The 70594-nt window shown below is 48.8% G+C and overlaps 2 protein-coding genes across 4 annotated transcripts; both read left to right on the top strand.

The window, feature by feature from the left end:
* Positions 1 to 19494: 19494 nt before the first annotated feature.
* On the top strand, positions 19495 to 21885 carry LOC127038433 (protein S100-A12-like). Its single transcript, XM_050931042.1, has 3 exons — positions 19495 to 19612; positions 20051 to 20215; positions 21594 to 21885. The coding sequence occupies exons 1-3, from the start codon at positions 19604 to 19606 to the stop codon at positions 21756 to 21758; spliced, it is 339 nt and encodes a 112-aa protein (XP_050786999.1). The 5' UTR covers positions 19495 to 19603; the 3' UTR covers positions 21759 to 21885.
* Positions 21886 to 32523: 10638 nt separating this feature from the next.
* On the top strand, positions 32524 to 46192 carry LOC127038428 (peptidoglycan recognition protein 3-like). Of its 3 annotated transcripts, none has more exons than XM_050931036.1 (6): positions 32524 to 32563; positions 39917 to 39984; positions 42096 to 42192; positions 42782 to 42989; positions 43950 to 44068; positions 44752 to 46192. In XM_050931036.1, the coding sequence occupies exons 3-6, from the start codon at positions 42144 to 42146 to the stop codon at positions 44928 to 44930; spliced, it is 555 nt and encodes a 184-aa protein (XP_050786993.1). In that variant the 5' UTR covers positions 32524 to 32563; positions 39917 to 39984; positions 42096 to 42143; the 3' UTR covers positions 44931 to 46192. The 3 variants fall into 3 exon arrangements, with proteins under 3 accessions (XP_050786993.1, XP_050786992.1, XP_050786991.1); XM_050931035.1 differs by lacking the exon at positions 32524 to 32563 and adding an exon at positions 32574 to 32695; XM_050931034.1 differs by lacking the exon at positions 32524 to 32563 and adding an exon at positions 32574 to 32695 and having other exon boundaries at positions 39727 to 39984.
* The last annotated feature ends 24402 nt before the right edge of the window (positions 46193 to 70594 follow it).

The following is a 70594-nucleotide window of genomic DNA, read 5'->3' as shown; positions in this document are numbered from 1 at the left end:
TTGTATGTTGCTGCATGTATTGATCTCACGCACAGTGTCTGTAGCCCTTGTTTAAAGGTAACGTTTCAGGGTTTCAGGGCTCTGAACCTGTGGACGCCTGCAGGCGGGAGAGAAGCATTACCCGGTGTGGGATACGGGGTTTGCCACGGGAGGTATCATCTCCTGTCCACAAAGCCAGGTCCATAGACACCCAACAAACCATTGGGGAACCCCATGAGGACAAAAGCCATTGTTGATTGCCCCGCCCATGAAAAGGAGATGGTCTACTGAACTTGTCCCAGCCTCTTGGGTTCTGGGGGAAGGGAATAAAAATCCACAACAAGAAAAAACTGCATCTTTTGGGCTGTTTGAAGTCGGAGGGGCCAGAGACTCTGATCTGAAGCCAGAAATCCCCACGGGCTGCTTCCAGGGTCTGCCCGGAAAGACACTTTGAGTGGACATATCACGACAACTCTGCCAATCATAGGATTTAGATGGGAACTCACTGGAGTGTCTATGTTCGCTTGCTGTAATGTAAATAACTCTTCTTTCTTCTTCTGGGCTAATAAACCTTTAGCTTATTACAGGCCTGGCTACAGGTATTGTCTGTGGTGTAAGACCTAGGGTACTGAATGATCTGGGGGCCATAAACAGTTCTTCTGTGGCCACCACTCAGCTTAAAACCTGGTCCTGTATATTTGGGGCCAGATCCTCAGCTGTGTAAATGGGCATAACCTCATTGACTTCAAAGGCACCGGCTGGGCGTCTAACCTTGTCATCCTCTGCTTTGAAGAGCTTTTAATTCTTGTGCTAGCTGCATGCCTGCAGGCCTGGTGGTTAGATAAGAACAGCAATAACACTCACAACGAATGTGAAATCCGGAGATAAGATTTAAGCAGCGGTTTCCATTTTCAGGCTTTCACAAAGCTTGTTTCGTTCGGTTCCATCTTGTGCCTGTTCCTGGTCGGGCATTTTGTGCTCAAACAAACCCATGAGCTGAAGGGCAGATCCTGATTTGGTGCGGCTCCGTGTAGCTCCATTGATTTCAGTGGAGAATTACGGTTGGGGACAGTAACAGTTTGAGCTCCATCAAAGTCAATGGAGTGACACTGATTTATGCCAGCTGAGGCTCCGGCCTTTCGTTTTGCTGGGACATCACACGCCCTTTACCTCTCTTACCTCCTTAAATCAAACTTATAATCCAGTCTCATGCTTCAGGGCTTCAGCCAGTGTACCTGTGGGGGTCAGGAAGGAATATTTCCTCCCTGATGCACAAGCGGTTAGATGTATTCTGCCCCCCCCCCCGCAACATTTCTCTGAAGGATCAGACTGGCAGGGACCTTGGGGGTTTTTCACTTTCCTCTGCAGCCTGGGGAGTGGTTCACTACTAGGATCACCTGGGCAGGTCTCATCTCATCAATCAGGGGCCTCTGATATTGGTGGCACCTCGATCTCTCCTGTTCTCTGCCTGTCATCCTACTTTCCTGAGGACTGAAATATTTTAGTCCAACTAAAGTCTTCAGGCTTGATATAGGGTTAGCTGGGCGAAATGGCCTGTGTTCTACAGAAGGTCAGATTTGCTGATCTGATGGTCCCTCCTTACCTAAAACACTCCCTAATCCCCCTCTGCTTTTATATCACCTTCCTCTGCAGCCAGGCCCCTCTATTCCTCTTGCCCTGCCTGACTGCCTCCACTTCCCGCTGTACAGAGACGGCTGCTCATTAAGCAAACAAATCAGAGCTCACCAAAGTGAAAAATAAGATACGTGATCCACCCCAACTGGAACCTGCAGCCCCACCCTGCCCCTTTGCATATTATTATTGCTCATCATCTCCCGTCTAATTACAAGGTTGAGCCCCACTGAACTGAGAACAGGGTTGGTTCATTATGTCGGAAGTTTCTCAGACACTTTAACCAGGCTCTCAGCCCCACCACTGCCGCTCTCTGCACTGCTTAGGGGTGCCAAAGGGATAGCTGGCAAGACTGGACAGCCAGCAGTGGGGTCCTTTGGCTCTCCACACCGCCATGCTGGGTTACCTTAGTGATGGGGTGCCCTGAAGGCTCACTGGGGCAGAGGAGTAAGGCATGAGTGTGTTGCGCTCCAAAAATTCCCTGATGACATAAGAGCTCTTCGGTGGGGCTGTTATCAGCTCATCGAAGTTAGAGCAATCCGGAGGCTGCTCTAACATGTGCTAGGGGCTGAACTAGTCTCTGTGTGTCCTGGAATTAGAAATGTGCAAAGATGGAATCTAGCACCTGTGACGCAGGAGAGAGCAGGGTGGATTGACCTGGGAATGTCATTTAGTTTCACTGGGACTGTCTGCATGGGGGATGGGAGAGCAGGGGATGACTTTAGATGTGAGACGGTACCTGAGTCTGTAACCTGAGCCAGGAAGGGGGGGTGGGGGCGAGTCGACACCTTTGCCCGGGAAACTGGACAAAAGGATTGGGGGAGAGAAGGAGGGAGAGAGAGCCGGATGGAGGGGTTTTTGGTTTCAGTTTTGGGCTGGCTGGGAAGAGACAGGGAACCCCAAGTCTGGGGTCTAAGCTCCTGTCCCCCTGAGGGACCTGGCTGAGGGGTCCTGGTTGCACCTTCAATCCCTGCTTGGGACTGTGTTTTTGTCATTTAACAAACCTTCGGTTTTACTGGCTGGCTGAGAGTCACGGTGAATCGCAAGAAGGGGTGGGGGGTGCAGGGCCCTGACTCCCCCACACTCCGTGGCAGCACCTGATCCCCTGGGTTCTGCGTTGAACAGACCTTGGTTGGAACTGAGGATCAGGGCTGTATCTTTGCCAGGCACGGTGCACACTTAGTACCTATCATAAGGGAAGGAGCACTGAATTCACACAGTGCCCATGCAAAGCTGTGACCCAGAATCCAATGATTCGTGACCCTTTCGGCCACCCTTAGCCTGAGTTTTGTATTTACAATCAAAACTTCCCAACAGGTGATTTTTGTGAGAACTTCAGGTTTTGTTAAAAACAATGCCACGCAATGTAGTGTAGACATTAGCTGCTGTCACAAAAGTTGGCTGGAAAATGGTATTTTCTGTTAATACATTGGCAAGATATTTAAAATAATGGCATTTTTGGAGGTAATGTTCTGTATGTATTTCCTCCCCCATTTTTAAAAAACTCCCACATTTTGGTGTTTGGTTTGTTTTAGCTTTTGAAAGCTGAACATTTTGAGTTTGCAAAGTTTTATTTGAAAAAAAAGAGCATATTTTGAAATCAATTAATATTGGAAGTATCAGGCAAGGTATTTGTCACAGAGAAAGAGGAGGACGGATGCCACAGGACAAGACGTTCATCTGGAATACAGGGCCCATTTCTGGTCACCTCTGTTCAAGAAAGATGATTTCAAACTGGACCAGGTGCAAAGATGGAGCTACTAAGATTGGTGAGCGGTGCCTAAGAGAACGTGGCCTGTTTAGCTTAATGGAAGGAAGGCTGAGGGGGGTTTGGCTGCTCTCTAGAAATACATCAGCCAGGGGAAATGCTTGGGAGCTAAACGACGATGTTGGTACAACAACAAATGGGAATGAATAAATTGAGGCTGGAAATGAGAAGAAGATTCTTAGCCAGCAGAGGAGGGATGGTCTGGAGCAGCCTCCCAGTGGGAGTTGTGGACAGATGGATACAGGGTAACTGGTCTTCCAAGCTAGGTCCTCTGGCTATAGAGGCCAATACCCTGTTATGGGACTTGATGAAGGGGATTACACAATGGTCTTGCCGCTGACACCGGGGGCTGGGTTCAATGACCTGCAAGGTTTCTCCCAAGTCCTGTATTCCTATTTTGGGAGAAATCGTCACTTTTAAAAATGCCATTTTTGGGGGGTTGAAAAATGTTTTTGATGGGAAAATGTTGACTGGTTCCAGTTACCCACATCCCTTCTGGATCTTCCCCACAATGGGGCAAGGATAGTTGTAAGAATATGAAATATACCTGCTTCCAATCCAACTCACCTGGCTGATATTAGCTCTGTTTTAGGTTCATGCTGCCAAGGAGTATGTCACCAGCAGCTTGACATTGATTCCTTTCCTCCCTATTTATGAAAACCTTTTGGAAGTGGAGAAATTGAAACCTGCTTCCTTCCCAAACTAATGGCAGGACCTGATGGCAAGATCAGGTCAGAAGTGTGCAAAACACACCACAAAGAAGGACGACAGCAAAGGCTGGGAAGTGAGGTTGTGCCACACCTACCACGGATATGACTCCAAAACCAGTTATAAACCCCATGCACGGCTGAGCTTGTGGCAGTTTGAATCTCTGACTACCAGAAGCTGGGAAGGGAAGATGGGGGTGGATAATGTTGTGATGCAGTAGGGACTGTCTGTGTGGGGAGTGGGAGAGCAGGGAAGGACTTTAGGGGATGGACGATGCCAGAGCCTGTAACCTGAGCTAGGTAAGGGAGGGGAAAGGTCAACACCTTTGCCCGGGAAGGGGACAAAGGAAGGGAGTGGCAGGAGGGAAGCAGTTTGAGTTTGGGCTTGGGGCTGTGTGGGCAGAATTCAGGGTATCCTAGCTAGGATCCAAGCACCCTGAAAGCCCAGAAGGACTCGGTGGAGGGGTCCTGACTGTGCCTGCAAGCTCTGCTGTAACCGGTGTTCCTGTTGTCCAATAAACCTTCTGTTTTACTGGCTGGCTGAGAGTCACTGTGGGTCCCAGGAAGAGGGGTGCAGGGCCGGACTCCCCCACACTCCGTGACAAACGTCAACTGCCCTGTTCTGTCTACTCCCCCTGAAGCTCTGGTACTGGCCGCGGTCAGAGACAGACTGCTAGGTAGATGGCCCCGGTACGGTCATTCCTATGGTCTTCAAAGTACAGGAGAAAATGGATACTTGTGACTTGGCTTAGCAGAATTTGATTTTTTTTTTTTATAATATCAATTTTTTTTTATCTATTTAAATTTTCACAGTTGTGGGGGTGGGGCAGACAATAATAATGTAATGACAGTAGATGCTGGAATTCAAACAATTAAAACTTTATAACTCTTAAAACAGATTGTTAAGATCACATGTGACAATATACTAAATAAATTTCCTTAGATCAAACTCTATACATTCACGAACAGCATTCCTCTTACTTTGCCAACCAGTACATTTTGATTAATATCTATGGAAATATTTGTTGGTTTGTTTATGTGTGTGTATGTGTGAAATTGATGTTTGCCAACATTGACTGATAAAGATCTGTTCCTTCAAGTCTACTTATAACACTCACACAAAGAATCTGGTTCTCCCATCCTTTCAATTTAATATGTAAATAGCGTGTGGAATTTGCTAAAACAATATAATTAGTTATGATCTAGATTTTATGTTGTTGTGATCATCAAGACTATGTTTCAGTCCCGCCCAGGTTGGCAGCTGAAGACAAGGATCTTCTTTTTAAAGGCCATTAGTGAACATGGCCTCAGCAGCACTCTGAAATGAGCTCCTGTGACGAACTGGGAATGTTCTTAATGTTTGCTCTGAATACTGTGTTGGTGCCTCAGTGTCCCCATGGCAGTTCTTAAGTATCTGGCAGAGCAAAGGGCCAGTGCACCTAAATGCCTGGCACTCTGTCTCCTAGCAACTGATGGCCTGGGGCCCTTCTCTGCAAAGGTGCCAGCTGAAGGTGTTGGAGACAAAGGGATCAGGTGATCTCCTGGCCCGGGAAAGGGGCTGAGCAGAGAGAAGGGGCTGGGAGGGGTTGTTAGTCTGGAGCTGGCTGGGGTCAAGGGTGGAGGGCAGACCTGGGGGTCTGGCTCACTGCCCCCCAGAATGGACCCAGCCGAGGGGTCCGGTTCTCTGTACCTACAAGCTCTGTTTTAGACCCTGTTCCTGTCATCGAATAAACCTCTCTTTTACTGGCTGGCTGAGAGTCACGTCTGACTGCAAAGTGGGGGTGCAGGACCCTGTGGCTTCCCCAGGATCCCGCTGGGGTGGACTCGCTGTGGGAAGCGCACGGAGGGGCAGAGGATGCTGAATGCTCCAAGGAGAGACCCAGGAGGTGAAGACGTGTGAGCTTCTTGCCCTGAACAAGTCTGCTCCAAGGGAGAGGAGGCTCCCCAAAGTCCTGACTGGCTCGGTGGGGAGCAGTTCCAGAGCATCGCCCAGTGACTCCGTGACAGCTCCCCTGGGAGAATGCAGATGGCATAGCCAAGAACAGCGAGTGAGAGCCCTGGGGACCAAGCATTTTCAAATGATGGGATCCAGTGGTGCAGCAAATTTCTGTAAGAGTCCAGAGTCTGCTCACCTTTCGGAAACTGCCTTACTTCATAAACAGTCTTGGCAGAATTCAATTTAAAATTAATAATAATTTTGATGGATAATAATAATGTTTCTTTTAAAGCAATTTTTAAAAGGATTTTTTATCCATTTCAATTTTCTTGGCTGCAGGAAATCATGGGAGGGTGAGACAATAAACAGTGTTTATTGAGATTCAAACAAAGTTTTATACAAATTGTTGACATCCGGAGTCAAAATACACCCAGGAAACATCCTTAAATCAAACTCTAAGAAGTTCTCCAGCAGCGTTTGTCTAACTTTGCCTATCAGTACATTTCGATATTACAGATGGAAATATTTCTTCGCTGTTTGGGTGCGTACAGTCAAATGGATGTTTACCAACATTTTACCAATAAAAAAGTCTAATCCTTCCAAGTCTACTGATAAAACCTTCACCAGGAAATTCTCCATTTCCAAAAGCACCACTAATATCTTACTAGGCATAATACGGTCTCTCAGATTAGCCAAAGATTTCATCTGGGTCCAAGAGATGTTGGCCAAAGATAGTAGGGGGAACCCCAATCCTGACCAAACGAAAAAACAAACCCAACCACCACTGGGATCTTTAATGTCCATTCAGAACAGAGGGAGCCTCCCTATGCAGGGAATATTAATTAATCCTGAGAGGATGAAAGGCTGGGTAATTACTGCTTGAATTTTATTTGCTTCCAAGCATTTTAGGAACTTCATTATAATTAGCTATTCCCTCCAGCTACTTGAGTGGGAGGAAGGGCAAGCAATCCCATACACACACATGGAGCTGGAAAACATCCCAACACTCATTCAACATTGAGAACCAGAAAAACCTTAAGCAATGCCTGGGAATGTATTTTTGACTGACTATCATCACTCAGGCTCCTATGAGGTGTTTGAAGATGAGGGGTGGTAGCTGCCAGTCTGGATAGCATATAAAAGAGACACCAGCCCCAGCTCTCTTCACTCTTGCTTGGGTGCATTTTCAGCCATTCCATTTTCTCGGTGAGCCAGGTAAGTCCAATTTTAAGACATCCTGTCCACTTTAATCTCTTGCCTTCGGGAAGCAATTTTTAAAAGCGTAGTTAAACTCAGAAATATCCATGTTACCTAGAAGAACAGAGAAACCAAGAAGGACCAGGTATCTCTTCCTACCCACATTAACGGCGGGTTAGAATAGAATTAACTAATATTATTACTTATTATTTTAGTGATTAATGGCCCTGACCGAGATCAGGGCCCCATTGCGCGAGGCACCGCACAAATGTGTTCCTGCTCCAAAGAGCGAAGTTAGTGAAAAAATGTAGCAGGTGAATGGACTGAACAGGTGTGGGTGGGAGGAGGCAGGATGGGCTAACCAGAGTACAAACAAGTTGTTGTGCTCTAGGCTGTATCATCTGCACGTAATACAGCTGGCCGCTTCCCTAGTTGCTTTCGCCAAGCAGTGCCATGGAGGTAGCCTGGCACATAGTTAACACTTGCTTTGTCTGGGACGACCTTTCCTAGAATCATAGAAACGCTGAGTTGGAAGGGACTTTTAGAAGTCATGAGGTCCAGCCCCCTGCGCTGAAGCAGGACCAAGGAAGCCTAGACCAGCCCTGACAGGGTTTGGCCAACCTGTTCTTAGAAACCTCCAGTGATGGGGATCCCACAACCTCCCTTGGAAGCTGGTTCCACAACTTTCCCCTCAGAGTTAAGATGTTTTTTCTAATACGTAACCTAAATCTTCCATGCTGCAGAATAAGCCCATTACTTCTTGTCCTACCTTCAGGGGGACACGGAGAACAATCGATCACCATTCTCTTTATAACAGCCCTTCACTTATCTGAAGACTTATCAGGTTTTTTTTCTCAAGACTGAACATGCCCCGTTTTTTTAACCATTCCTCACAAATCAGGTTTTCTGAACCTCTTCTCACTTCTGTTGCTCCCTGCTGGACTCTCTCCAATTTGTCCACATTTTTCCTAAAGCGCAGCACCCAGAACTGGACTCAGGACTCCAGCCGAGGCCTCACCAGTGCTGAGTAGAGTGGGACAATTACCTCCCATGTCTTACATACGACGCTCCTGTTAATCCATTCCAGAACGGTATTAGCCTTTTTCACAGCTGCGTCACACTGCTGACTCATATTCAATTTATGATGCACTAAAACCCCCAGGTCCTTTTCAGCAGTTCTACAGCCTAGCCAGTGGTTCCCCATTTTGTAGTTATTCATTTTGGTTTTTAATTCCTACATGTAGTATTTAGTACTTATCTTTATCTTATATTTATTATCTTGTTGATTCCAGACCAATTCTCGAATTTGTCAGGGTCATTTTGAATTCAAATCCTGTCCTCCAAAGTGCTTGCAACGCCTTCCAGCTGGGTATCATCCACAGATTTGATAAATCTACTCTTCACTCCCTTATCCAAGTCACTGATGAAAACATGGAATAGTCCCTGATCCAGAACTGACCTGTGCAGAACCCCGCTGGATATACTTTGCCAGTTTGCCAGTGACTCACTGATAACTACTCTGGCCTGTCAACCAGTTGTGCACTCACATTATAGTGATTTCATCTAGGCCACATTTCCCTGATTTGCTTATGAGACTGTCATGTGGACTGTGTCAAAAACCTTACTAAAAATCAGGACATATCATGTCTACTGCTTCCTCTCATCCACTAAGCCAGCAACCTGCCCAAAGAAGGAACCTAGGTTAGTTTAGCATATTTGTTCCTGACAAATCCATGATGGCTATTCCTTACCACACTCCATTATCCTCTAGGTGCTCACTAATGGATGGCTTAATCATTCATTCCAGTATCTTTCCAGAGACCAAAGTTGGCCTGACTGGTCTAGAATTCCTTGGGTCCCCTTTTTAAAGACAGGTGCTATACTTGCCCTTCTCCAGCCCTCTGGGATCTCACCTGTCCGCCATGAGTTCTCAAAAATAACTGCTAATGGCTCTGAGGTTGCTTCAGCTAGTTCCTCAAGTACCCTAGGATGAACTTCATCAGGCCCTGCTGGCTTGACTACATCTAACTCATCTAAATATTCTTTACCTGCTTCTTTCCCTGTTTTGGCTGAGATCTTGGATGCATCGTCTGTAAGGAAGGAGGGGAACCTTTTTGGTTGCTCATTCCAATTTTCACGAATGTAGCGTTAAACAACGGCTTTTGTAACACAAATCAGTTTTAGCGGAGCTTGCACGCACAGCAAACCCTGTCAGCATCATGGGCCAGATCCTTAACTGCTGTAAATTAGTGAGGCCCCATTGGTTAAAGAGGCGGCATGATTCATTGGGGTAAGGCACTGGACTGGGACTCAGGACACCCAGGCTCAATGACTCATCTGCTGGCTGACCTTAGACAAGTCACTTTCTAGCTCTCTGCCTTGGTTTGTCTTGTCTATTTCAACTGTAAACTCTTCGGGACAGGGATTGTCTTTTACTATATACAGCGCCTAGCGCAATGGGACCCCTAGGTACTACAGTCCTGCAAATAATAATAATATTGGTCTCAGTGGAACTCTGCCCATTGGCACCAGCTGAGGATCTGGTCCCAGTTGCTTTTTCCTAATAGAGGTTCTTTGCCCATCAAATTATCGCCATGAACGAATGCTGAAAGGAGTGTGGGTGTGTAGGAGGGGGACTTGGGTTTTAGATTCTCCAGTTGCTGCTACAGGTTTCCCGCTCTCCTTTCAGGTTTCTCCAGGAAGATGCTGACCCCGCTGGAAGGTGCTGTTGGCATCATTGTTGAAATCTTCCACAAATATTCGTGCAATGAGCCTCATCATGACAAGCTTTCCAAGGCGGAACTGAAATGCCTGATTCAGAAAGAACTTGGGAACATTCTGCAGGTGAGTCAGCCCAAGATGGGTTAGCTTGTCCTGCCCAGGGAGGAATGGAAGGACATTTCAGTGGGCAGGTACTGGGTCAGTGGGCTGGATTCTGCTCTAATTACACTGGTGTGACCCACCTGAAGGCAATTTCATTCAGCATCCATAGCTTCAACACAGCTAGACACTATTCTCAGACATTCTTAAGTTAAAAGCAGCTCTGTTTTAGTATTTCGCCTCTGTCTGCTGCCTCCCGTCTTTATTCCATTAAAATCCTGACACAGGATGAGGTTCTGAACTCCCTGTGAATCTGAAATAACCCCACCGATGTCAGCAATGCAGCTGAGATCCGAATTTGGTCCCCGGTCACCGGGCAGTCTTGGGGAAAGGGTGCTCCAATAAAAGTTGCTGGGTCCTGTTTCAGTGTTTGCACCTCTTTTAATTTTAGGGTGCTATTGGTCCTGATTCTGCTGTCAGGTACACCAGAGCAAATGAGGAGCAGCTTCAGTAAAATCAATGGAGTTACAAGGGTGTAAGATTGGAACCAGCCATGCAACAGCTGGTCTCTTTGGGACAGTAACAGTCCCATGGCTTTTACTTGTAGACATCAGCATCCGCCCAAGAGGATTTGGGGAAAATCTTCAGGTTTAGGAGCTTGTTGCATAATTTGCATTTCCAGAGCCGGTCAAAATTTTCCAGATGAACCATTTTTTTAAATCAAAAAAGGCCTTTTTTTAAAAAACCCAATTTTTTCTTTTTAAAAATGGTTAATAATGCACAAACTTTATATAGTCTGCAAACAAGAGGTGCCTTTTTAAAAAGTGGAAAACATGATAAAGACGCTCTTGACAATCTTAGTGGATGGCAAAATTAAAGACACAAACATCCAAATGGAAGAGGCGAGTTTTGCATTTTTCAGTGGGCTCTAATCAGCCCTCTTCCTAGAAAGAGTCTGCTGCAAATAACGCCTTGTTTTCCCTTCCCCCACTTTCTCAACAGCATCCAAATGACCCACATCAACTCAAAGCCATATTTGATGACCTGGACGTAAATAAGGATCAGGAGATTAACTTCAAGGAGTATATGATACTGATAACCACATTGCTCCTTTGTGTCCATGACAAATTACACAGCAATTAGAAGCACCATTGCCATCCTCCAGTGTAACAAGGAAAAGATCTTGTAATTTGTAAAAAAAAGATGAATTGACCAGCACAGATTTCTTTCCACTGTGTTACAGTGAGATGTGAACTATCTGCTTGTCTGAGCGATGTAATGCCATAGGATAATTATCATATGAGATAATAAAGCTTCATTAAAGCTCTCCGTTTGTTGTTGTTATTTGTAGTGTAGTAATGCCTAGAGACTCCAGTCAGGATCACGGCCTCAGTGTGTCCCAGTAATTGACGGCCCTTGTTCCTCTGACTCTGCAAGCTGATTTTCATGATTAGACCCTCAACAGCGCGCAGAGTCCTGGGGAAATCAGTGGGGTGCAGGGGCTGTCCGAGCAGATCAGCTTGCAGAGAAGCTGAATATGAGACAAGGAAAACACGGTTTCCTTGCACTGCACTTCATTGATTCGTGGATGTTGAGGCCAGAAGGCACTCAATAAAGGCCAATTATTTTGGTGGCTAAATGGGAATTAAGCTTCTTTGAAAAAAAATCTACCCCACTGTGAACCGGTCCCAATTCACCCAGTTTTCAACAACTCCTGAATCCCAGTCTAGTGTCTTGACTGCAAGACACTCTTTCCTCTTCAATATACAGTGATACACATGGAGAGCGTATTCAGTGCTTGGAGGAAAGACTCTCTTTGAATATATCTTTATGCTGCATGTGGCTGATGGTGTGCAAACATGCCTTGTTAGACGGTTTGCAAACAGAAAGGCAGAAAAATTCCAGCGAGGAGCAGGAGAGAGCAATTGGAATGGTCTTTCAAACTAGAACATGGCCGGGCCCAGTCAGTTGAGTATTGCTAAGAATGCTGCCTCTCCGGTAAATCTGCTGCTTCCCAGCCAGCTGCCTGCATCTCAGAACGCAAAGTGACAAACACAATTTCCTGAGCTCAGCCAGAAATGCTGCAACTGGTAGTTAGCTGACAAACCTGTTGAGAAATGGGCCCCCTGCCAGCAGTTGCAGGCTTCCCATTTGTTTCGGTTGTGAAATTAGCTCGCCTTCTTTGGACTCAGAAGACCATTTTGCACTTCCCCAGAGCTTTGGAGCTCAATGCTCCTTACAAACAGTAATAAATTCAGTCGCCCCTGGATGCAGTGTAGCTGTGTTGGTCCCAGGATATTAGAGAGATGTGGTGGGGAAGGCGATATCTTTTACTGGACCAACTTCCGCTGGGGAGAGAGACCCGCTTTCGAGATACACGGAGCTCTTCTGCAGGCCTGGGGAAGAGCTCTGTGTAAGCTCAAAAGCGTCTCTGTCTAATTGGTCCAGTTCGTCCAGTAAAAGATCTGGCCACCCCGACTAAGTCCGTATAAACTCCCGCTGACATCTACATCTACAATTTTGCAGCGCTGGTTGTTACAGCTGTATTAGTACAGCTGTATAGGGCCAGCGCTGCAGAGTGGCCACACTTACAGCAACCAGCGCTGCAAGTGGTGTTAGATGTGGCCACACTGCAGCGCTGTTGGGCGGCTTCAAGGGGGGTTCGGGGAACGCGAGAGCAAACCGGGGAAGGAGACCAGCTTCGCCGCGGTTTGCTCTGGCGTTCCCCGAACCCCCGAGCAAGCAGGTCTCCTTCCCTGCGGTTTGCAGGGGGGTTCGGGGAACGCCAGTGCAAACCGGGGAAGGAGACCAGCTTCGCCGCGGTTTGCTCTCGCGTTCCCCGAACCACCCTGCAAACCGCAGGGAAGGAGACCTGCTTGCTCGGGGGTTCGGGGAACGCGAGAGCAAACCGGGGAAGGAGACCAGCTTCGCCGCGGTTTGCTCTCGCGTTCCCCGAACCACCCTGCAAACCGCAGGGATGGCGACCTGCTTGCTCGGGGTTCGGGGAACGCGAGAGCAAACCGGGGAAGGAGACCAGCTTCGCCGCGGTTTGCTCTCGCGTTCCCCGAACCACCCTGCAAACCGCAGGGAAGGAGACCTGCTTGCTCGGGGTTCGGGGAACGCGAGAGCAAACCGGGGAAGGAGACCAGCTTCGCCACGGTTTGCTCTCGCGTTCCCCGAACCCCCCCTGCAAACCGCAGGGAAGGAGACCTGCTTGATTACCAGAGGCTTCCTCAGGTATGCTGGGATACCTGCTTATTCCACGGAGGTCAAGAAAAGCGCTGGTAAGTGTCTACACTTGATTACCAGCGCTGGATCACCAGCGCTGGATCCTCTACACCCGAGACAAAACGGGAGTATGGCCAGCGCTGCAAACAGGGAGTTGCAGCGCTGGTGATGCCCTGCAGATGTGTACACCTCCTAAGTTGCAGCGCTGTAACCCCCTCACCAGCGCTGCAACTTTGTGATGTAGACAAGCCCTTAGACAATTGAATTCAAGAAAAAAATCTCCACTTGGGTTGCTCATTCTGTAACCATCTTCTGCAGGGTTCCTAGACCTTCTGCTGCAGCAACTGGTGCTGGCCTCTGTCAGACACAAGCTGCTGGACTGGAACGACCCACTCGGCTGAGCCAGTCTGGCTTTTCCTATGTCCTCCATAAGTCCCTATTTTACCTGTGCAAGGCCCAGAGAGATGCAAAGTGTTGGATACCCCTGAGAGATGCTGATCTCTCTCAGTTCCCACTGCCCCAGTGGCAACTGAGGGTGCTTGGCATCTTTTGCAGGATCATGTCATGAAAAGGTCTGGTTTTCCCAAGGGGTGGGCCCACAGCTGCAGCCTGAACCCTTGGGAGTCAGCCTCTGTCAAGCCAGTGTTTCTAAAAGTGGCTTCTGGTTTTGCATGCCTTGATGTTTGGACACTCCACTTAAGACCCCTTCGGCGCGATCTATGGGAGTGCCAGTTGAAGTTAACAGGAGTTCCAGGTGCTCTGAAAATCAGGCCCTAGGAGCTAGATTTTCAAAAGAGCTTGGAGCTCAGATTAGCTAATGGTCAGCACCCACAATCAGGCCAGCTAGGAGTCCCAGCCACGGATCAGGACTCCATCGCACTAGGAGCTGTACAAACAGAACAAGAGGCCAAAAACGGAAGCACCCTTCATTAGAAGCCTCGTAAATATTTTGGCCTAAGTGACTTGCTTAAGGCAGCAGAGTTAGGACTAGAACCCAAGTCTGCTGACTTCACTACAAGTCAACCCTTCCTCCTCCCTGTGTGTAGCATCTGCTGAAATGGAGAATCAGACTTGGGATCAAGCCCCCTTAATGAGATCTTGTGAAACAAAGAGCACAGAGCTGGGTGCACCGCTGCCCTCCGGATGTGTAGAGGGGCCATTTCCTTTCCGGCACAGAGATCAGAATTAAACCTTGGTAGACAGGATGTGGCAATAAATCAGCACTTTGCCTGGAAAAAGCCAACCCCGTCATTGCAGCAAATGAATGAGAATGCATTAATGTCAAGCCCGAGGATGAACAGAAATAGGCTGGTTATATTGTGTAACGGAGCAAATGCCACCATTTATTGTAATGTCACTTTACTAACCTGGATAATTTACTAGGTCAAACACGCTTTGAAAACAGAATAATTAGACAGTAAACAGCCTTATAGCTACAGAACAGAAATCCAGGGAACAGCAGCGAATGCAAATCATGGCATGGTGATCCTGGACAATGCAGGACCAGATTTGCAGCTGCTACAAGCCAGCATAACTGGCTGGGATGATTTAGTTAGGATTGGTCCTGCTTTGAGCAGGGGGTTGGACTAGATACCTCCTGAGCTCCCTTCCAACCCTGATAGTCTATGATTCTATGATGCTGTGATAACGATCCCTCCAGCTGCTCCCCATCGCAGCCTCTCTTCTTTCTTAGAGCTGCTTCGTGCTACTCCGCCACTGCAGTGTGCCCTTAGAGACCGTCTCCTGGGCCTGGGAGGGTCACCGTAGGGCGACCAGGCAGCAAGTGTGAAAAAGTGGGTCAGGGGGAGGGGAGGTAATAGGAGCCTATAAAAAAAAAAGACCCAGAAATCAGGACTGTCCCTATAACATCCAGACATCTGGTCACCCAAGATCACTGTCCTACAGAGAGATCTCTGATGGTGTCAAACCACCCCAGCAGCTCAGACATCCTCAGGACTGCTCAGGAGTGGCCTGGCTCAGACCCAGCCCAGGAGGCAGGAGAGGGCTTGCCGACATTACTTCGTTTTGCGTGCCATGATTGACAGCAGCCATGATCCTGAAGCTGATTTTACAGAGGTGGAAAAGTAACCTCAATGCTCAGAATAGAGCAACGACCTCTGACTTAGCAGCCCAGCAAAAGATCCCCCGCCAGGAGGTCCGTCACTTACTGTGACGCTGGTGACTTTCCATCACTGCAGACGATGGCTGGGAGTTGGAAAATTGCACTTACAGCAGATATGAATGCAATTGAAGGCACGGCAGTGAAACAAGCCGACGTGCAGCTCTGTTCAGCCCAGCAGACAACAGGCTGCGGAGCTCCATTGAGCAGAGCTCTTGCAATTCTCATTCCAAGGCAGGTGAAAATAAAAACCTTGTGAAAGCCAAGTTAATCCACAGTGGAAGCATTTTGATATAAGGCCACCAGGAAATCTTGCTTCGCGTTTGATCTGAGAGCCCTCCAGGCAAGTGTCAGGGTCTCGTCTCTGCAGACAGTGGAGTGCTGACAGCTTGTAAAATCCCATTTAGCACGGAAACTGCTTTGGAAAGTAAAAGTAAACTTGTCAACTCCTCCTGGCTGCTGAGGCTTGGAAACGCGGGTTGTGTCAGGGAGAAATCGCCGGTAAATCAGCATTATTATCGGCTGCTGTAAATCAGCAACGCTCCATTGAAGTCAATGGGACAAGGCCAATTTGAAAAAGGCCAATAATAATACGGACCAATCACCATCTGGGCATCGGGCCCATGCTAGTATTTATACACAGTAAAAGCTAAAGGCCACAACTGACCCCTGGCGAGGTGCTGTCCATGCACACAAGAGAATCCCTGCCCCAAAGAGTTTATAAACGAAATAGACAAACCCACCCAATTGTGGAAGAAAGGCAGAACGTTGTCCTCATGTCACAGATGGGAAAACTGAGCCATAAAGAGATCAAAGGACTTGTCCAAAGCTGGGACCGGACCCCAGACCCCAGACCTTCTGGCTATTACAACGCCGTCTACCCTGGATGGACAGTGGCCCACACATCACCAAAGCGGGCCAAATCTTGAGGGGATGTATAAGGTGCTGCTGGTTAGATCTCTTGCTCTTAGTTAGCAATGGTACAAAGCCCACTGAAGTGACTGGAAAGTCTATCTGACCATTGGGCTCCTTTGGACTGAATCTCTCAGGTGTAAGGGAGTCACAGTGCCAGGTACCCCCAGAAGAAGATGCAAATTGCTGCAGTTTGAACTTCTTTGTATCAGGGCCCTCTGAACCCCTTAAGCAACAGGAGGGGATATGCGGAGAACTGACCAGAATCAGTGCAGCAGGAAACCTTTCACCATCAGGCAGTGCACAGCACATTCAGAAATTCTCCCAGCCCGAGGGCTCCTGACGCCTCTTGGATTGTTTTAGCTTTGCTGGTTTTTTTGGTGAGTCAGGTAAATCTCATTTTAATATATTTGGTCTCAACTTTTAATCTCTCATGGAAGAAACCTAGAGGCTAAGAAATAAATCGGCTGCCTATCGAAGGTATTTACAGCCCCAGTAACTAGCACATAGGCACTAGATGCCCATTATTCATTTCAAACATGCTCAGCACCCAGCAGCTGTGAATGACTTCCCTGCATGCTGTAGGGTAGACAGCAGTGCAATCCCCACAACTCTTACTGGTAGACAACCACACCTGTGTAAAGGTATGTCTTCAACCCCAGGCTGCCCTTACCTTGAGCTGCTAACCTAAGGTACAAGCAGAGTTGTCGTGTCTTCACTGCCATTTTAACTCAAGTTACGCACACGCTGTGTGTGTGCGTGCAGGGTAGAGGTACCCTAAGATGACTGGGCAAAGGCTCCATCGTGGTTGTGGGATGGAGGAATTTGCTGCATCATGGTCATTTCTTTTCCTAGTCAGAGATTTCTGTTACCTCCTTCCCCAGCAGAAATGAAATGCTGTCTCCAAAGACCGGGACAGCAACCAACCTCTCCGCTCCAGGGAGTTCATAGTCATGATCACTAGCCACGAAGGCATCCTCCAGAAAGAAAACCTCTGAGCCCCTAGAACTCCCCAAAACCCAGCAGCTGTTTCCTTTTGCAGCCTTAGAATGAGAGAACAGTGAGTGAGGAGGGAAGTGGAATGGGATGAGAAAACGTAGCTATGGGTGACGTGAGCTGCGGGTGACATGAGCTGCGGCGCTGAGATAATCAGTTCCTTGTCAATTCTCTAAGCCTCTTCATGGTAATTTCTACTAGGGCAACTCCTTTCACCTTCCAGTTCTTCCACAATTTCTAGATTTTCTCGTGTTATAGCCACAGAATCCGAGACATTTGCCTTTATCCTCCCTGTGAATTCTCTGTTGCTCGGTCTCTGGGGCCAGGGTCAGTATATGAGAGGAGACTAAAGAAGCTTGCTTGCTTAGCCTGGGGACACAAAGTGTGGTGGTGGGGACTGGACTGCTCTCTATAGATACAGAAACGCCAGGGAGGCAGAAGAACTATTTAAGCTTAAGGCAGTTCGGGATAAACTGGCCATGAAAAATGCAGGCTAGCGCATTGTTGTGGCCTACATACCCCGAACCACACTGGGTTATAAACATGTACCAGCCTGATGGCTGAACCCCATGCTCAGGGCAGCGAAGGATGCGGGGGCTCTGAGCCAGCTCTCCACCTCTCAGCTCCTGGGGCCATCGAGGGCGGGAGCAGCTCCTGACGTAACTATAGCCATCCCCTGGGGATGTCTGTGCCCACTAAGGACTGGGCAGAACGCCATGCCCACCTTTGTCCACCTCCGACCTGCCCCTGTATAGCAGAGAGGGCAGGTGATGTACCACCAGCCACGATGGTATTGCACAGCATCCAAAGGTCCCCCAGATCAGAAGATGCCCCTTTAGAGCAGCTTTCTTTCTTCTTTGTTGGATCTTAAGCAGTGTTTCAAGATGACTGGTTCTTCCTTCTCTCTGTTCCTCCCTCCTTCCATCCACCCAGGCACCTCTCCATCTGTCTATTCGGCCGTCGCGGCTTTGACTCGCCCATCACCATTGTATCTAAGCACCATTAAGACACTTTTGAAGCAGGAGGCCTCTCATCCCTGGGCCGTCCACTTTCTATATGGCCATGCTGCTCTGCTTGGCTGGGAGATGATGAAAACTGGCTGCATGGAGGTGCAGGGGGACGCACGGTCTGCTCCAGTAACCGGGGTGGGTCTGGGAAGGAAGCCCAGCAATGAGTGTAGGGAGGCCGAGGGAAGGCTGCAGGACAGTGTGCTTTAATGGAGATAGAAAAGACACTGAAGCCACTTGACAATTCCCCTGCTCGATCACACCATGCCAGGCACCTCCAGCCTGGCTCGTAAAATGCCCCCTGGACATTGGCCTCAGCCCCAGTCAGCGAGGGAGTCCCAGGGAGCTAGCGCTTTCCCAGGGCTGATATCATGGGGTGACGGCTGCCAACCCAGCCGTGTCATTAGCAAGAATAAATGCACATCCAGACCGTCCCACCCTCCTCCAGTCGCTCCAGATACTTTGGGCATCTTTCTCCCCAGCCTAGAGATAGAGACATGATTCCCCAGTAATGGGGGTTAGCCTAGTCCAGTGGGAGGGGCACTGAGTCCTGTTCCAAACTCTGCCAGTGACCTGGCGGGCCACCTTGGGCCGTCACGTCCCCTCTTTGTCTAGCTAGACTGTGAGCTCTTCGGAGGAGGGTCTGTCTCTAGCTGTGTGTCTGTGCAGCGTCTGGCACAATGAGGCCCTGAGCTCTGCTGGGGATCGAAGTGCTACTGAAATCTAAATAATGAACGCTTGCAGGGGACCCAGGCATGCACCTCTCTGCACTCACAACCATTTCCACTAACACCTCATGCTTTTGTGAAAACTGAATAATAGGGTCCCAAGAAATTGCAGGGGATCAAAGTTGACCCATTACTTAGACCTGCTCTCACCATCCAGTGCTCCCCTCCCCTGCTCTTTGATGCCTTCTGAAAGAGAGAGAACACAGGCCGAATCAACTGTTGCAACATTTAGTCACAATCGGGAAGAGGTGGTGGCAGAAGGGGGGGGGGGGTCCACAGCCCTGAGACTCAGCCCTGAGCTCTCTGAAGAAACCACTGACCGGTGTGCCAAGCTCCAAGCATCTGAAGTTGCAGAAAAAGCCACAGGAATTCCATTTAAGGAACTGCATGAAAACCTTAGGCAATGCCTGGGTGCGTAACGGCGCTGTACTGCAATCAAGTGAGACCGAAGCGTTTTGCAAGTGGGGGACGGAGCAGAACGCTGGACAGACTATAAGAGGGGCAACCCTCCTGCCCCTCCTCATTCCACCTTCTTTCTTGCTCTTGGTTCTTTCTCGCTCTTCCCTTGAACAAAATGAGTCAGGTGAGTCCCAGTGTAACAGGTTACCTGAATTTCCCATGTCTCACGCTAATATTCTCTTTTAAAGCGCGTAGCTTAAGGGGAATGGTGAGGACATTTCTGCATATAGGCGGAGTCTGAGCAGCCTATTTCTTCCTGCCTTATCTGTGAGTGTGACTCCTAAATGCAGCGAACCGTTGCAGTATCTGGAAGCACTTTCAGACCCAGCTTGGCTGCTCTGGTTCATTGGTAATGCTGGTTGAGTTTGCATGTGTCTAATTTTGGATGCATCTTGGCAGTCAGCTATTTCGGGAGCCTCAATTTTTGACTGCCCAGCGTAAGGCATTTTAACAGCACCTGATTTTCAGAGGGTGGCTGCTCAACACTGCCTGAAAATCAGGTCCATTAAGGTTTCTTCCAGTTGGGCTCCTCTAAAATTCAGCCCAACCATTTCCCTTTCAGGTTAGCCAGCAAACGATCAAGGGGGATCTTTCTGAGCTGGAAAAAGCCATTGAGACAATCATCAACATTTTCCACCAATATTCGGTACGGGTCGGGCATTTCGACACCCTGACCAAGGGGGAGCTGAAGCAGCTGATTGACAGGAACCTTGTGAACTTTCTGAAGGTGAGTGAAGTCAGAGCAGCTTGACTTGTATTCTGCAGGCACTAGAATAAGGGGCCAGATCTTCCTCTGGAAATAATGGAGCAACATTGACATAGGGTAGCTGAGGGTTTGGCCCATGTTCTGGAAAGCTGAATGTGCCTAGAGACTGAATTTAACTAGAACAGGGTGGGGGCAATTCTCCAGCACTTTTTGGTCTGGAACGGGGGGCTCAGATCCTTTTACCTCCTCTCTCTGTTTGCCCCAGTTCCCAGGTGTTTGACTTTCATTAGCTGACTGCAGTTTTGCAAAGGAATCCGGCGAGATCCGGTACATGTGCCACAGGGTCTAAGGCTGTTGAATTTGGGAACGTAAAAAGCAGAGTGTTTTGCTTTGTAGCTGTCTCACAACAGACAAATAGGTGAAGTTTTTTGCAGAAAGTCTATTTCGGCTTAGAAAGCCCTCCTCACTGTAGTATCTGAACATCTTGAAAGGGCTTCTTGGGAACTATAGGGCACCAGTAAACATTTGATGCCAGCATGGCAGTAGATAACCACTCTTGTGCTCCGTACTGTATTTACTTCTGCTGTCTATGCCCTTCCCCTCCCACAGTGTATACCAAACTCCTTTTCTACACACTGATTGAAAGTCCTCTTCAGCGTGATCACATCGATCATGTGCTCTGGGTTGCAGCAGCCCTGGTGGCTCATGCTCCTTGGCAAGCTGGCATGTCCCCCCCTAGCTGTGATATAGCCTCGTGGGCAGGACACTGGATGGGGCTTCAGAGACCTTGGTTCACCTCCTAGCTCTGCTGGTGACCTTGGGCAAGTCCCTGCTTGCTCTGTGCGTCAGTTTCCCATGGGGAAAAATGATACTGGCTTCCTTTGTAAAGCACCCCGAAATCTAAACATTGTAAGAGCGAGGCTGTTATTTGATTCTTCTTGAGAACCAGGCAGAGCCATTCCAGTCTGTAATCAGGAGTGAGCCCATCAGGGGAAGGACAAGAGGTGCTCAGCGTTTAAGGACCCAGTTAGCTGTTGGGGTGGGAAACGCCCAGCTCTGCTACAGTGGTTTGAAGCTGTAGACTGCAGTGTACTTTACCAAAGAGGGAGGGAGCATTATCCCTGGGGCAAACCGAAGAGCAGAGCAGGCAGGAATAGGCTCCCACTCCTGTACCCTCAGAACTGGGCAGCATGGTCCCTGAAGGATGCCTGGCCCTCAGAACATAGGCATGGGCAGCCTGGCTTAGCCCTCTGGTCCCTCTCGCTCATTCTCCAGACTAGCGCCTGAGGGTTCTGGTGGGGCTGTCGGGTGGAGAGCATCCTGCGTCATCATCACGTCTCGTGCCGCAAGGAGCTGGCTGCAACTAACGCCGCTTACCCCTTCCTCCCTTTTCCTACAGAGACAAAAGGACCAAACTTCCATCGATAGCCTGTTCAGAGACCTGGACAAAAACAGAGACCAGCAGCTCAGCTTTGGGGAGTTCATGGTCCTGATCACCAGGGTGACCATCGCCACCCATGAGCACATCCACCAGGAAGAGGGAGGGCAGCAGCACCAGCACTAAACTCAGGCTGCCCAAGTCTGAGGCTGGAGCCAAATGCATTGAGACAGTAGCTCAAAGCTGCTGAGATTCCCCCTCGCTGGGGTCTGATGATCTGGCCATGAGACAATAAAGATTTGCTGTAAAATTCTCCAAGTTTTTTGCCTTTGATTTGTGTTTTCCTGGGAGGCTGGTGCCATGTGCCAGCTGGTGCCCCCTGGCAGGGCTCTCAGAGTTAGTCTGTTTTTCTAAAACCCTCTGGTCCAGCATGGTGGGGCTTCTGCTTTCTGGGACGAGGGAGGGAGTTTCTGCTTTCAAAATCCCAGAAGCAGAGGAAACCGAGAGCCGTGTGTGTGTGTGTGTGTGTGTGTGGTGCATCTATCTGTCTGTAGAAGAGAGAGTGGGTGGAGAACGAGGCACATTTCAACAAAAGACGTAAGATAATGAAACATATTTGAATCAATCTCGTTTTCATACTACATCTCGTACAAGGCTGTCATGCACATATCCACCACCAGGGGTCCATGGGCAGAACATCTGTATCAATAGCAAAATATACAATAATCAAAACATATAATGTATCCATGACAAGGTGTAACAATGGACAAAACATGTGTCTGTGAAAAGGAATATAATGGGCAAAACACATAAGGGTAGATTCCCGCTGATGGAAAATGTCCAGCTTCATTGATGTCAGCTGAGGATCTGTCCTAGGTACATCTATGAATGGGAATGTCATGGGCGAAACATACACAGCATGTCCATGATGGGGAATAACACGTGAAAACCATCAGACAGGTCCATTGCAAGGTATAAGAATGGACACGATGTGGCATGTATCCAACTCAAGAATCTAATGGCATAGGGTGAAATTCTGGCCCCATTGACTTCAAGGGGCGAGGAGTCACCCACAGTGAGAAATATAATGGGCAAAATATCTCCAGGCTAAGGTGTAGTAATGGGGAAAACTTGCACCCATGAAAAGGAATCTCCCCAGGCAAACCTTAGCTATTTAGGTCTTAATCCCTGCTGAGTGGCTAGGAATCCATTTGGCTCCACCAGCGGTCCCGCTCCCCGACATACTGAGCCTGCGCAGTAGCCCCTTGTCTGGGAGGAAGTGCTCATGACGGTTAAGGTTTATACTCAGTGTGGATTTCTTGGTACACACTCACCCTACAGACTGCAGCAAAGAGAAAGGGCAGCCCTGGGGTCTTCCTGGTTTCCCTGGATGCAGAGAACTGGCCCATCCCGCCAGGACCAACATTACATTGTGGCTACTGGAAATACGTGTTACCCAGGTTGAACTGACTCAATAGCAACATGTCCCAGAAAGTCCAAGTGTTGTAGCCAACGACCAGTGTGGAGTTAGATTCTGCCTGGCGAAAAAGTCCCCTGTGCTTTTGCTGTGGGACACTATTCTCCTTTGCTTCCTGGCCTAGGCCTGCGGGCGGTGAGCAGCGGATGTGCTTGACCTCGGAGGGGGCTGCACTGCAGGGTAGGGGACGTGATTCCTGGCTATTGTCTATGGACACATGTAAGGGGACTGTTGCCCCCTTATTAACATTCAGTGGGGGGTTTGGTTGCTAGCTCCCAGTACTAAAAAGGGAGGGGTCGATGGTAATCAGGAGCCTGAAACTGACAGTCTCCAGGAACAATGTGGAGAGGCCAATGCTCCAGGTCAGCCTGATTGACAGGGCGGGCAGGCTAATCAAGGAGCCAGGAGGCCAGGTGGGTCCCGTTCTCCCTGTGAGCTGGAATTGTCTGGGTCAGACAGAGTGGGGCCGAGCGAAGGAGAGAGCAGGGGCCCAAGCTAAGCTGATGGGAGCAGAGCTGCAGCCCAAAAAGCCAGAGCACAGCCCAGAGAGAGAGACCTGCCCTGGGAGCGGAGCTGCAGCCACCAGAGCCAGAGGGGCCAGACAAGCAGCCCAGGAAGCAGGTGAGAGCTCAGAGCAGAGTCACAGAAGCAGCCCAGGGAGAAGACCTGCCCTGGAGCGGAGCTGTAACAACTGGAGCCAGAGAGGCCAGAGAAGCAGCCCAGGGAGCTGAAGGCAGAGCAGCAGCAGCCGTGCTGAGGCAGAGTGGAGCTGGCACTGGGGCTGGAGCAGTCCGGAGCTGGGTGCGCTGAGCAGCTGGGGAGAGCGAGGGGGACCCTGGGCAATGGGCCCAGCACAGGGAGATGCCCCCAGCCAAGAGGCCCTGCAGGCCAGACTTGGAGGGGGATCATAACCCTGACAGAGCAGGGGTGACACTGGGGAGAAGGGTCCTGCCACCCAGAGCCTGGGAGTGCGTGGCCACCACCAGAGCAAATGTCCAACCCACAGCGTCCCTGCAGCACAGCCAGGGCCTGAGAAGGAGGCCTGGGACCTACAAGGAACAGACTGTGAACTGCCCTGACATTCCAGAGACACTGTTTGTGATGGTCTCTGCCACAGGGCGGGGTGATGTGTTTTCCTTTAGCCTTTCCCATTTTTCCTTATTCTTTTTTTTAAATTAATTGTTAATTAAATAACTTGTATTTGCTTTAAATTGTATGATGTGATCAGTGGGTCAGGGAGGTGCGCAGTGCAAAAGGGTACCCTGGAGTGGGGACACCCTAGCCCCTTTCCTAGGTGACCACAGCAGGGTTGAGGGTCAAGCCCCCCAGGAATCGTGGGCCCAGCCTTGTCGGGGTTACGAGGACTCTGCCAGACAGCAGAGTGGAAGGGCAGTCCTCAAGGGCAGGGAGGCCTCCGGGTAAAGGAAGTGGGAGCGAGGACTCAGATCCTTTCGCTAGCCCACTTCACCGGGGTAGTGCAGAAGCCAGGAAAGTTCCCCACAATAGCGGGACCATTCTCCCGCTTACACACAGAACGGGACTGGGGATGGAAAAGGCTCCAGGGCCTCTTTATAATTCACTGTGGGTGAAATTCACCCTTGCGGGGGTCCAGGCCTGGGTTAAGAGGGTGCTCAGCCCTCGTGTAAGCTCTCTGCGTAGGAGTGAAGTTCCCGCAGGCTTTCCCAGACACCCTGTGCTGGAGGGCCCTGCATTCACACAGAGCATTAGGCTGTTCTCTAATACCAGCAATAGCCCCAGAAATGCAGGAGTAATTCTCCTCTCAGCCTCGTTAGCGCTTCCTGAGAAACCGCACTGTAAATAATGACCCCCCCACATCATGTAACTAATAAACAGCAACAGCCTAGGCTTAAATCGGAATATGTGATTTATCAGCAGCCATTGAATCTGTCTAGACATACAGCACTGCCCACACTCTCCCAGCAGCTGCACCCACATTCATTAGACCAGGGCTTTAATTACATGATTACGATTTATTATGCTAGCACCTAAGGCTCAGAAATCAGGAGCCTAAATACCTTCCTGGATCTGGCCCTCAGTGCTCTCTAGCTACGATTCATGCTGCTGGACACTCACTCAATGGTATGAGACAGGCCCTGCCCCAGAGAACTCACGCAATGGAGACAGCAAAGGATGGGTTATTATCTCCTTTGTACTGACAGGGAACTGAGGCACAGAGAGATCAATTGACTTGTCCGAGGTCCCACTTGGTGTCTGCGGTGGAGCTAGGATTTAACTCAGATCTCCTGACCCTCACCCCATGCCTTCCCCCCAAGAACTGCCTCCAGTCAAAAAAGCAAACAGAATGTTAGGAACCAATAGCAAAGGGATAAATAATGAAACAGAAAATATTATAGTGCCACTATCTAAATCCATGGGACGCCCACATCGTGAACACTGCCTGCAGTTCTGGCTGCCCCTTCTCAAAAAAAGCAATGTTACAATTGGAAAAGATGCAGAGAAGGGCAACAAAAATGATCAGGGGTATGGACCAGCTTCCATATGAAGAGAGGTGGAAAAGACCAGGACTGTTCATCTTTGAAAAGAGATGACTACGGGGGGATATGATAGAGGTTTATGATCACATGACTGGTATAGAGAACGTGAGTAAGGAAGTGTTATTCCCCCCTTCACAAACTAGGGGTCACCCAATGAAATTAATAGGCAGCAGGTTTCAAGCAAACAAAAAGAAATATTTCTTCACACAACCCACAGTCAACCTGTGGAACTCATTGCCAGGGGATGTTGCGAAGGCCAAAAAGTGTAACAGGGTTGAAAAGAGAAGTAGATAAGTTCGTGGAGGATCGATCCATCAATGGTTATTAGCCAAGATGGTCAGGGACGTGACCCTAAGCACTGGGTGTCCCTAAACCTCTCACTGCCAGAAGCCAGAGCTTGACAAGAGGGGATGGATCAATCAAAATTGCCTTGTTCTATTCATTCCCTCTGAAGCATCTGGCGCTAGGCACTCACAGCAGACAGGATACTGGGCCAACTGATCTGACCCAGGCTGGCCATTCTGATGTTCTTCATTTTAATGTAGTAAAACGCTAAAGGGAAACTATTCAAAAGAGAAACAGGTGAAAGAAAAGTTTTGTGGGAACACAGAACTCCATAGTGGCAAGTCCTGGTGTCTTTATAAGGATTAAAGAAGATGAATTACTATGCTTGTTATTTGCATGATTGAATCATCAAATCCTAGAAACGAAGAGCAGGAAGGGAGCTCAAGAGGTCGCCTAGTCCATCTTCCCATGCCGAGGCAGGATTAAATATACCCTAGACCATCCCTGACAGGTGTTTAGCTAACTTGTTATTAAAAACTTCCAGGGATGGGGATTCCATGACCTACCAAGGTGCCCTGTTCCAGTGCTTAGCTCGCCTTGCTGTTGGAAAGCTTTTCCTAACATCTAACCTGAATCACTCCTGCTGCAAACTAAGCTGATTTCTTTTGTCCTACCCTCATTGGACATGGAGAGTAATTGACCATTGCTGTCTTTAAAACAACCATTTAAATACTGGAAGAGTGTTATCATGTGTCAATCAACCTCCTCTTCTCTAGTCTTAGCGTGCCCCAGTTCTTTTGGCCTTTCCTCAGAGGTCATGTTTTCTAGACCTCTGATACATTTTTATCGCTCACATCTGGACTTCCCAGTTTGTTCATGTCTTTCTGGAACAGGACTCCGGCTGAGGCCTCACCAGTGGTGAGCAAAGCACAACAGTTACCTCCTGGGTCTTATGACCCTCTTGTTAATACATCCCAGCATGACATTTGTCTTTTTTGCAATAGCATCACGCTGTTGACTCATATCCAATTTGTGATTCACCATAATCCCCCAGATCCTTTTCTGCAGTACTGCTGCCCAGACGATTTCCCCCCATTTGGAATGGGTGCGTTTGATTTTTCCTTCTTAAGCGAAGGACTTCGCACTTGTTTTTATTCATTTCAGACCAATTCTCCAATTCAGCAGGATTGTTTTGAATTCTAACCCTGTCCTCCAAAGTGCTTGCAACCCCTCCCAGCATGGTGACATCTACAAATTTATAAGTATCCTCTCCACTCCAACACCCAAGTCATTAATGAGGATATTGACAAGGGACCTCCCTTGATCTATCCTCCTCATTTGACAATGAACCATTATGGAAGTACCAACTCAAGATCCAGGCCTCATTGAGAATTTTGCAAATAGATATGGAAACATTCTCCCTTCCCCAAAGAACTTATGTAGAGCGATATAGTCCTTCATCCTAACACTACTGCTGTCTCTGGAGCAACACTGATTTACACTGGCTGAGGATCTGCCTTTACAATGCAGCCCGTGCATAGAATGTTGCAGTGGTCTTAAGCATTCACCTGTGAAACTAACAAAAATATTTTTCTTTTAGTAGAGGCTAGTCTTTAAAACAAGACAAAAACAGAAGGAGAAATCACAGGCACGCTGTTAAAGTGAGTTACCTATTAGAAGTGAAGGTCTTCAGGTTTCATTGATCCATTTCCCATCTTCTGGTGTTAAGCAAAACTCCCCATTCAAATACACACATATTAGTCTGTACCACATTGTATGCATTCTATGGATGTAGCACGTACAGCCCTCTAACGGGTGCAGAATTCCCTTATCACAGTGGTCACTGTTGGGGGAATTCCAGAAAGGATTGGACTGTTATCTGGATAATGATAATATTCAGAATTATAACAGTAAGGGATGAAAAGTAATCAGTGTTGAAAGGGAAATACACCCTCATGCTTCAGAGCATAAACCAACCTCTAACTAATGGGGTCAGGAAGAAAACTTCCCTAGGAGTAGGTTAACCCATTCCTGCAACATTTCTTGCACCTTTCCCTGAAGCAGCTGGTGCTGGCCACTGACAGAGACAGGCTATCAGGAGGGATGGACCCACTGGTCTGGCATTTTCCAGATGCTGCTGATTTTGGGTGCATCTGGTTTTCAGATCCCAAAGCGAGACATTAGGCCTGGGACTGTGCTCCTCCAGTTCTAACTAAAGTCAGCAGGAGCTACAGGTGCTTAGCACCTCTAAAAATCAGGTCCTAGAAAACAGGCATTCCAAATCACTTGCCATTTTTAAAAATACCTGGCTGGAAATGCCTAGGGGCTCCAGGTGTAGCTATGCATCCATAAAAGGACCTCTCTTGGTGAGCTCTCCCCTTAAGAAATACATTCTGGCCACGACCATGCAAACCTTTTGCATCTAAAAAACTCAAAACAGTTACAATTTCCCAAGGCTGAGTGAGATGCTGCAACTGACTAGCTTTCCGACAATTCCTGTTAAGAAACTTGCCACAAAGATACCAGAAGCAACAACTCTGAAGCAAAGTCTGAGATTGCCATAAAACGGCCCCTCGCTAACCTCACTCTTGCTAAACAGGTTGCTCCAGCTGTCTTCAGAGCGGGTTTTGACATCTGAAGTGTGCTGGATGTGATTATCCCTACTGAGAGCTGAATGTGATTGCTTCCAGCCTTTGAGACAAATTGCAACCTGGTCAGGATTTGAAAGAATCCAGTAACTTTCTGGGAGGTTTGTTCTCAGCTTGCACTGCTTTCTAAAACCACATCTGAAGAACGATCAGCCCAGCTCTTTATTTCACTTTGAATGGCTTTACTCTGCCCAGGACCCTGCTTCACCTGCTTTGAGTGTCTGCATTATTTCAGAAGAAAAATAAGCTCCGAGGAGTTAATTTCATTAATAGCATATGATATAAACTCAGCAGCTCATCTGCAAGGCAGAGACTGAGATCCTGCAAAGGTTCAGGCACATGTGCAGACCCCTAACTCAACAGAGCTACTCACCTACTTTGAGTTAAGCACCTGCATAATTTAAGCATGCACATAAATCTTTGCAGAATAGGGGGTCTAAGTCATTCTGACCGGGATTGTCAAAGGAGCCTAACGGAATTAATGGGGTTTGGACACCTAAATCCTACAGGTTCCTGTGAAACTTCCACTCAAGTGGTGAAATGCCCCCTGTGCAGATCACATGTGCACCACTTAAGTGCCAGTGAGGTGCACAAGTCGTGGAACTGTCTCTTTGCACTGTAAAAGCTAAACTCTGGTCACATAACTTGTCTGCGAGTTAGGTGTCCCTGCAGAAACCAGGATGTAAAGTCACCCTCATCCCCACATGTCCGAGCTACTGCTGCAGCGTCGGGCAGTAATGGGAGCCAGATTCTCTGCTGATGCACATGGATGGAGGCCCATTGACTTCCGTGTAATTTCGTGGTTTGCACTAGCTGAGGATCTGGCCTTGTTTGTTTCAACCCACATTTCCCCCTTCTGTCTCTGCTGACAAATCATTAGTTCAGAAAACTCGAGAATGGCTCCCATGATTTTAAGAGTTGCACTCTGTGACGAAGTGGGACTGAATACTGTGTGGGGGCCTCAGCTCTGGCCGACCCTCTGTCTCCTGGCAACTAATGGCCCGGGCCTTCCCCCCCTGCAAGGGGATGCTAAAGGTGTTGGTGACAGAGACCTCCTGGCCTGGGAAAGGGACAAAGCCCAGAGAGGAGGGGCTGGAGGGAGTTGGGGAGTTTTTGGAAGCTGACTGGAAAATGGAGGGGAGCCCCGAAGAGGCAGCAGGGCTGTGGCCTCCTTGGGGCCCCAGATGGACCTAACTAAGGGGGGTCTTGTTGTCTATACTGGCAAGACCTGTTTTGGACTGTGTTCCTGTCGTCTAAATAAACCTTCTGTTTTACTGGCTGGCTGAGAGTCACGCCTGACTGCGAAGTGGGGGTGCAGGACCCGGTGGCTTCCCCAGGACCCCGCTGGGGTGGACTCGCTGTGGGAAGCACACAGAGGGGCACATGCTGAATGCGTGTGAGCTTCCTGCCCTAAAGACAGTCTGCTCCAAGGGAGAGGAGGCTTCCCGAAGTCCTGACTGGCTTGGTGGGGAGCAGTTCCAGAGCATTGCCCGGGGACTCCGTGACACACTCATATTCCACACCCTCAAAACACCCCTGCATGGCAGCCACACGTGAGCAGAAAGGATAAGGAACTTGCTCAAGGCCACACAAGAAGTTGGTATCAGAGATAACATTATGCTGAATCCCATTTCATATGGAAGTGCCTGGAGGCTAATTGCGAACAGCGTCCCATTGTGTTAGGTGCTGCACAAACATAGAACAACACAGTCCCAAAGCCTTAATCTAAACCAACGAGAGAAGGGGATAGACCGCAGGAGTGCTCTGAATTCCTATCAATCTTCCAAGGAAGCAAATCTGCCATGGTTACTGGGCATGGACTAAAAGCTGTTTTCTATCTCGGCTGATTCTATCCCGGATCACAGGCTAGTAAAGAAGCTACTTCTCAGCTTTCACACACAGCTGCTAGGGAAATGATCCTAATTTCTCCTCCCTAAAAATTTCAGAGCCCAAATTTTGTGTGTGTTTAAATTTTCCATGGAAAGTTTTTGGATTTTCATTGAAAAACTGAAAACTGATCTGCTCCCCCCGCTCCCTCAGTTCAAAATTGAAATCTATTAGTTTTTATAAACACTCCCCATTGACAAAAATGCAATTTCCCCCCCATGAACATTTCTGCCTTTTTTCCTCCAAAAAGCCCTTTTACATCCCAATTTTTTTTGGCAAAACGCCTTGCCCTCCTACCGCATAATTCTGTCTGTATGTCAAAAGGCTGCAGCTTGTATTAAGGGCATCAAGATGAAAGGGACAAGGACGAAATTCTCCACATCTCTGCTCCCCCTCCACAACAATGTCATTTACAGTGCTTTGGGGCGGCAGAAGACTGAAGCACAAGTTAAAATCCTCACTAGAGGCAGGAATCCTGCGAATAATGAGACCCACAGCATGTCCCTTTCTTTGGCAATAGCTGGAGCGCTGCCGACTTCTCATTCAGGCCCAAACTCTGAATGTGAGTTCTGGCCGTCCTTACCATGCAGCATGTGTGTTTAGCTATGTAACATGATGTGCTTTTATTTCCTAGGGCCTGCACCTTTAAATCTCAGAGGGCTCTGAGGAGACAGCACCTTGGGTTCAGCTCAGCGCAGCCTCCTGCAGACCCCACCTTTCTCATGCTCCCATAGGGATTCCCTGCGCCCTTCATCTAAGCTGAAAGGTCGGCTGGGTGGAAAGTTTGTGCCTTTTCTTGTAATGTAGAAAATCCCAGCCCTGGTAGAAAGAATTTGCTACGTGCAGCCTCTAGTGTTAGTGTGTTTAGGCTGCACACGATGGACCTGGCTTCCTCCTGAGTAGGGGAGATTACCTCAAATCAAGCACACGGGAAAGAACGACAACAGAGCAAAATATCACCTCCTCAGTACACCAGCCTGGAGTAAATGCTATCTCCATCTAAGCACAGCGCAGGCTGCTTTCTGTGAGCTTGGGGCTCCTGAGCTTCAGTGCTGCCTGACTCTCATGCTTGGAAATCAATGTCACCCTTTTGTCTGCCAGCTGTTTGTGCTCCTGGCTGGCCAGTGCTCTTTTCCTTTGCAAGTCTAGAGAGTAAAAAACCTTCCTTGATCTTTCATTCTGGGAAGAATCAAACCTGAACTAGGCTCCCCTAAGAATCTCTGCTTTGCAGCCAAAGAAAAAAGCCATTGCAGCCCTGTGGTTACTGAGATCAGAGCTGCTTTCCAGCTCCTGGCAGCCCAATGGCTTAGCCTGTTTCTGAGAAGAGCTACAGAAACACCCTTCTATGTAATGTGAATTGCCTGGCCTTATTAATCCCAATCATAACCTTAAAACCACCAGCCCAATTACATAGCCTGCAGGGATGGGCTAGAAAAAGCCACTCTCAGCAAAGCCCTGCTAAAGCAGAACCACTCCCCTGTTAGGGAGCAAACAACCAAGCTTTTATCCTCCCCTGCTGCCTGGCTCTTAACAAGATCCACCTGCTACCAGCTAAGCAGCCTGCACCTGCCTTTGACACAGCAGCTCAAGTGAGAAGTTCCATAGCACCTGGGGAGCGGCCAGGCAGCCTCACTGCTTCAGACTGATTAGCCGAGGGGGGGAGGTTTTTGGCTCTGGCTTTGCAGTGGAGTTAGCTGTGGCCTGCTCCCCCTGCCGGGTTGGCCAGCTCAGGTTCAAGGCACTGCTAGTCTGGAGTGAAGCCGTGTTGGGGTGTGGATGGGAGTCTGGTGGGGGCGATACTTGAGTGAACACTGCGAAGAGAAGCCCACTGGGGGGGGGGGTCAGGTTTTCCAAAGAGCTCAGCCCCCATGGCGATGAACCCTTTGGCAAACCCTGCCCCTGGCATGTGGCCTTCCCCCCACCCCCACGCGGGGCAGAGAGGACAGCCCGAGCCCGATACACAACCGAGGTCCTGCAGTTGGGGTGTCCAGCGCCTTCTCCCCCATTTGGCCCACTGAGGCTGTTCCCCCATGGTGTGGCCAAGGAGCAACCAGAAAGGAGAAGTTTCGGGAGGCTGACACAATCGGATGTTTGCTAATGGAACCAGACTGTTGCATCCCTACAGGACTCCCAGCGATGGAGTCGCGTTGTGTCATCCTGGGCTGTTAGACCAACATGGTGAGGAAAGAGACAATCACGCTGCCTCCTGACCCATCGGAGGCAGGCAGGGCCCCGCTGAATCAGAGCTGCTCCTGGGCTAGATCAGCGGTTATCCATCCCGGATCCTGCTCCCAATGCAGGAAAGGCAAGGTGGGGTTACACTGACCCCTGTGCAAGGTTCAAGGCCGGCTGGGCACCAGGGGCATTCACCTCCTGGGCCGGACAGTCTTTCCGCCCCTGCCTCATTCAGGGATGATGCTGGGCTGGGAGTGGGCAGCATTCGTGCCTGTGGGGTGGGAGGGCAGAGGAGCTGTGCCAAGGGGAGGGGGGGAGATGCACTCAGTTGTCCCCTCTCCAGTCTGCTCTGTGCCATGCATGCTTTGTTCTTCACTGTCCCCTGCTGCAGCGGGAGCCTCCCCACCATTCCTGCCCGGGACCTAGTACCGGGGGTTGCACTGGCATAATCCCAGGGCTGAACCTACGCCCAGTATCTCATTTGCCATGGGAGGAGCTCGGTCCTGCACCCTTTGCTCGGTGTAACTCGCCCTGAGATTTGCAGATTGGCCGTTATCTCCCGTGCTGGGCTGGAGGGGTGTTCCCAGCGCTGCTGGGGCACTGGGCAGTGTGCACAGGGATTACATCTCTTGCACCACTGCCCCAGGGGACTGTCCAAACGAGGCCTCGTTAAAACCTGACCGTCCACATTCTGGTGGCTCAGCATTCCTCAGTGGGGCCCAGGACCCCCGAGGAGGGGCAAGAAGGGGCCTGCCGAATCTAGAAGGGTGAGGAATGCTGCACGGCGGGTTTGAAATAACTGCTTCCCGAATTAGACATGGTTTCAGCAAAGGTGAATCTTTCCAGGAATGCGGGCCGGCTTCGTTTAATTTCTTATGGGGCTCCACCTTCCCCAGACTAGCTGCACCCTCACAGTGCTTAATGAATCTAGCCTCACAACCTCCCCAGGGGACTCTATCTCACAGGAAACTGAGGCCCAGCAAGATGGAGTGATTTGCCTGTGACAGGTTTGGGCATAGAACCTGGTGTCCACAGACCGAGGCCAACACCTTACCCACAAGACCACCCCCCTGCCCTAGGCAGGGGCTTTGGCAGGCACGCCAGTACCTTTATGTTGTCAGTCTGAGGAGCAGGCCTGATGCACAGCAAGATCCACTCACTAGCGTAAGGGAGCTACGCTCTGGAACAGGAGACCAGGGGGCAGAATCCCCATCACTGGAGGTTTTTTAGGATGGGTTGGACAGTCCCCTGTCAGAGCTGATCTAGGTTGATTGGCTTGGCCAGCAAACCTCTCGAGGTCCCTTCCAGCCCCACAGGGCGCCAGTTCTGTAACGGCACGGAGTAGACTTTGCCACCTTGAAAGCAACAAGACAAGGGACCTACCAGTCCTGCGACCTTGTATGGCCACCGACTTGCACCAGACAGTTACTCCTCAGGGTGCTGACAACCCAGAACTCCTCGCTCGCAGGGAACACCCCTAAAGCTTTGGGCCTGGGTTTCAAAGGTGTGCTAGGCACCCACTGCTCCGAGTGCCGGCTCCTGAGCGCCTCCGAAAAGTCAGGCCCCTGCAGATTAGGTTCAGAGAAGCAACAAAATGCTCCATGCTTTGGAAGCCTTCCCCTCCCCACCCCAGCCATTTCCCCTCCCTTGCAACTCTGCTTTGCTGCAGCAGGCCTGGAGGGGGTTAATTCTTTGGGCAGGTGGGGAGACGCACACAGCCCTGTTACCTCCACCTCCTCTAGTGCGAGTCCCCTGTTTGGATGCTTGGTTAGCCCCTGGAAGAAGATACCTCAGTACGGGAGCGGGGTGGAAGACCACCCCCTAGATAAGGTAGATCGGGGTATGTGTGTGTGTTGGGGGGGAAGACAAGGGGGAATGAGGGGAGAACATCAGGGTCATGTTGGTGCCCTCCCCAGAGGATGCAGACACCTTTAGATGTACACGCACCCTCTAGTTCAATTACAAAGGATCAGGCTCCGTGTCGGGATACCTGGGTCAGTTCTGTGCCTTATCTGATGCAGGAGGTTGGAATGGACAGTTCCACTGGGCTGGGAATCGAGGGGGCCTGATTCTCAGCTGGGATAAGTTGATGTAGCCCCATGGATGTCACTGATAGGGGCTTAGACCCGATGGCCCTTGCGGTCCCTTCTAACCCTGTGATTCTGTGATTTCCCCTGGGCCTCAAGAATCCATCGAAACACACATGCCCAGAGGGCCCAGCTTTGCAGTGATCAGCCTGGCTTACCTGAGAGAGCGCGAGCGTGTTCTGGGATGCAGGAGTGTCGCAATGGGGAGTGGCAAATACCATGCTAGAACCAGAATGAGCCTTCGAGGGAAGCGTATTGTGGATTGTGCCGGTACTTAGGAGCCCAGTTATTAGACAATCCGTTTGTCATGCCAAGGAGCAGGCAGCCTGGATTTAGCAAGAACAGATCAGCCCACGCCTGCCTACATTTGCTCCTTTGACAGGGTGACCGGCCTAGGGGAAGCTGTAGACATGGATTTCTGTCAGGCTTTTGTCACTGTCTGACATGGCATAAGATGCATGAACTTCATGGGGTGAAGGAGGTGCACAGGTGTCAGAAGAGCACCTGGCCCTGCAGGTACATCTGGAGCCCAGGAGCTGACGAGTGTCAGGGGAAAGGCCGGCTGGCTGCATGCATCCACCCCGAGGTAACTTTCAGCTTTCAGCCTATTCTAAACTCCTCCTCGTGTAGCCTCCACCCCATCACCGTCACTGCTCTGGCCACTCCGGGCTTCCGATCTGAGGTGAACAGCGCGCCAGGGACCCAAATCTGCTACCTGGTTCCAGCCCTTGGGGCAGGATGTGTGTATGTGGGGGATTAGCTTTGGCCCAAGGCCCTGCCTGGCTCCTCGGGTCAGTTAGAGCAGCCTTAATGCTGATCTAAGTTGTGCGCTGGTTCTCCCAGGCCACAGCTCTGATCCCATCCCCAGGCCAGTGGCAGTGAGCAGGGTGGGCTGCTGAGGCCCCCTGCCCAAGGGAGGTTCCAGCCACTTTAAGGCTCTTTTTTCCTGCCGCAGTGGCTTACAGGGGGTGCAACTCAGAATCAGGCCCTTGTTGTGTCTTGTCACCATTCTTGCTTCCTTCAGTGCAGAGTAGAAAAGGGCTGAGCCCCTCCCCCACCGGCCTACATGGCAGCAGAACAACACACGCACACACGTCCCTTAGCGGGAAGCTGATGAAATTAGCAGATGATAAAAATAAACACCAGGAGATGAGTCTTTTACACACTGCGCAATTATCCCGTGAAGTTAATTGCCACAGGGGACCATCGAGAAGTGTTGCCTCGCCCCATTCGGAACTGGATTTGATGTCCATCAGAATCATGAGACCAGCATCTGCTGGAATAAAAAATGTGGGTCACCAGCCCTCATGCTTCAGGGCATGAACAGCGATCCAGGTAGGGTCAGGAAGGCACTCTCCTCCTTCACTCCATGCTATGGGAGTGCACAGCTGTGGAGGGAAGGGTGGTTCTGTGGTTAAGGTCACAGACCTGAGCCTCAGAGCAGCTGGTTTTTACACCTGGCTTTGGTTTTCTGTGCTGCTTCTGAGCAAGTCACTTTAATGGCTCCATGCCTCAGTTTCCCCACCTATAAAATGGGCCTTATAACAGTGCCATGGCTTGCCAGGGTGTCATAAAGCCTCAGTTGTCAGTCAGGGGGTGTGCAGCGTGGATGCGAACATGGATTCAGATTTTTCACAACCTTCAGTGGTGTTTGGATCAGGTCAATAAATCACAGAGACCCCAGGCCCACCTCACCACTGCCTGATAAGGTTTCACTCCTGCTTTGACTGTGTGAGGTGCTGGGCTCAGAGAGTCAGACCTGCCATCGCCTTTCCCTGCCTATGGCAATGGAGGGCCCAATCCTGCAGGGTGCTGAGTGCCTTGAAGTCAGTAGGGCTGCAGTGTGTTCAGCCCTGGGCAGAACTGGGCCACAAGCTCCTTGTGTGGTTCTGAGAGGTCCCTCCAAGGGTAGAAAAGGATGCATAGTGTGGCCTTTCAGAGCGTGAGTTTCATCTCACTTGCATGGGTGCAAATCAGGCCTGCGACATCCCCAGTGCAGGCAAAGGGCCAAATTCTACTCTCATTTACATCATTATAAATCTAGAATAACCCCACTGACTTAAGCAGAGTGACTCTGGAGTGACACCACTGCCACTGGGAGCAGGTGCTGGCCCCTGGTCTTTGGGTCAGGCGCTGAGCTGGTGTAACTCGACGCCATGCTGCTCAACCCTGGGCGAAGCAATGCTGCCATCCACTCCTCCACTCTGCCATGAAGGTGCTGGACCACGCTGGCCTGCAAGGAGTTCGCCAGTTCCTCCTCAATGGGTCGTTTGAGCTCTTTTCCTGGAGAGTGTCAGAATGCCCCTGCGGCACTGAGCTCTGGGGGCACCCAGGGCTGGTCCTTCGCTTGCCACATCATTGCTGCTGTCTCTGCTTAGCCTGAAGCCAACGCACATACCAACCCCTGCCCCAAACCCAAACGATTGTCCTCCCTAATAGATGTGGTCAGGACACCAGTCCCGTCCTAAGAACATAAGAATGGCCATAGTAGGTCAGACCAAAGGTCCATCCAGCCCAGTATCCTGTCTACCGACAGTGGCCAATGCCAAGTGCCCCAGAGGGAGTGAACCTAACAGGCAATGATCAAGTGATCTCTCTCCTGCCATCCATCTCCACCCCCTGGCAAACAGAGGCCAGGGACACCATTCCTTACCCAGCCTGGCTAACAGCCATTTATGGACTTAACCACCATGAATTTATCCAGTTCTCTTTTAGGATCTGATTTGTCTTCATCCACTTACTCAAACAATGGAGAAACTGTCCCAAGATGGACGCAGAACAAGCGAGTTACAAGACATTTCTAGGCAAACAGGAGACACCCCCTGATTTTGACACCATGGCAAATCGGAATTGCCTCCTGCGTGCGTCTCGGTTAGCTCTGTAGCATGTTCCTATTGTACGAGTTTCAAGCCAACAGTATCCTTAACAAGTACAAAGAAAAGCACTCTTCAGAAATAACCCCTTCCTGGGCCCTGTGCCACGGGAATCCTTCTGGGAACAATCCCACGCTCACCGCCCTGGGGTCTTTTCCCACATTATTTGAAAAATGAACTCACGGCTGCTGCACGGTGCTGGCGGTCTGGCCCTGGAGTCTGAAGGCCTCTGTTTATCCACCGTGCAGGACCAGGCCAGGCCCCCTTGGTGAATGCTTCCCTTAAACTGTCTCTCACCACTGGCGATGTCTACACAGCACACTCAGGCCATGCTCTGACTCTGGTTTGAGCCCAAGTCCCACTTCTGTCCAAACACAAATCAGTCTTGGGTCAGCGAGGACTCAGGAGCCAGGGTCCTTGGACCTGCTAGGGGGTGGGTCAGATCCCGAGCCTGGTTGTGATTGGAGTCCGAGCCCTGTCACTCGGCAGGGTGGACACAACTGAAGTGTAGATCTGAGTCAAGAGGGCTGCGCGGTGGTGTGGACACATCAGCACAGACCTGGGTCCAGCAATTGGACTCCCTCTGGGTTCCCCTGGTCCGCACCAGTTCGAAGTCAGCACAGGGCAGGTGCTTGAGTGTGGGTTTAGAAACACCCTGTCCACAGGTTCAGTGTGCTGGGTAGACATACCATTAACAGCCTGTGGATTATTATACAGTCCCCCTCTTTCTCCTCCTTCTGCCTTTATTACTGTTGTGGGAAGTGCCGCTTTTAATGAATTATCCAATTGCCACTGACAAGAATATGACTGCAAGGGGAGAAAACGTTACTGGAGACACAGCTGCTGTTTCGGCCTAGGCCCCAGCCCTGGCTCCGAGTCCAGGTGGTACGAACGGGACGGGACTGGCGCAGGACAGACTTGGGGGTGGGTGGTGCCAGCCTGTTGGGGAAGGCAACTAATGTAAGTTTCCGCTGCCGCCTGGTGGTGAAACGCAGCCATGGCTGGGCTTGGCAGAGGGCCTCTGTCTATAGCTTTGCCACGGGACCTGATGCGCTGAGCGCAGCGTGACTCATAAGGGAAATGTTAACGCTTCTCACTTGTGCCGGTCCTTTGATCAGGGCCCATAGGTCGTATCCCGAGCCCTTTGGGCCTCCCTTACACAAGAGCCCAATGTAGGTGACCAGAGAGCAAGTGTGAAAAATTGGGGTGGGGAAGGGGGAAATAGGATCCTATATAAGACAAACTCCCTAATACTAGGACGGTCCCTATCATATCGGGATGTCGGGCCACCTGAGCCCAATGGTGCCCTCTCTGTCCTTGAGCAGGAAGAGCCAGATCCCACCAGCGGAGGAGTCGCCCTGCCTCCAGGAACCCGCCTGTGCTAACTCTCCTGGTGTCACCTATGTTAACCCCTTCCTGGCTGCCAGTGCTGAGGAAAGGGGGGTGTGGCCAGGGCACCCCTGCGCCTCAGTGATCTCTGGCTATGTTAGTGGGCAATCAGTGCAGTTTAGAGCAGCCCTCAGACTGCTGTGTTCTGTACCAAGAGACTGGCCGGGGGCCGAGCTGGTGGGATCAGGGAGCGGCTTAAAGCTCCGCGGTCTGGCAGGAGGAGTGGCTCAGGCAGATCAGTGTAGCTGGGAGGGTGATGGGCCCTGCCAGCCTCTTGCCACAACGGGTCCTGTTGCTGGCTCAGCGAACCAGGAATCAACCCTGGAGTCCTTTACTCTGGGCTATCACCCGGAACCAAGCTCAGAGCTAGATTTGTGACTGTATTCCTGCAAACCTCTAAAATGGGGATTCTCCGGAAGGAGGCAGTGATAGGAACCTTAATTAACGATGGGCCGAGCCCCCACTCGGCTGCGTTACCTTGGCCAAAATGGATGAAATGTGTGGAGAATCTCAAATCTTTGGAAAGTGCAGTTGGGTAAAAGTGACTGTATCTGGGGGTGTTTCCAAAGACCAATTGCACTAAGAGGCTTATGAAGATCCAGAGACCATAAGAATTTCTTTGTTTCCTGAAGCTATCGAATCTCTCAGTGTTTTCTTACACTCCCTCATGAATGCTTTTATTGAGCAGGCAAAATAACAGAATTTTTCTTCTCGTTTTTGAAGGAGTTTTTCTCATAAAAGCTTCCCAAATATCCCATTTTTTCAAGGATAAATATAGCTCCTTGCACTGACTGGCATTTCATTGTTTCTGTTCGAGACAGAAACCCCCTTCTGTCCTTCGTTCCGTGACATCATGGTCCATGCTCATAGCAAAGCCGGTGTTTTGAAACGTGTGCACTTGCCAGCTCTCACCCTTTTCTCTTGAATCACAACGCACAATTTCCCGGCCAAGAGACTTTTTCCTTCCAGTGCTGTTTCAACATCTCTTGTCTCCCTCACGTCCACAGCCAATAAAAAGAGACACGTCCCTCTGTGCCTGCAGAACGAAGACTCGGGGAGTTCCAGCGAGACCCAGGTAAATACTAGATGCTTTTTCGCTGCTCCCTTGCTCTTGGTTTTGCTTTGGCATTTCCACCCCACCCGTTCTGTCCAAGCCTCAGGGCTGCTGTTGCAAGTGATGGAGCGGTTCAGACTGCAGCGGGCAGGGGCTCCTGTGGAATATCTGTGTAATAACCCATGCCAGAGGGAGGCCTCTGTCCCCTCTAGTGGCCGGTGCGTGTAAGAACTCAGGAGCCAGCGAAGCTGCAGTGTCTCATGCTTTGAACTCTGCCGGTCACAAGGGCTCATTCCCTGCTGTCCGCCCAAGTACAGCTGGTTACAATTGCGCCAGCCACTGAGTCCTCTGTCTACCTTGCTGAGAGTCAGAAAGTTGCTGCAGGTGTTTAAGAACATGGGGAAGGCCCGAATTTCTGGGGACTCGAGCCCCTGGGAGACAGGGTCATCTCCCCACTGCAAACTCCTCTGGCTGCCTATTTACTCTGGGCTTCAGGATTTTATCTGGGGTGCTGCAACCCCCCTAGAACACAGGCTCATGCCCTGTAAGTGTCAGACTGCTGGCCGGGTCTCGAGGCGAGAACGCTGCTCTGGAGGACTGGAACTGGTGTTTGAACCGAGGCAGAGTCTCCTGAGAACAGGGGTAGAACTGGGCCAGAATGTTCTGAAAATTTTTTTGGGGTTATAAAATGCCGATTGGTTGACATGGAAGCCCCCGGCCGGTAACTTTATCACTGGCAGTGCAGTGGGGCTAAGGCAGCTTTGGGGTGTGTCTCCACGTGCTGCCCCCACCCCGAGCACCGACTCCGCAGCTCCCATTGGCCGCAGTTCCCAGGCGCTGCAGGGGCGGTGCCTGTGGGCAGTGGCTTGTGGAGACCCCCCCGGCTCCCTGCCTAGGTGCTGCTACCAGAGGGGTGTGTGGGTTGCTTTCAGGAGCTGGCTAGGAAGGAGAGTGCAATGGTTAGAGGGGAAGCCTAGGACTCAGGGGACCCTAGTCCAGCTCCCTGCTCTGACACAGATTTACTGCATGACCTGGAGCAAGTCACTTAGTCTTTCTGGGCCTCACCTCCTCTTCTGGGCAATGGAGTTAACAGCCCTGTCCAGCCTCACAACGGGGGCGGGGGGAAGGATAAACGCATTACAAATAGCAGGGTGCTGCCATGCCATGGTAACGACTGGGTGGGGAGTGCCTGAGTCACCAGCAGGAAAGAATGAAATAAGGCAGGGCTGGAAGGATGAGCCAGAGAATCAGGAAGTTGGGCCCCGCTGAACACAAACAACTCTGACATTTTGCAAATTTCCCCCAAATTGTTTTTCTAATGTTTTTGGCGGGCTGTTGAAAGCTCCGAAGTCAAGGAGGTGTCGCAATGCGGAGCTGAGAACCCCTAAATACCTTTATAAAGCAGGGCCCAAGGGCAGGAACTGTGTTTTCCTATGGGTTTGACCAGCTCCTAGCACAGCAGGTTCCTGATGATAGCTGGAGAGCCTGTGGGTGCTACCATAATACCAGTAATAACTAGCATTCCAAACTGTGTCCTGGTGCGTTCTCAGCATCCTGCCAAGCCAGATTGAAGAGATGTTTGTTTCCACCGTAATGGAGGTGAGCATGTGGGTTGGTTGCTTGCCCACAGGAAGACTGTTGGGTTGATAGAGTTGTTTTCTTCTCTAGCCCTAGGAATATACCTAGGTCCTGTTTCCATGAATATTTGTCATGTCTTATGTCTTTGGACGCCTGTAGGTACCTCTGGTCCATACAGCGAATCACAAACATCAGCATTATTATCACTAGCTATAATCTCACTTGCATTGGCTTGGGAACTCGGGGAAATTCTCCCAGAGGGCAGAAAGTCGTTGCATCACTCAAGCCCTGTTTGGAAGGTGGAATTGGAGCCTGGGCCTTGAGCTGCCTCTCCATGCACACCCGAATTCTAGGTTACGATCAGGGGCGAAACACAAGAGGAGGAAATCCATCCCTGGTGTAACTCCGCTGATGTCCATCCAGCCATGCCGCTGACAACATGGCTCTGTGTTTTAGACTTCATCGTTTGTCAGTTTCTTTCCCTGCATTGATTTTGCCCCTTGGAGCACTGGACATTTTTTTCTCTTGGTGTAAAGTACAATTTTTGTTCCCAGGTCCTTGTCGTGCTTCTTGCTTGGAGATTTTAATGAAGGCTCTACAGGATGCTCAGGCTGGCTGTGTTCCTCTGTGCTCTGTGTGCTGTCTCATGGGGTGAGTCCAGGGTTTATCCTACCCACAGTTCTTTCAGTTACTTGTCGTGGGCAGGCAGAGCGTTGGAGTGGGAGCCAGCAGAAGAAGTGTGTTCTGTTCTTGTCTCTACCGGTTTCTCGGTGTTTGACCGAGACCAAGTCACTTCACTGCCCTCAGGTTCTCCTCATCTAAAGCAAGAAAGGTAATGTAGCAATGCAGGTCTGGTCAGCCGGGAACGTGGCACAAAGTTATACAAAGGAGAAGCTGCCCAGAATGTAGCAATTAGGAAGGCTGTTAGGGGTGTCTTGAACTTTTTGGTAGCGACAATCACTGAAATGTCAGTAATTTATAGCGGGGTTTTATGTCAGGAAATTGGAGGAAGCAAAGGAACCTGCAAGACTGAATCCCAAGAATTGGTACTTGAGCCACTCAGCATTTACACATGGGTTCCACATAGAGGCCTCGAGACAGGATTATCCAGTGGACATCGAAACTATCTGGCTACAGCGTGCCAGGGTGTTCAGAGAGCCCTAGCAGCCCAGGCAGTGACGCAGCCTGAGGCTGATGGCGGCCGCATCCCTTTGGTTCATCTTTCTCTCTCTCCCTCCAGGGTTTCTCTGCCTTCACTTTGTCACCCCAGGCAAATGGGGCGGCCGACCCGCCAACTGCTCTTCGCCTCTCAAGGCAGTGCAGACTAGATACGTCATTATCCTCCACACGGCCGGCAGCAGCTGCAAAACGGGTGCTGAATGCAACCAGCAGATGGTGAATATTCAGCATTACCACATGAACAAGGGCTGGTGCAACATTGCCTACAAGTAAGAGGCAAAAGCACATTCTCTGGGCCCCGATCCAGGGGCAACGTATGCACGTGCACTAGCATCAAGCGATTACTCACGTGCATGAAGTCACCCACAGGCTTAAAGCCTTTGCAGGATCAGGCTCTAAGATAGTGCCTATTCGCATGTGCTCAGTAGTGTAGCTAACGCACATAACCAGTTTCATGCGGTAGCTCTTGCTTTTCACTCAGGCTGATTCTGGTCAAGAGTTGAAGAAAAAGCAGGAGAAATCTGAATAACATAAGCCAATGTTTTCAAATCTGAAAGCCTAGAATTAGGCATCTCAGTCCATGTTTAGGCAGCTAAATAAGCTACTGGTCTTATTTTTTTTAACTAATCACCATGAATCTATAACAAAGGAGTCAACCCATTTAAGGTTTTTGTTATTTAACAAAAGCTTTGGAGCTACCCTCAAGAATAAAGGTTCCTCCCTCCCATCCAGAAAACACTTGCAAAGAAAATGAATGTTGCACCCTGCAGAGCTGGGGAATGCAAACAAACAATTAGTGGGACTTATCCAACTTTTTTAAATTTTTTGTTGACATTTCAGAATTTCAAAAATAGTGTCAGAATATCTCAACTGTCAGCAAAATTCCCAGCAGCGCTAGGGTAGGTAGAAAATCCCCCCCGCATTTTGATGAAAATGATGATGTTTCTATTCACAAAATGTTCAGAAACTTTCGCCTGGCTCTGCTTTTCCGATCCTTACCCGCAAATCTGCCTGTGCTGTGTATTTAAGCTGAGACATTCCAAACCTGCTTTTGCTGTTTGGATCCCAGTATAGCAGGGTGACAGGTGGCGGCGGGATACAGGTACAATTCTGGTTAAAACGAATGGCAGTTAGAGTCTGGTTCTCTAGGCAGCCTTAGGGTAGAAACCTCAGCTGTAGAACTGATGGCAGATTTTGGATTAGAAACATTTCCTTTCCCAACCCTGCAGCTTCCTAATTGGTGAGGATGGGAAGGTGTATGAAGGCAGAGGCTGGAATACAGAAGGCGCCCACACTTATGGTTACAATGACATCTCTCTGGGCATAGCCTTTATTGGCGACTTTACAGGTAAGCAACTTTCTTGGCTCCCATTTTCCCCTGGCTCTGAGACTCAGCGATAGGGGTCACTGCAAAAGTTGGATGCTCCCAGTGGCTATGGAGATTTTGTTGAATCGATCTGGGCATTTTACAGGAATTGATGGGAGGCCAGGGCAGAGCTTTTGATCTGAGGATCTCCCAGCCATAGGTCAAGTTCAGCCCCATGCTGGGAGACAGCATCAGGCCTAACGCATGAGAGGTGAACTCCACCCATTGTGCAAGGTGCTGTACAAACACAGAGAGCCACAAGCCAAAAGGGACAGTACATCGCTGGGGTGAGGGCAGCTTTCTTAACGGCACCAGGATATCTGCCTGTTTGGTCCCTTCTGTCAGCCTGGCGCGTGTCCTGCACTCCAGACCTCCTCCCCATGACCCACCCATAGCCCTCTGCATCACTTGTGGGGGGTGGGTGAGTGGGATGGAGAGCTGGCTGGTGATTACACTTCTGATATTTCACTGGCCTCTTGGTGAAGTGAACCCAAGCTGATGCGCAGCAGCCTTGCGTAGGTCTCCACGGTCCATCTTCCCCATCTCCCTTCTGGGCACCTGCTCAGAAAAAATTATATTGATTCCTGGGGTCTGTCCCGAGTCCCTGCCCAGGAGGTGAAGCCAGGCAGGTTCTCTGAGCCAAATCCCTTCCTGGTCTCTTTCAGGAAGGTCTCCCAATGCAGCGGCCTGGAAAGCTTTGAAGCACCTGCTCCACTTCGCTGTTGAGAATGGCTACTTGTCTTCTGACTATCTCCTCATGGCTCACGGGGACATCAGCAATACCATTTCTCCTGGGCAGCCCATCCGTGAGGTCCTCAAGACGTGGCCGCATTATAAACACTGAGTGCCACCAGCCTGGTGAAGGATGCATGTGTGTGTTGAAAGCCAAGGATGCTGGCCGAGGAATCTGGCTCTTTTCATGTGCTTAGTGTATATATAGAAAGATAGTTTGACTCTTAAATGTTTCGGGTTGGATTCTCAGCCCCAGTTCTGTCTGCTGAGCAATGCACGGGGGAAGCAATGTGGCTGCATGCAGCCAGTTGAGAGTCCCCCCTGTTGAAATTCTGACCTGGTGTCAGACAACAGAGCAAATTCTTTTGCTGACTGCTCAGGCACCTGAAACCCATTGATTTCAATGTGTTTTAGGCACCTTGTTCCTTTTGAAAATCCTCCTAGGTACCTAAATACTTTAAAAATCTAGCCCTTAGAGACCAGAGCCAGCTGCGGTTAATTAGAGCAGCCCCTAGTTTGCTCTAATTTATGTCAAGGCTGGGTCTGGGACAGCCTGAGAATTGAAGGGAGATAACTTGCTCCTGACTGTCCTTGCCACCTTGCACCAAGCGTACCTTGCTGCAGGGGAGAAAGTGGCCTCACTCCCCTGCAAAGGTTTTACAGTAGAACGAACCTCAGAGTTACAAACACCAGAGTTATGAATTCATCAGTTACCCACACACCTCAGCTGGAACTAGAAGGACGCAATCACAGTACTGAATTAAACATAAACTACTAAAAAAATAAAGGGAAAGTAGCATTTCAAAGCATCTTCTGCATAGCAAAGTTTCTAAGCTGTGTTAAGTCAATGTGCAGTTGCAAAGTTTTGAAAGAGCAGCCAGAACGTTTTGCTCAGAGTGACGAACAGGCTCCATGCCCGAGGTGATCGTGACTCTGATGTTCTCCCGTATTTGGTTCTGTAGCTAATCCGTGAAGTCAGCAGCCTCTTGTCCTCACTGGCCTCCAGAAGTCCATCCCCGTAAAACCCTGACCACATCCCTGCTCCCTGCACGAATGCTTCAGCTCTAATGAACGTAGGGTGACCAGATGTCCCGATTGTATAGGGACAGTCCTGATATTTGGAGCTTTGTCTTATATAGGCTCCTATTACCCCCAGATCCCTGTCCTAATTTTTCACACTTGCTACCTCATCACCCTAAATCAGGGGTCGGCAACCTTTCAGAAGTGCTGTGGTGAGTCTCCATTTATTCACTCTAATGTAAGATTTCGTGTGCCAGTAATACATTTTAACGTTTTTAGAAGGTCTTTTTCGCTAAGTCTATAATATATAACTAAAGTGTTGTTGTATGTAAAGTAAATAGGGTTTTCTAAATGTTTCAGAAACTTCATTTAAAATTAAATTAAAATGCAGAGTCCTCTGGAGCGGTGGCCAGGACCCGGGCAGCGTGAGTGCCACTGAAAATCAGCTCACGTGCCGCCTTCGGCCCATGTGCCATAGGTTGCCTCCCCTGCCCTAAATGAAACGTGCCTGAATTCTGGCTGGGCAGCGAGGAGAGAGGGAAGAGGGGGTGGAATCCAAACCTGGATCTGAAGTTTGCAAAAAGCGCGCCTGTGGTCACAATAAGCCAACCATCAAGATGGAAACACCTCCAAAATCTGGGGCAGTGCCCCCCACCAGCCAACATTTTCTCACCTCATCAATTCTTGCCGTGCCATTGCAGGGGGCTTGGGCACTGCAGGAACCGTGGTCTCTCCTGTTCTCTGCCTTGGGGGCCCACAGTTTAGTTCTCTGAGGACTGAAATTACAGCAGTGCAGGGCTGGATGGAACCTCAGAAAGTCATTAAATCCAGCCCCCGTGCTGAGGCAGGACCAAGTAAGCCTAGACCATCCCAGACAGGGGCTTGTCCAACCTGGTCTTAAAAACCTCCAGTGGTGTGTTGAGCCAACTGAAATTTGGGCTTCATAGGGGGCATCTGGGTGAAATATAACAGTCTGTGATATACAGGAGGGCCAGGCTAGACGATCTGGCCTTAAATTTTATGAAACTATGAACAAATACAATAATAATAATAATAATAATAAAAAATAAGATTAAAAATGAAGCCACTAGCCACATTGTATTAGTAGGTTACCAGGATATGCCTTGGGCATCCAAAAGGCTGTTGACTGAGTATCAACGACGGCTGGGTGAAATTTTTAGGCCAAAACTTCTTTTGGCGAGAAGGACATGATCAGCGAGCATGAAACGTTCCACAGCTTGGCGTCAGTTTCATTGACTTGTTCATTTTTTGGGGGGAAAAACCAAACCCCAAATTTCTGAAAAAAATCGAAACATTTTGTTTCAAAATGGAAACAAGCATCAAAAACTGGTCAAAATCAAAACAAAAATGTTTTTTTCATCCTCAAATTCTCTCCCCCCGCCCCCAGCTTTGCGATTTTCCAGAAATTTCGAACATTTTCGGTTTTGGTGTGACCCAAAGCAATGTTTTCCCCCTCACTTTTTGAGATTGCCAACAAACTGGAAAGCCCATTATTCACCCCGCTCTAGCCTTGACAGCTCAGTAAGTTTACTTTTGCTGTTATGGCTCCACTAAAAGCTCCTGCCCACAAGCAAAGTGCAGAGGTAGGCAAATCAGCATGGATCTGCTGGCACAGCTATGCCCAGCTCTGCCAACCCCCTACGGTCAAGAATCATGAGTCGGGCCCTAAAACAATCTCAAGATTGGCTTAATAAATCACGAGATTTAAGAACTACTAATAAAATCTTGGGTGATTTATATTCCTGTTCTGGTTTTCAAGCCACAGTTTCCAGTTGTGCTCTGCAGCCCTGAAGAGAGAAGCTTACTTCTTAAAAAAAATAAAAGCTGAGATTCTTTTGTCATTACTTGACTCCAGGATCTGGGTGTGACCTTTTGGTGACTCTGAGTCACTTGTTCCCCCTGCTCCAGCAAGAGGGAGTTTTTCTTGTGGTGACTGAGTGTCCTCTGGGCTAGGCAGAGTGTCCTTCATTTTGGAGGTTAACAAAGCTGCATCCCAGTTCTCGAGTCCCTTTGAGTCCTTCCCCTGCGATATCCAGCCCCTGACACTGGCTCCTCACAGAAATTCCAGCTTCTCTGCCCCCAAAGGTGCCGTGTCCCCCAGGTTACCAGTTTTACCTTAAACTCCCGCTCCGTAAAACACCCAGCCCTTGTGAGCACTTCTAATAAACCAAGAGGAGGTTTATTAAAGTCAGAATAAGGATCAATCAGAACTAAGAGAGAGTGGCAGACACATGTGGTTACAATATGAAAGAAAACAAGGACGCACACCTGCCCGGCTCCACGTTTATCAGCAGTTCCTTTTCCTAGCTAACACAAAAGATTTCCTCCCGGAAGTTCAGTCTTTTGTGGCTGATTTCCGAAAAGCCAGGATCCACGAATGACCCTCTGCTCCTCCAGGGGTTTTGCCAGTGAGTGGACGCAGCCGTGGCAGGGCCCTTCCCATCACACTATTACACTGAAAACAACCGTTTGTCTCTGATCACGGAGAGGGCAAACCTCTGTCTTGTTGCAAGTTTCTTTTTCACCTTTAAGTGCTCTCTGCTGTTTGCGGATGTTGTTGACGGTTTCCCATTCAAAGGGTTAGTCTTGCGCAAGGGGAAACAATTCAGCCTCACAGCGCATCACCAGGCAGACAGGGCGAGGTGACAACCCTGCCTCGCCTGGATGGGCCAGGGGACTAGTCATTCCTTTTCACTCCAAGTCCAGAAAGCGCACTACCTTCAGTATTACCCAGGCAGACACCTCGGAATGATTCTGAACAAGTTACGCACTTTCTGTAAGCGCCTCGTGCGCTATTTGCTAGGGATAAATATCCCGCAAGGCGTGTGTTTGGTGGAAAGAGTGTGCCAGGTCTGAGGTGAGAGTTGTTTGCAAAGAACAGGGGTCCCTTTGCCAAAGGGTTTCTGTGTCACAATGGGACTTTAGGTAACAGCCCAAAGAGCTTGGAATAAGACTGCAAGGGTCGGTGACGCTGGGTGCCCACAAGTATGCCTGATGTTACTCATTCTGTGTTTAATGTAGAAGCACATTGTGAGCCTCAGGTGGAAGCTGCTATTGCAGCACGTACTATGATTTCAGTCTGAACATACGCTGGCTTTCGGCCTCTTAGGTTCTCAACCAGGGGTCCAGGGCCCCCCGGGAGGCTGTGAGCAGGTTTCAGGGGCTCTGCCAACAAGCACGGCTGGCATTAGCCTTGCTAGGGCCCAGGGCAGAAAGCCTGCCACATGGGACTGCAGCTGAAGCCTGAGCAGCTCAGCTTCATGGTACCCGGCTATGGCAGTGGTGGGCACCCGCACCGTCAGGGAAATCTGGCACCCGCCAAACGGTTTGTTTACATTTGCACAGTGAACGGCGGCCACTCGGTGCTGCAGGCGGCCGTGCAAATATAAAGAAACCATCTGGTGGCCAGCCAGGTTTCCCACCTATGGTTTCCCCTATGGCGTAGGGCCCCGGGCAATTGTCCTGCTTGCTGCCCCTTAACGCTGGCCTTGGCTTTTCTATGCAGAAAACCAGTTGTGGGGCAACTGGGCCAGTGAGTTTTTATAGCATGGGAGGGGGGGCGAGGGGGACTCAGCAAGAAAAAGGTTGAGAACCCCTGGTTTGCGGAACACCCCAGTTCAAAGAAGACATAATTCACCCATTTGCTGAGGGCTAGAACAATGTCCAGTCACCACTGAAGTCCCTATGGGATTATGGGGTATTTAAATTATGCATCAGATTTGTGTGTATGTACTAGGCGGAATTTCACCCTTTGAGCCAAAGGGCTTGTCTACAGAAGGAAGCTAATCTGAAATAAAGGAGGGTGTGAATTTAAAGCACAGTCGTTATTCTGGAACAGCTCCCCACGGCGACACTTTCATTCCAGAATAAGGTGCCTTGTTCTGGTTTAACTTAATCCACAAAACGTCAGCTCAGTAGCTTCTCCCCTGCTACAGACTGTCCTTAACCCCTTTGCCCTGACACCTTTCCCCGGGCACCATCTGAAATACCTGGCCCCATGTATAATCAGGAGGGAGGGTGCTGTCGGAAAGTTGGGTAATTTAGAGAGATGCAGCTGGAGAGCAGGTTTGGCCAGGAATAAAAATCACCTTCCTCCTACTCGGGAAAGGAGGCTGCACTGCATCTGCACAGAGCTGCCGTCACCATCCCTGTCTGCTGCTCTTCGCTGGTGTGGACTGGTGACCTGGGTAAGTCTCCCTGGGATTCTTTCCCCTGAAACAAGCTTCTAATTCCTGGTGTAACTTGCAACAGCTTCTTTCCAGCAGAGGGGGCAGCCAGGCCGAGTGCACAGGGCCCAGGGCTAGTCGTCAGCGCTCCTGAGGTCGTTTCCTAGCTCTGACACCGACTGATTGTGCTGCCTTGAGTAAGTCACTTCACCTCTCAGTGCCTTGGTTTCCTAGCCTGTAAAATGGGGGCAATGATACCTAAGGGAATTAGATGCCTTTTAACCCAAATGTAAGCCCCGGTGATAGGAGGTAAAGATCAAAGGACAACAAAGTATAAGTGTTGCAAGAGCAACACGGGCTGCAGCATTGCACAATTTTTAGCGAGCAGAATGTCTACGCTTCACTCACATTGGTTGAGTCATAATCTGCGTTTTCCTCTGGGCTATTGCATAATGCAGAGACAACAGGCATATCAAGCCGTGAATGGAGCTGGGTGTCCCGCTCTCTCGGCTGTGATGAGTGGGAGTGATCATGCGCCATCAGTTCTGCTGACTGCTTCAGAGAAGAAGATAAGGTCTGGTTTGACAGCTTGACAGGACTGGCCGATTCCGTGTGGGTGAAGGGACCCCCTTAAGCTGCAGCATTTATGCAAACTGGAAAGACCTGAGCTAGAACTGGTGGTGGAGGGGAACTTTCCAATGACCCTTTTTCCAAAAACATTTCTCTGATACAATTTCTGACAAAAGCATCAGTTTGTCACCTGTTGGTGGGAAAGGGAGCGGTTCTGATGAATCTCCTGATACAAAAACATTCTGAAAAAAGATTTGAACTTATTGAGTATCTTATTTTGACATTTTTTAAATAAAAAAATCATTTTTTCAGTTGGAAATGTCTTGTCTTTCTGAAATTTTAGTTAATTTACAGATTTTTTGTTAAAAAGAGAAAACCATTATAAACAGTCAATTTCAAAACAAAATGTTTTGAAATGACCAAAATGAAACATTTCAATTGATCCAGTCTGAATGGTTTTTCCCAGAATACTGGTTCATGAATCTTTTTTTGCGATTTCATCTTTTAGTCCTGATTTGGGATGGGAATTTTTTTTTGAAATCTCAAAAATTCTCATAGGTTGGGAAAACCATTTTGTGTTCTCTCGTCTGCACACAGCCCTTGCATATAGAACATGCATTTCCTGATTCTGGTCACCCCTCTCGGGATCCATTTTATTTCTATTTATCTTGCTCAATGTCGCAGAATACAGAGTCTCTTAATACGTAGCGTATTGTCGGAGAAAAACGCAGTTCTCGCTTTTAGTTTGGGTGCAGCAAAATCAAATATTTTATTATTTCTCAAGCAATTGCAATTGAGGGAGGGAGTGCCCTAGGACACTGGGTCGCCCCAGTCCCGGACAGGTCTCTCAACACGTAACAATTACAGCAAGCATTTATACCTTTGTTACAGACAATAACAAGCAATAATACAGACAATAATGAGCAACAGCTGCATTTTGTTTATACATGGGCTATCCTGCTATCTTATTTTCCTCACTTCTGGGCGCCAGTCTACGTATTTGATTATCAGTGCAAGGTCGTGATAACTTCTCACACAGTTCTTTCCTACTCGCCTCACACTATCCTCGCTTCTACAAATCTCACGTCATTAGGGTTACAGCTGGCTTAACTCTTGCTAACAGACTGACATGCATTAAGATCCCTTACAAATCCTCGTCAATTCTTTCCCTACTTCCACAGTATCATGAAGGTATTTCCAGCATTATTTTCCATCCTGTTTTGTTTGTTTCCTCCTCTGACCTCCACTGCCCATTGAGCAAAACCAACAATGACTCTTGAGAGCCAGCCCCCCAAACGAAGGTTGTGTTGGGTTCGTAAGGATTGAATCATGATCCCTTCATCCCCTCTGTTTTTGGCAGGGTCTGCACCATCACCCTGAGATGTCTAACCTCATCAAGGCCATCGCAGATATGATTGACAGCTACCAGGGCAACTCCAGAAAGGGCCGCGAATCAGAGAGGTTCCGGAGGTGCGAGTTTAAGAAGTTGGTCCAGCAGGAGCCGTCTCCTGCCAAGGTAACTTTCCCCAGGCTGCTGGGGAAATATGTGTGGGAGGGGAGGAATGGCAGTGGGAACATTTGCGACCATCATCTAAGTCTCTGGTTGCCACGGTATCACAAAGGATGGAATTTGCCGCCCTATGGGAGGTCAGTATGAGGCTTATGCACCCCTCAATTCCTGGTGTAAACTGGGAATTAGAATTCAGGCATTTTAAGGGAATAAAGGTATTTCAGCAGAATTTAGGCCTTGTGCTGGTCCCTCTGCTCCATGGGTGACTGTTTCTTTGATGGGAACCTTCACACATGACTCCTTTCCACCAGCTGACCATGGCTTGGCCCGTTGCAAGTCACCGCCTTTTGCCTCAGTTTCCCCACCTGTAAAAGAGGAGAGTTCCCCTTCCCAACCACACAAGAGGATCGTGGGGTTTAATTATAGTTTGGAATCCACAGCAGAGCAGAGCTGGAAAAGTGCAATGAGTTAACTGAGATCATTCTGCATTTTCTATCTAGGCACTTGCAAGGACCCCACTATTGTAATGCTTGAGCAGCTCATAGACAGTCCTGGGTTAATCCTCACAATGCTAACGTGAGGTCAGGAAGTAGGAGCATAAGAATTGCCAGTCCAGATCAGGCTCCAGGTGCATCCAGCCCAGTATCCCTCTGACAATTGCTAGCACCCAGCTGCTGCAGAGCCAGGTGTAAGCATAGCGCAATAAGCAGAAGTGGGACAATCTGCTCCCACATAGTGCTCATCCTGGTCTTTAATAGTTAGACAATAACTTAAGCCCTCACCCAGGAGGTTTAATATCCCGGCCAAGATTTTTGCTGTCAGTAACTATGATAATTTGGGAGATTCTTGACAAGCTTAGAAATGTCCAGTCCCTTTTTGAATCTTGGTAAGTTTTTGGTCTTAATGGCTTCCTGTGGCAGTGAGTTCCACAGTTTAATCACTTCCAGTATGGAAAAGTAGTTCATTTTTTCAGTTTTGAGTTTCCCACATTTTCACTTCCTTCAAAGTCCCCTTGTTCTCTTGTTCTGAGACAAGGAGAACAGAAACTCCTTATCTGCCTTCTCAAGTGGTCCGAGCAAATCTCTTGAATCCCACTCCAATGAATGAAATACACGACCAGCTGTGTTTTACTGTATGTCTAGTGACACTTATCTGGATAACGTAGCAATCTGCTGCGAGCTGCCCCAGTCCCAACTTACACCAAATTCACTTTAAGAAGCTTTTACATTGAAATCAGCACAATACCATTTCCCAGGTGGGTTTCCGCTTTCCAGTGGAGTCACAGAAGCTGACACAGAAGGAAAGAGCATGTGCTTTGCCATTTCACGTGTTGAAAAGTGAACAGATCCTCATGTGTGTTTTCATTATTTCAGAGACCATCCAGCAGTAAATATAAACACACTATGAGCTTGCCAGATCCTGACGCTGAGCCGATGAACAAGAAAGAACTCATCACTGCCAATCCCTGTGTGTACTGAAGCTTGGACAGTGGTCACGGTCGTGGTGCAGATACAACAAGGTAAAACAAACACCTCGAAAAGCACCTGGCCTAAGGTCGGCGACTCTGAAGAGAATCCTTTTAAATTGCGCTGCAGTATTTTGTTGCTCAGAGGGGGCCACATCTTTAGCTGGTGTAAAGTGGCCTAGTCCTGGGCCACAAAGTTACACGTGAAAAAAACCTGGCACATTGTAACTGGCAATTGTTGCTGCGTGCACATTCGGGGGTGGGCACATGCCAATTGCTGTGTGGCCCACATGGCTGCTGGGAGTGCTGTCGGTGCAGCGCCTGGGTCCCACACTGTGTGCTGGGCCCTGAATGTGCCACCGGGTGACTGAGCCTCCTGTTCCTCTCAGCACTGGGGACCGGGAAGTGGGAGGGACAGACGTGAGGCTCACCGGCAAGGAGGGCTAAGGGCCAGAGTAGGGGAGGCAGGGAGTCCTGAGAGGGAATGGGGTGGGGGATCCCTGTAAGGGAACGCACCTGGGAGGAGTGTGTGTAGGGGCTCATGGGCCAGGCAGGTGGTGGGGGTATGCTTGAGAGGACAGTCAGGCTCTGGGTGAGGGGGAATGGACCTTTTTTTTGAGACTGGATGGGGTGAATTTCATAGAAAACAGTATTCCCACGAGTCAAGCAAAAATGGGTATTTCCATCCTTAGGACTACATTTCCCATGATGCACTTTCAGCCATGTGGCTCCCATCCTGTTCCGCACCACTAGATGGCGTTGCATCATAGGAGATGTAGTCCATCCAGGGATCCCGATCTATAGGAGTGAATGTGGGTAACAGAGACCAAAACTACAGCCCCCATGAGGGGATGCACCACCATAGGAAAATGCAGTTGAACATTCAACTGATTTGAAACAAAATGTTTTGGGTTCATTTCAACAAAAAAAATTTGAATTCAGGTGGAACTAACCCAAAATGAAATGCTAGATTTTGGTTTTCCTGATGGATGAAATTTTCCCTAGAAAAACAGAAAACTGCCTTTTCTGTTGAAAACTCACCCAGAAGGAAAATTCCCAGCTGGCTCTAGCATTCAGCATTTGGTATTCTCCCAGTTTAAAAGTGTTCCTCCTCAAGTAAAGGAGAGGAAACAATGCCATGTGACATAAATGACCAATCACAGGCCACAAGTAATAAATAATAGATGAGTGATCACGAACCGCTATAGGCCAAAAATAGTTAATTCAGCCAGAAACCAGGATCAGGATTTGGGATTGAGTTAGGAACAAAGAGAAGGCTGAATGTGCAGTGAATGTGACTCGCTGTGAAATATTTGGCCGGAGGGGTGCTAAGAATGTCAGCGGAGAATCACAGTCTCGTACAAAGGGATGCAAAGCACTGATGTGGCAAACATGAGCTACATACGTACCGGTTTGGGCAAAAGTGTAATTGGTTGTTCCACCGTTGCAGGCTCCTGCCTTAACTGCAAGTCGGAGGAAAGATTCCTCTTGCCTTCAGGGGGCAATGGATCAGGCCAGCTGTGCTTCACAAAATCTAACTCAGCTGTGTGTGTCTCCCACAGCGCGCCCACGCTCTGGAGGGAACAAAGAATAAGCACACCAGCAATTCATGAGCACGATGTGGTCACAGGTCTTGGTATTTTGGGGTCTTTCTACAGAAGCTTTGAAGTTCCTTCCCTTTTCCACTCGGAAGATGCCATCCGCAGTGCACAAACTGATTCTCGCCTGGTTCCTCCAGAATGGGAAACACCTGCCTTCAGATCAACAGCAGCAGCAAAGATCTGAAACCTCCCCCATCCTATTCCACGCATCAACCTCCATGAGGCGAAACTTACGCTGGGTTCTCTCACTCTGTTGTGATGTTGTGTGACTGTTGATGGGTAACTTTGCTAATGTGCACTGCTGCTGGCGTGTGGAGCTGTAGCCTCAGCCATAAACATAGCTGCAAAAGAACACTGCACGGCTAAGTCTGGTGTGTCCGGCTTCTGAGCCTGAGGTCCGTGAGCTACACGATTTTCTTAGGTAGAGGGCAAAAATATCTCAGCAGAAGAGGCCAGAATTCTCTGTAAATGTAGGCAACTCTTCAAGCTGTATAGGAAGGTGGACGATAGACGTTTAATGGAAAATCAGAGGCTGTGGTCTAGACTGACCCCTGCAATCTGCTCCGAGGAAGGGGCAGCACATACTTGCATTGGCTCAAAAGCAGAGCAGACTCACAGTTGAGCCTCTGCTTTCCCCTCCACGGCAACTCACCTGCACTGGCCGACAGGGTGGGGGAAGAGGAATCAACGCTATACCCAATCCCCTGCTAATGTCTTGCTCCCCTGGGTGGGACAAGGAGGAGCAGCCCAGCAGTGGCGGCTTTTCTCCAGTGTCTTGCCTCAGAATGCAGGTAGGTCATGCCAAGGGCTAAGAGGGCACAAGGTGCATGACTGGCTCACAATTTAGTGTGCAAAGGACCAAAAATTCTCAGCAACTGAACAGCCAAGGCCTGTAATTTTATAGCATCTCTGGTGATGTGAGACCAGGATGGATCATCTGATTTTAATGGCCTTGGCAGTTAAACTGGCTGGATCCTACCAATGGTCATTGCACATTTCACCTAGTCGTAAGTGAAATCCTGGCTCCCCTGAAGTCAGTGGCAAAATTCCCATTGACTTCAGTGGGGCCAGGATTCCACCCCGATCTTGTGTCTTGTAACCATGTCAACAGCTGACAATGAGTAACATTTTCAAAAGCAATCTAAGCACTCCCAGTAGGAGTCTGGGGCTTTTGAAAATCCTGCTAGGTGCTGATCTGCATCTTTAGGTTCCTAAATACTTTTAAAAATCTGGCTGTTAGCATCAAATTTTCAAAAGTACCTAAGCAATTTAGAAGATCAAGCCCCATTTTCAAAAGTGATTTATGCACTTGTGAGACTAAGTCTTATTCAAAGTCAATGCAATTTTAGATTCCCAAATGGCCTCAGTCACTTTTGGCAATAGGGTTTCAGCTTCACTTTTGAAAATTTCATGCCATGCCCACATCCAAAAGGCAAATTAATGTTCACCTTCCATGAGCACACATTTCTACCTCCATTATGAGGTATCTTCCTGTAGTAAAATATTCCCACTAGTGGCTTCAGCTTAAACAGTAGTGTTGCTGGCTACCCAAACAAAATACCTGCCCCCCCGCCCCTCGTCCTGGCTAGGTGGCTGAAAATAACAAGTGAAAATAAAATAAGCCATGACATAGCTTCTACTTCATGCCAATTAGGCCTCAACTGGAGTATTGCTTCCAGTTCTGGGCACCACGTTTCAGGAAAGATGTGGACAAACTGGAGCAAGTCCAGAGAAGAGCAACAAAAATGATGAAAGGTCTAGAAAACATGACCCCTGAGGGAAGATTGAAAAACCTGGGTTTGTTTAGTCTAGAGAAGAGAAGACTGAAAGGGGACATGATAGCAGTTTTCAAGTACATAAACGGTTCTTACAAGGAGGAGGGAGAAGAATTGTTCTTCTTAACCTTGGAGAAAAGGACAAGAAGCAATGGGCTTAAATTGCAGCAAAGGTGATTTAGGTTGGACCTTAAGAAATCTTCCTAACTGTCAAGGTGGTTAAGCATTGGAATAAATTGCCTAGGGAGGTTGTGGAGTCTCCATCATTGGTGATTTGTAAGAGCAGGTTGGAAAAACCCCTGTCAGGGATGGTCTAGATAATACTTAGTCCTGCCCCGAGTGCAGGGGACTGGACTAGAGACCTCTCAAAGTCCCTTCCAGTCCTATGATTCTATGCATGTGCTTATTCTTGGTATATATATAGCTAGACGCAGTGCCTCTAGGAAACAGGATGAAATCCTTCCAAGTATTTTATCGGCTTATTGCTGTATTGAATGTTTTTTTCACTACAGGAAGATCGGGGGATTATCAGCTGAGGCCATGAACTCAGCTCGACGGCATTTCTCTGCCTGTCTGTAATGGGATAACTTTTGAATGCCACATTTGATCAATGCCACAGTTTCAGGGAATGTTCTAGACATCAGTGAACAGAACCCTATTGATCTAGAGGGAAATCACAAAGTGGAAAGTGAAAAATGGGAAACAAATGGTGACCCAGCCTTCTGTTTAGCAAGTTCCAAGCACCCCTGCAATTGCTGATAGCTCAAACAGTGCCTGAAATTGTCAAGGTTTTTTTCCCACTCTGAACTTTAGGGTACAGATGTGGGGGACCTGCATGGACCCTTCTAAGCTTAATTACTAGCTTAGATCTGGTAACTTTGCCACCATCCAGAAATTTCAGTGTCCGGATCACTTCTTGTCCCCCCCCAAAACCTTCCCCTCCCTGGGCAGCCTTGAGAGGCTTCACCAATTCCCTGGTGAACACAGATCCAAACCCCTTGGATCTTAAAACAAGGAGAAATTAACCATCCTCCCTCCTTTCCCCCCACCAATCCCTGGTGAATCCAGACCCAATCCCCTTGGATCTTAAAACAAGGAAAAATCAATTAGGTTCTTAAAAAGGGAAGCTTTTAATTAAAGAAAGAAAGGTAAAAATCATCTCTGTAAAATCAGGATGGAAAATACTTTACAGGGTACTTAGATTTATATAGCCCAGAGGAAACCTCCTCTAGCCTTAGGTTCAAAGTTACAGCAAGCAGAGGTAAAATCCTTTCAGCAAGAAAAAGGACATTTACAAGTTGAGAAAATAAAAAGAAGACTAATCCGCCTTACCTGGTTATTACTTACAATTTTGAAACATGAAAAACTGATTTAGACAGACTTGGAGAGCCTGGGTGGACATCTGGTCCATCTTAGTCCCAAGAGCGAACAACACCCAAAACAAAAAGCACAAACAAAGACTTCCCTCCACCAAGATTTGAAAGTATTTTGTCCCCCTATTGGTCCTCTGATCAGGTGTCAGCCAGGTTTACTGAGCTTCGTAACCCTTTACAGATAAAAAAGGCATTAACCCTTAACTATCTGTTTATGACAGAAATAGAGGGGGATGGCTGGGGGCACACTGGAAGACTGATGGAGGTGGGACGGAGGGACCCCCCTGGTGCATGCAATGAGCTCTGCCGACAGAGGCAAGAGACGCTCCGTTTTTTTCAAAACAGTGTTTGGTGCTGCGTTATGACTATTTGTATTTAATCAATATGAAGCTAGCAGCAACGTGTTAAAAAAAGATACCGCTCATTCCCTCACTGAATGGATTCTGAAGAAAGGGAAATGTTTTCCATGTATATACCAAGTGCTTGTATTAATATTGATGAGGTGAGTGAGAAAAACACCTGGTTCCATTTAAAAATAAATATTATCTATAGTAAACAGAGCTTTAATTTTATTTTTTTAAAAAATCAAGTAATCTGCACCTCGTTGCAAAGCCGTAGACACGTGTGTTTCTTGCTAAGGGCTAACCTTGGAAAGATGTTATTAGCAGGAGCAGTGCTTGCTGTCAGAAGTCCCACCGAGGTGGTGTTTGTAGGATTGGGCCCTTAAATTGCTACTGGGCTAAGAGTTACTAACCAAAGCCACATTATGATTATATTTGATTGCAATAGTGCCTGTGCTTGGTGCTGTACAACACAGAATGGCCCCAAGACTCTGACACGCTTGCCTGATTTCCTCCCCTCCTGCCCCCACACCTGCAGAGGTTGGTGCACAGGGGAACAGAAATGTCTCCTGCATCATGTACAGGGGGCTTTCGGGGGCTTGTTATTCAGAGGTGAGACGTGATGTAGCATGTCATGTATTCTGAAACACATGTTGAGCACACAGGTAGGAGGCTGATAGCTCCAGAGTGTCGTGTTAGCTCGAGGCGTTTCGTGTTTGTCTTTGTTTCTTCCATGTTGGTGCACCCAGGCAATCTTGAGGCTGTGTGAAACAAACCCCGGTAATTGCAGAGGGTTTTCCTCTGAGCCACTGTGTGTTTGTCCCCGCGGCTGGCCTGTGTCAGCTGACTCAGGCTTGTGGAGCTCAGGCTAAGCTAAGGATCTGTTTAATTGCGGTGTAGATGCTCAAGCCTGATCCCAAACAGCTGCAGGACAGTTAAACATCATTCCCTGTGCAAGATCCAACTCTGCTGGGCTTCTGGCACTTCTCACTTGCTCCCGACGCTTTCTGACATCTCAGAGGTAGCTTTCCTTGCTGATCCGTCCCATCTTCCATTCCTGGGAGGCTTTTTGCTTCTCACCTGCTAGAGAAGCTTGCTCATCCAGCGTGGTCTGCAACCATAGGTGTAGTTTGACTTCTGTGTTTGGGTTGGGGGCAGCTCCAGGCAGACCAACTCGGCTATGCATTGGGGGACAAATTCCATGCCTGCCTGAGGCTTGCAATTTAGGGGGGTAATGTTCCTCCTGCTCCTCCAACTATGCCCATGTCTGCAACCCTTCGCTGTGATTTTTTCCTCTTGCTTGTTCTTATTTAATGCATGCAGCCTGTGTTCCATAAAGTCGAAACACATTTTTATAATTCTATGCCTGATTGTAACAATATTGACGCAGGTGAGCCAGACTGATTGCAGATTTGTGTTTGTCACTGTTCCGCCGAAGCCTGAAGACCTTGGCATGAGCTGGCACCTGACCTGCCAGCATCACATCTACCAGTATGACCTAACCACCGCATCTTATCTCCTCTCCGACATGGACGTTACTATCATGGCTTTGAATAAAGATGTTGTTGGTTTAAATTAGAAGAGCAAAATACACAACACTTTAAGGCTATGTGCGCTTCAGGCAAAATGCACATTGTTAAAACAAATCCCAGCCTGGCTTGAAAGGCTGGTTTGGCTGCAATGAGAGTGTGATGCCTGATGGTTATTCGCAGGGCATGTTTGGTATGAAGCTCAAGTAACCGTTTGTCAATGAGCTTCATGGGCAAAAGTCACCTTGGTGAAATTCACCTGTATACAGACACTGCTAAAATCCCACGTACCTCGTTCTTTCGGTCTCTCAAAGGGCTTGAGTGGTGCTTCTCCGTGGGGGTGGATTTCACTCTTAGTTGTGTTTTGAGTGACAATAAACAGTACACAGCCATTGTGATTCACTATCAGTCATTAATAAAAGACGTGGACGTGCTGCCAATTCTGACAATTTTAACAACAAGGAGTCTGGTGGCTTCTTAAAGACTAACAGTTTTATTTGGGCATAAGCTTTCGTGGGTAAAAAAACCTCACTTCTTTATGCATCTGAAGAAGTGGGTTTTTTACCCATGAAAGCTTATGCCCAAATAAATCTGTTAGTCTTTAAGATGTCACCGGACTCCTTGTTGTTTTTGTGGATACAGACTAACACAGCGATCCCCTGATATCTGATAATTTTATTACAAGTCCCATGATATTTGGTGCTTTCCTTAAAGCCCCAGCTCCTGGAGTCATGTCATTTCATAGTGATGATAGCCAGAATGCAAAGGAAAACAACCCAAAATTTATGATTCAAACCCCCCCCAACTCCTGAGTTTTAGGACAGTCACTTGACTGTGAGGGCCTGACTCAAGATTTTCAAAGGCTTGGAGATGGCAGTACTATGTGATCCTCTTGTCGCTGATTGAGATTTTTCACTGTGTAGGAGTGCAGAGTTTCAACTTAGCCACTTCCCCGTCTCTGAGTCCATATTACGATAAACGTATTCACATCAGGCTGCTCTCATCTCACAGCATCTAGTAATTAAAAACCTGCTTACTGATTGCCTTCTCTCTTCACACCCAACATTGCTGCTACCTCTGCCAACTCACCATTGGGCAATTAGCTGGGCTAGAATGTGAGTGGAATATACAGAATAAAGGATGTGTGTTACTCTGCTGATTGTGCAGCCATCCTTATCGTACATGACTGGGCCCCATTCTATCTCCCACACCCCCAGTCATTTAAAGGAAAAGCCAGATATTTCAGCACCTCGGCCCTGATCCTGCAGCCCACACTGATGAAGCAAAGGCCTAATGCCCATGCTGAGCTTTAGGCATGTCCTTGATTCCTGCGTGCTTTGCTGGATAAGGACAGATATACAAGCATTTCGTGCTTTGCTCAATTGATGCCATAATGGTGGTCTGTCTGCCTGGTTATCTTTGCCTATTTGCTGGCAAATCTGACCTACATGACTTGAGGATCAAAGGTACAACTCACCCTAGCGCAGAGGACTGGGCCTAGCCAGCACTTAAATTCTACTTAAAGTCCCCAGCCCCTGCCACTTCAGCTAACATAGTAATTCTGCTAGTGATGAGTAACAGGCTGTAATGCTCTGTGTGGCCCTGAGTCAAAGCCCATGGACATCAATGTAAAGTCTTTGCCATGATATTGATAGGCTTTGGATATGACTCTTAAAGGACAACATAATCTCACTCTTTCGCTTACACACACACACACACTCTCTCTCTCTTTTATGCCCACCCGATGGCCCTTTTGCACTGCCAGAGAGATACAAAAGCCGCTATCTTATTACAGAATCAGTGTCAGATTAAGCGAGCGTAAGGTCAGGTCACTCGGAATGGCTGCACATTCTTAACTAGATACCAGGGGAGCGGGAGGCTCCCATTGTTACTGGAAGTGAGACTCACTTTTGACTCATCTAGGGTGAAATTCAGAGCTAGCCCAGGCCTATGCTCCACTTCAGTGAAGGGACCATATTTTCACAATTAAAAGCCAGGAGATTTTTTTAGGAGCATCTTTCAGGCTACACAAAATACTTATACCTATGAAAAACATACCCTTCTTAAAAACTGTGGTGTCCTAGGACTAGCAGCGATCACAGTCATGACACATGCATTATTCTTAGAGTGAAGAATTTTTTTCCAGCCGTTTAGGGTTTATCACAAATCACTGAACAAGTAGCAAAGAATCCTGTGGCACCTTATAGACTAACAGACGTTTTGGAGCATGAGCTTTCGTGGGTCTGTTAGTCTATAAGGTGCCACAGGATTCTTTGCTGCTTTTACAGATCCAGACTAACACGGCTACCCTCTGATACTTGACACTGAACAAGTGTCATCAGCGTTCAATTTGAGCAAAAAGAACAGCCCTGGCTGTCTCTCTGCTCATTTGACTTTTCCCTTTGAACTCCCTTCATCACACCAAATGCTTGCCCGGCTGTTTGATACTGATAAACCCAGAGAAAGTTCTGTGTGTTGTGCAATGTGGATCACGTGTTGGGTGCGGAGCACGTTTGAAAACATCATCCCAGTTTTGGATGCCGAGCACTTGAAAATCTGGTCCTGAGAATTTTTGAAATCTAGACCTTAGCTGTTCCTTGAAGTAGATGTAATGCTTGTTATATGGTTAATGTGTCATATGTGGCCATCTACATTGTACGGATGCTCAATAGTATGCAAGAGACTAACACGAGGAAACACAAGGACAATGGAACTCTCATGAACTTCAAATTTTAATGTCTCACAGGCACCATTGGAGACTAAAGCAGGAAATGGATGGATGAGATTATTACAGCATAAAGATACAATTCACATTTCTCCCATGGTTTCATAACTGCCTCAGAGATATAAGAGCAGCTAGAGAAAAGAAGAGAAGAGACAACTTGCAATTTACGTTAGTTACAAGGCATGCAAAGCTTTACAAATTCAAGGTATGATCATGAGACTAAGCAGTGAATTGGTATGTTTCTGCTCAGAGTTTTCCCTTCCAGATGGTCTGTGCTCAGCTACTTCAGCTTCTGGGATGGCACCTGGCAGCAATGCTTCTGCTGCTGCTGCTGCTGCTCCTGCTGGTAGGGCTTCTGTAGTTTCCCATGGCAAGATGATCCTCCTCCTCCGTGGCAAGATGATCCTCCTCCTCCGTGGCAAGATGATCCTCCTCCCCCGTGGCAAGATGATCCTCCTCCACTTCCGTGGCAAGATGATCCTCCTCCACTTCCGTGGCAAGATGATCCTCCTCCACTTCCGTGGCAAGAGTCTTGTTTGTAGTTGTAGTCTTTCTCCTGGCGGGAGCACATCTTTCTGTAGCTTGGGGAACCCTGAAAGAAAGAGACAAATCATTGGTAGCTGCAAACACCAGGGAATCCGCCTGACTGATCCCCAGCTGTTAGTTCTTGAATGCTGAGTACTTGAGCACTGATCATTAACCCTGCCTGTGGTGACTTGAAAGATCCCCCTCCCAGCAATCTTTGCCACTCTCAAGCTACTCGCTACTTCTGGTCTCCAGCAGGATTTCTCCAGCTGTGTGCCATTGTTCCTGGCCAGATGCCGGGAGAAGCTGCACACTTTGCACTGGTTCCCATGCTGCAGACTATGCAATCCTATTGGAAGGGCACAAAGAAGGGTGTTGGGATACCTCTGAGGAAGGCTTAGGCTGAGCGTGGGTCACTTTTCAGCTGGGAACTGCAGCTGAACACACCCTAGCTACATAAAACTTCAGCAAGTGAATTTAGCATCAGCAAAAAGGCCCTGGAGATGATCAGAACTTGATTACAGATCCTCATTGCCCCAAGACAGACTCTTCTATTTTGTTAGAGATTCCAGGCACATAAGCAGTGGAGCCCATATTCAGGAAACCATCCTGCTCCTCGACAGCACGTAGATATGTGCTTCTATTGCAGCACAAGTCCAAGCCCCCGTTCCCCCGCAATCACTGAAAGTTAAGCATGTGCTCAAGTGCTTTCCTGAATCAGGACCTAAATTAGTTCTTTATCTTGCACCCATTGAACTCAATGGTGATGCTTCCAGTGAATTCCGCAGCACAGGATTGACTCCCAGACTTACCCTGAATGCAGAGAAGAACTCGTGGAGAGAAGCGAAGATGAGTGAATGAGGATCGTTGGGACAGGAGCCCTTTTATATGTTCCCAAGACCTCTTACCGGATGTGAAACATCTCTCTGGCATTGTGAGGTAGAGTCAAAGACTGCTCCAATTCCTCATCATTTGCATTGTTTGTATGACTCAGCCTCACTTCAGAATGGTATCTCGCCTTCGTATTTGTTAGTGTTCCTGTGCCACATAAGGATTTAATTGCTGGCCTCTCCTGCACTTAAATGAGATGGGAAAAACATGAGTGGCCTAGATTTCCCGAAGCCTCAGTGGGGTGGGGTTTTGTTTTGCTAAAGCCAGGCATAGTTCTGGATCCACATTCTCTGGCTCTGGACCACAGTGGGATTAAAAGTCAATGGGACTTGTGATCCTAAATCACTTAGGGTATGTCTACACTAGATCTGGGCGTGACTAGGGCTAGGTCTGCATGCGAAAAATAATAGTGTGAACAATGCAGTTGGGGCGGCAGCTTAGGCTGACCACCGAAGCTCAGTCCCAGGGGATCAGGTGGGCTCGAAAGCCTGAGCTGGCTGGAACCCTCAATGTCTATGTATCCTCTGGGCCAGTTTACACAGAATTTAGATGCCTAAAGATTCAGACAGACTCCTAGTGGGATTCACAAAAGAGCCTGAGTAGGTTAAGTGCCTAACTGCCATAGAAAGCTTTCATAAGCCCCCCTAGGTTCCTATTTGCATCTTCAGCACCAAGTCTGGTTCATTGTCATTGGTGGGGTTGTCTCAGGAAGGTGGATGAAACATGATGAAGGTCTGAAGAAGAAGAAAAAGCACAATTATTTTCCCCAGGAATGCTCTGTGAGAATGTTCCGTTCGTCAAAGCTTTCAAAATGTGGAAGAAAAGAAACAACAAAAAGTTTTCATGAATCATTTTTTTGCCCAATGTTCAGTTCTCGATCTTGAGTCAGCAAAATCCGTAAGTATATGTGTAACTTGAAGCATGTGTGTGGTCCCCATGGGGCCATTCTTGGTTGTTTGTGAGTATTTGGGTGGCCAACATATAGTCACAAAAGTGTTTGTGAGTCCCACAAATTTTCATGCATTTTAGCACAATTTTCTGAACATTCATAACAGAAACAGCATCATTTGGTCTTTATCATTCATCAATCTCCTCTTCAAAAATGTTCAGTCATCCACTCAAGGAGCAGACACAATACCATGCGACTCTGGGGGCCAGCCAAACACCCCAATAATGGACTAGCATGGAGTTGAAGCAAATGATCTGGGAATGACTCTTAGGTTGAATTTTGTCCACGTGAACATATGAACAGTGAATAAATCAATGGAAATCTGGCCTGGATTGAAACCAACATATGAACAGAATGAATGGATAAATTTGCAATGAATAAAAATGTAACCTGAACGTTACCCAACCCCCTAGTGTGTGTGTGCACTAGGGAGTTGGTCAGATCCCTGGTTCTGGTATTGGCCCCATCTCTTAGAGAGGATATCTTATGGGAAGATGCTTCTTGTCTTTCTAAATGTACATTCAGACTGTTGTTTAATGTAAACCTTATATTAAAAGTTTGGGCTGAAAATTATCAGGCTTTCTAATGATAAACTGAAGGAGGAAATAGTTCTGCTTGTGGAAATCCAAGGGCAGAGAAAAATTTGGAGGGTATTTTTCCGCTTCTAATGATAATAATTCCTAGCTCTTATATAGCATTTTCCATATAGCTCTCCAAGCGCTTTACAAATGGAGCTCAGCATCATTGTCCCCATTTAGAGATGGGGAAACTGAGGCACAGGAAGGGGAGTGATGTGCATGTGGCAAGACCTGAGGCAGAGCCACAGACAGAACCCAGTCCAGTGTCCAATTCAATAGGCCACACTGTCTTCACAAGCTAGGGGACCGAAGTCTTATTTATGCACAAGTATGCTATAATATGGGCAGCCGCTGGGCCAGCCTTCCCCCCTTCACCTCCCTCACTCCTCGGACCCAGAACAACCACGCCCAAGGGGTTATACGGTAGTCACGTCCCCATCCCTTATCAATGCCCCCCCCCATTCTATTCGGGTCTTTGCATCATGCCCAGCATCACTGTGGAATTTAAGCATTTAAAAGGGGAAACGGAGGCACCCAGAGATGAAATGATAGCCGGCCAGCAAAAGACCCAGGAAGAGAACACTCCAGTCTGGCAGGGCCTAGGCTACTGTTGAATTATGACTTCAGCTTTTCTGCTAGGCTCTGCTTATTATGAGTGATTATTATTTGCATCATGGCAGCATCTAGGAGCTCCAGGCATGGATCAGGGCCCCATGGCGCTAGATGCTGAACAAACACAGAGCAAACAGATGGTCCTGGCCCCAAGACGCTCACAGTGCCAGTAAGCTTTATTCAATTGTTTCCTATCCCCTCAAGCCCACTCCCACCCACTTTCTCGGTTTCATCTGCCTGTTGCAGCCTGTCCGCTATGTAGTCTGTGAGCTGTGCGGGGCAGGGACTGTCTTTGGTACATCTCTGTTTAGTGCCTAACGCAAGGGAGCCCCAAGCCTCCATTGTGGTTCCCAAGTGCTGCTGAAATAGAAACAATATGAAATAATAAAAACTCCGCTGTGCCGATTCCCAATCCACAGGGTGATTGCACCTCTCTGTTGATAATCCCAGAAAGGAGGTCAAATATGCTGGCGACTGAGTCAGTGTGGAAACTCTTCCACCATGCAGTGGGTCCAGAGCAAGAGTTTCATTCTCCCTGGGCTTGGAGCCGAGCATTTGGTGGTAAATATGTTCAGCATGCATTTGGTCTCATGACTATCATCTCACGTGCGATCACCTCTGTAAGAGCCGGTTATTGAAATCATTGGGCTGAGTGTACCTAAACCTTTCATTACAGCCAGTAATTCCTGTGCAATCTCCTTTAGCCGGTTCTGGTTGTGATAGCAAGCAGATGATGCAGTGACTGCTGCGGGCGGGCGGGAAATGAGGAATGAATCAGTTCATTGGTTCCATCTTCACACAGAAATTATGTTTTGACCTGCTTGAGACAAATGCTCGTTTCGTAGCCTGGGTGAAAGGTGGCAGCGTGTCAGGCTGACAGATATAATGGACCCCTTCAATAGCTTTTGCATCAAATTTATGTTAGCTGCATCTTTGTGAGGCAGGGATTAATTTCTAGCTCCAGTTGAAAGGGTTACCGAGTTCCTTTCGGGAACTAAAATCAGTGGGGAGTAATTACTACAGAGCGGGGGACAGTTCCTAAGAACTGCCATCCCCTGGGGGGAATTGCACAGGCTGGGTTCAAGAAACCCAGGAGACAAAGAAAGAGTTTGGGGCATAAAGAGTTGGCCCGAGCTGGCTGCATGACTCATTCCGGTCTAAAAACGGACATGAGATTGTAACCAAGAGGGCAAAATCCATCTGGCAGGGTTTGAAGGACTGGAACCCCTTTGAAACTGAAGATTAGGTGTGATGTGAAGAGCTCAATCTACTTAGCTTAACAAAGAAAAGGTTCAGGGGTGACTTGATCACAATCTGTAGGTGTCTACATGGGGAACAAGTATTTAATAATGGGCTCTTCGGTCTAGCAGAAAAAGGACAGAGATGATCCAATAGTTCTAAGTTGAAGCTAGACACATTCAGATGGGACAGAAGGTGTAAATTTCTAACCCAGAAGGTAAATAACCGTTGGAACAATTTACCGAGGGTCTTGGTGGATTCTCCGTCACTGATGATTTTAATATCAAGACTGGACGTTCTCCTGAAAGCTCTGCTCTAGGGATTACTGTGGGGCAGGTCTCTGGCTGTGCTCTGCAGGAGGTCAGATGGGATGATCACAGGAGTCCTCTCTGGTCTTGGTCCTTGGTCCATGAACCTGCCAGGGGCTCCTCGTGGAAGATGGTGACCCCTGGTAAGCTAGCGTGTGCTGAGGTGGCGTACTGTTTTCAGTAATGCTTTTGTGCTAAAATAAATGTCCTGTTTCTCTGAGATCCGGGAACCTGTCTCTGTCCCTGAGAGAGAGCGACGTGCTGGTGCTGGAACAAAGTCAGACTGGCTGGGATAATCGCAGTGAATTGCAGGGGCACTGGAGTCCTAAACCACTGGCAGGACATTCTTTCTGAGGGCATTTCTACGCTGCAGTTAGACAGCTGTGGCTGCTCCAGGCCAGCTGCCTTGGGCGTGCGGGGGGTCTGGCTAAGGGGATGTTTGACTGCCGGGTAGACACTCGCAGAGCCCAGGCTCCAAATACCACAATTACACAGCCCCTTTGCCTGTGCCATGCGAGCCCATGTCAGCTAGCATGAGCCAGCCGTGGGGGTCTAACTGCGGTGTAGATGTACCCCAAGACTCTGGAACTCGCCCTCCTGCGTGGTCCAAATTCGCTGACTACCCAGGCATGCTGCAGAAGGCCCCACTTCAGCTGGGTTTTTGGGGAGGGCACAGCTCCCACAGTGACGGAAGGGTGGACAGGAATGTGTTGTGGGTGTCTGGCCGAGTTATTCTGTGAATAGTTATGTTGATGCTCCTGGGGTTTTGCCAGAGTATTAGCTATGCATTAGAGAACTATTATTATCTACATTGACATATATAGGCCTGGGTGGATCCCCATTGACAAACTTGCAGTCAAATGCTGAAGTCCTTCTTTATATACAAAAATCACAGCCCACTTGACAGGGCGCTCTGCCTGAGGGAAGATTGTGTAGGATGAGTTTTTGCTAATTGTTGGTACAAACAATGTGCCTCACCCAAGGTGAGTGTGCAGAGAAATGGGCGGAAGAGGATTCCCTTAGGGCTACCCGTGTCTTCGCTCTGGGTGCTGGGAGAGATATGGAAGCTGCCTGCCAAATACTGCCTCCCCCCCCTTCCTCCAGGAGGGGCCGTGTCGGGATGCGGTAGCGGTGGGCAGTGTGCAGAGAGGGGGTGAGCAGGAGGAACCATGCCACCATGCTGCGTGCCAGTCAGTACGGTGAGGCACCCGTCCCCTGTAATGGGCTGCAGGAGATTATTCCTCATCCTTCCCTAGGGCAAGGGGGTGCTGCTGATGTGCTAATCCTCAGCCAAGCGTCTCGGAGGTACAGCGCTTCCGGGAGCACCAGGCCTCACTCACCGGCTCTGGCTCAGGGCTGGGCCTACTGCTGCAAACTAGCCCTGTCCAAGTGCAATTTTCACAGCAGCTTTTGGGCCCAAAGATCAGGGCCCCCCGGGGGGGCAAGTGGAGCAATTTGCCCCAGGTCCCGAGCCCTGGCCCGGCAGCAGTCTGGGTCTTCGGTGGCATCTCGGCAGTGGAGGTCCCTTCAGTGCTGCCAAAGACGCAGAGTGACTGAAGGGCTTCCCCCCCCCCACCAAAATGCCGCTGAAGACCCAGACCACCACCACTTGAGAATAAGCACCTCAGCTCTCCTGCTTTGCCCCAGCCCCCTGAATCCTCTGGACAGCCCTGCCAAATATTGAAAGCTTACGTGGCAGTATGGGATGATGATGGCAGAGGATGTGGCTGCCTTGGAGAGCAGGCAGCACTAGGCCACTTGGGAATCTCATGACCCAGGAAGGAATTTGGCCACTTCACTGGAGTTAACACCCCGAGACTTGCGAAAACTCTTACGGAATCGTTAACGAACACAGGTGGTCAGGAGAGCTCATGTGAAAGCTAGCTCTGCCAGCCTCCCTCCCACCATCCGAGGGAGGGAAATCTGCACTGTACTCCCCTTTTGTGAGGTATTAAGGCCTAGGTTTGAATAGCAGACACAGATTTCTACCATTTATGTTAAAGAACTAATCACATTAGCTGCCAGCTGCAATAGGTTGTTATCCTCCAGTTGATTAGCCACTACAGAAAGGCACCTCACTCACTTTACAAGTACCCTAAACTGCTCAGATCAGTGTCAATGAAGAGTAATTCCATGGAACAGAATGAAGTTACTCTAGGGAGAAGGGAATCCAGCTATTTCATCGCAGCTGTACATTTTTTACTCTTGAAATAAACAAATGATTGGGCAAGTGGAAAAAAATTAAATCTATTGCACTGTTAAAAGAATTCAGTATACAAAACCTGTCTGTATCCCAGAGAGTTCCTAGATTTCCAATGGGCAGCAGAATTGCAAAGCCTGAGTGCTGTGATTGGAGTTCACTGCTAGGACCAGAACCTCAGCTGGCAGCAATTGAAATCAATAAAGCTGCCCTGATTTACACCAGCTGAGAAATTAGCTTGTGAGCTAGACTAGCCACAGGCTCAGGAGGGATTGCTCAGTGGTTTGAGCATTGGCCTGCTAAACCCAGGGTTTGTGAGTGCAATCCTTGAGGGGGCTGTTAGGGAACTGGTGTAAGAATCTATCTAGGGATTGGTCC

This window comes from Gopherus flavomarginatus, chromosome 20, assembly GCF_025201925.1.
Source record: "Gopherus flavomarginatus isolate rGopFla2 chromosome 20, rGopFla2.mat.asm, whole genome shotgun sequence".
NCBI lineage: Eukaryota > Metazoa > Chordata > Testudines > Testudinidae > Gopherus > Gopherus flavomarginatus.
This window is presented reverse-complemented; position numbering and strand designations above follow the sequence as displayed.

Excerpts from the sequence above, each read along its gene's own strand:
- LOC127038433 (XM_050931042.1), top strand. Across the intron at positions 20,216-21,593 it reads ACCTTGTGAACTTTCTGAAG|AGACAAAAGGACCAAACTTC; the intron begins GTGAGTGAAGTC and ends CTTTTCCTACAG.
- LOC127038428 (XM_050931036.1), top strand. The coding sequence starts at position 42,144 with ATGCTCAGGCTGGCTGTGTTCCTCTGTGCTCTGTGTGCTGTCTCATGG. Across the intron at positions 42,990-43,949 it reads TGGTGCAACATTGCCTACAA|CTTCCTAATTGGTGAGGATG; the intron begins GTAAGAGGCAAA and ends CCAACCCTGCAG. Across the intron at positions 44,069-44,751 it reads CTTTATTGGCGACTTTACAG|GAAGGTCTCCCAATGCAGCG; the intron begins GTAAGCAACTTT and ends GGTCTCTTTCAG.